This window comes from Neovison vison, chromosome 6, assembly GCF_020171115.1.
Source record: "Neovison vison isolate M4711 chromosome 6, ASM_NN_V1, whole genome shotgun sequence".
In the NCBI taxonomy this organism is placed as follows: domain Eukaryota; kingdom Metazoa; phylum Chordata; class Mammalia; order Carnivora; family Mustelidae; genus Neogale; species Neogale vison.
In genome coordinates this window covers 6,198,253-6,270,341 of record NC_058096.1, presented here as the reverse complement: position 1 = coordinate 6,270,341, position 72,089 = coordinate 6,198,253, and positions in this window count along the sequence as shown.

The window sequence follows — 72,089 nt, the reverse complement described above, 5'->3', positions numbered from 1 at the left end:
GGACCAGCGCTCAGAGGGAGGTCACAGTGGCCGGGAATTTGAGCAGTCACGAGTGCCTAGCCTGGTTGGTGGTGTAGCCACCCTCGGGGAGAGAGGAGAGGGTGGCATGAGGCCAGCCCTGTGCACCCGCTCTGCCTCCCTGCGGAGGGAGCTGGAGAGAGCTGGAGCGGGGCCCTACCCCCCAATCTCTGAAAGATTTTTCATTCCTCAAGGAGGGACTGACCTAAACCAGCAGGGCGACCCACACCGGAGTCATCTCTAAGAGCATCCTTTGCAAAATGGGCTTAGAGGGACAAGGACACCTCGGGCTCTGTCCTTTCTTCTTCTGGTCCATATGTATACTGCTTACATATGGAGCCCGGGATTTCCCTGAGGGCCGGGTTTGGGCTTTACAGTTAAACTACCATCAGTCCTGACCATGTGATTCTTCCTGAGCGTTTACACCAAGAGTTCTCTAAGTTAGACTGGAGGGTACCCAAACGCTAGAAGCTGCTTGAGGTGCTGGACAGCACTGGCCCAGGTGAGAAGCCACCATGAGGTCTAAGTGACATCCTGCCATGGTCTTTCTAATGGTTGGCACTGGGATAATATTTGGATTGGCCAAAGTGGTGTTGGTACACAGCCTCCCCAACTCCTTTTGAGACACATTTCATTTTGGTTTAGCGCTCAAGACAAGGTACTGAGGGGTGGGAGGAGATATTGGTGAGTTTTCCTCCTCCAGGAGCCCGAGTTATGCAACCTTGAACCTAGTCCACTAGGCCGGTCCTAGTGCTGAGTTCCCAAGTTGCTTAGGCATTGAATGCATTCTTGCAATCAGAAGCTTTGTATCCCAAGGCCATGAAATTCAGGAATCATGTTAAATGTGGAGTGGTCCTTTCTCTGCAAGATGATGGATGCCTCAGCTGAGAGAGGAGCAGAAGGTATAGGAAAGAAAGCAAAGTAAGTAACAAGGCATGATCCCGTCGTACGGAATGCAGCTCCACAAAGGCAGGCCTGGGGCCTGGTCTCTCTCTCTCTCAGTCATCTGGGCCTGGCACTCAAAATGGCTCAAGAACTAGTGGTTTAATGGAGGAGATGAAGCGCACAGCTCTAGGTCAACATGAAGGCAAATTTTACAACAGTCTGAAACAGTTATTCGTAGCAAACTTCATGGTCTGGTTTCAAACTTAGCCCTTGGTGTTTCTTCTTGCCCTTGATTTAGCTCCAGGTAGAACTTTTATCAGAATGAATCTTGCTTTTAAAGGGGCTGCCTGGGTGGCTCAGTGGGTTAAGCCTCTGCCTTCAGCTAAGGTCATGATCTCGGGGTCCGGGGATCGAGTCCCGCGTTGGGCTCTCTGCTGAGCGGGGAGCCTGCTTCTCTCTCTCTCTCTCTCTCTCTCTCTGCTTACTTGTGATCTCTCTCTGTCAAATAAAAAAAAACATAAATCATAATATTGATACTTGGGTCAAAAGACAGGAGAGCCATGTGTCCTCCCTCAGCTTGTTCTAAGTGGAGGAAATTCGCCCTCTGGACCCACACACATTCTGGTGAATCTGGGGTTCACCTAGGGAACTCTTGAGAAAGCAATTTCCTAGTCCCAATGACCAAACTCCCTGGCCTTGGGCCAGAAATCTGCATTTTTCCAGGCTACTCAGATGAACCTAGCAGACACTAACGTTTGAGAAGGCACTTTGAGTTCGTCAAGCAGTGTCGTCATTCACCCAGTGGGGGTCCTCAGGGGGAGCATGGCAGGTACCCAAGGCAAAGGCCCCTTTCCCAGGACCACCCTGCCACCCCATTGAGCTCTTTTAGTGATGGAAAGCTCCCAGCTACGAACAAATCCACTGCCCCCAAAACAAGTAAACCAGGAAAAAAGGACACAGACAAGACCATGAATGGAACTGATGACAAATTTTATTGCAAAAAGAAAAAACTGCAAACACCTCTCATTGATGACTACAGTGAGCAGAGCTCACCCCCACAGCCTCTGCCATATGAGTGAGCAGGTTTATAAGCTCTATAAATAAATCTGAGCAGTGCTATGATGTAATCATCTTTCCAAAGCTGTATCTCATAGCCCGGAGGTTGACGTTCATCAAGACCATCCCCATAGCAGCAACCACCCACCTGTGGGGCAGCATTCAGTGGCCTCAGATAATCCCTCCCCAACTTTTGCAACCAGCTCTTTCTTCTATCCCATGTGTCCCCATGTATCACATTTCTCCAGCTAATTGTGGTCGTGTGTCTGTAACCTTGGCAATTAGCCATCACAAAAATAAATGTTTCATCTCCTCAAAGCCTTCTCAAGCTACAGAGGAAATCATCCCTCCAACCTCCCACCATTGTTCCATCTTCCTCACAACCTGAACAAACATTTGCAGATCCCTAAACTACTGAAGTCATGCAGGAAAGATAGATGACAATTAAAGAAGAATCTAGAATCAGAGACCAAAGTCAGCCCCCCTGGTTCCTGACTGACTAAGCAGAACTTCTCTGCAAATGCATAGGCACAAGGGGACCTCCTATCTCTTCCTGCTGGATTAGATGAGTGGATCCCAGGACCAGCTCTGGACCCAGCACAGGGAGCCATGCCAAGGGCAGGACATGGGTGGGAAAGATACAGAGGCTTTGTCCAAGAGTACCGAGGGGCACTTCTGCCTGTTTTCTGGTGTCTGGGTGACAGAATGTGCCCCGTCCCTGGAGGACACTGATGGGTACATTTGGCCCCCATGAGGCTGCAGAAAGCACCTTCTTCTTCCCCAACCAAGTGGGTTCTCGTTCTGGATTTGGCCAGGTAACCCTAGAGAACCAGCTGATCAAGGGGGAACTTGCATAGGTTCAGGGCTTCTCTGTTACTAGTCTGTATCCCAAAGGGCACTTGTTGACATTCAACACATCCCAGTTTGGTTCATTACTAACTCCTATTCCCTGGAATCTTCCTTCCCAGGGCTCCTTGGGCTGGGAAGGGATGTTCACAAAAAGGAATCTGAGAGACCCAGGCCTCCAACACATCTGCCATGCCCAGCTCAGAGGAACAGATGTGCGGAGTGCAGACATCCAGACACACCTACATATTTTCAGGAAGACAATGCAACTTGACCAAGAGGTATTCAAGCTGCTCTTTCGTAAATGAGTCAGGAAAGTGGGAGCGAAGATGTCCTCAGATGCCCCAAGTTCCAGCCTTTCACAGGCACGGTGGGAACCCAGTGGGCCCTCCCCTAAGAGATGGCCACTCACCTTCGCAGTTTGGCTCAGACTGCACTGTAAACTCAAAAGCAGGAGGATCTCAGTGAGAAAGCCATACAGGGCTCCAAAGGAAACCCAGCACAAAGAGCACAATGGAGAGCTCCCAGCAGGCACCAGCCCATGGCAGCCTTGCAACTCTGGCACACACGCCCCTCCCCACCCCCAGGGTAGCAGCTCCAGGTTGGGCACCCATAGTCCTTCAGTTCCGGAACTCACGTGCTCGCCCTTGGGCCAGATCTATGCCTTGACCACATGTTTCCACAGTTTCCCCAGTGGTTTCTGATTCTTATCTTGACCAAAGACGCACAGAGGTGATTACCATGGCCTCACCTACAGCTGGAACCTGCCCCACTTACAAAGGACAAAGGCCTTGAAAACCCCACCCCATTAAAAATGCTGAGTTCCCCAGCTCACCATGGCAGAGCCCAAAGCAGGATCTCCTTCCACCTGGCCAGCTGCTGTAAACCCAGGCCACCTGTTCCCACTGCAGGCTCCCTTTGCCCCGTCACCCCAGAACTGGCTGCCTCCTCCCCATCAACAGGCCCTATTCAAGCTGTCATGGTTGGAGCATGAACTGTCTGCCTTCATTTCTTAATTCATTTTCACTAGGGCCATCAAAAACAAAAAATGAAAGTAGATCAATGTCCAATTCCCCCAACTGCAAGAACACGAATTGGGTGCTCCCATAGCCAGTGGTTCCCCCTTTCTCCAATCTATAAACACAGTGAAGGTCAATGCAGTGGAATGCACCCAAAAAATGAGGAGTTTAAGGTTTTTTTATGTCTAGGTCAAGGACACCATTGCCATCTCTGGACCTTCATGAGTAAACGCAGTCTACCTCTTGCCTTAGGGAATTTACTCATGTGTTCCTGAGGGAGGAGGTCTACACTCTGAGGTTGTGGTTCCGTGGCTGTCCCACAGGACCCAGCGTGCAACCACACTCCGACATCTCCTGGAATGCGGTGGAATTTTGAAATCTCTCTCCCACTTGTCTGCCTCTCATTTGCTCTTTCTCCACATTATCTGTTGGAAAAATGTCCATTTAGCTGAGGATCCTAGGTGTTATGCCATTAATACAATTCCCCATTATAAAATAAAATATAAAAATTTATTATAAAATAAATATAAACATCAGTCTAGAGGGATACTGCCCAAAAAACTTTCCATATTGGTGGAAAGTTTCCATGTCTGTGTTGTCCAATATGGTAGCCACTCACCGCTACTCCAATGGAGGAACAAGATTTTAAGTTTTAGTCAATTCTTAATTATTCTACGTTTAAATAAACACATGTTGGAGCACCTGGGTGACTCAGCCAGTAAAACATCTGAGTCTTGGTTTTGGCTCAGATCATGATCTCAGGGTTGTGAGATCGAGCCCTGATTCAGGCTGCACACTCAGTGGGGAATCTGTTCATGATTATCTTTCCTCCCCACCCCTTCCATCACTTGCACTCACTATCTCCCTCTTTCTGTGTCAAATAAATAAATAAAATCTTTTTAAAAAGAAACAAAGATTTATTTATTTTAGAGAGAGAGAGAGAACAAGTGGGAGAAGCAAAGGGAGAGAGAATCTCTGACTCCCCACTGAGCACTGACCCCCCAACCCCCAACTCGGGTCTCGATCTTATGATTCTGAGATCAGGACCTGTGCCAAAACCAAGAGTCAGATGCTTAACTGACTGGGCCACCCAGGCATCCCTGTGGTGCTTTCTTATGGCCACCCTGAGACACTCTTTCAGTGTCATTATTCATCCTGTCTTGCTTCTCTGGCAAAACTCCATAGGATGGTGTGGACCCATCAAATGGGTTCAGTCCTCTATGAAAGGAACTGACACAGATTGGCTTGACGCCTTGAAAGGGGTTCAGTCTCTAGCCTCATGATGAGGATCCTGTTTAGCAAGGATGGCTTAGGGAAGACAAGACAGGGCTCAGAAATAGCAGGTGGCCAAGGGTCATGGAGCCCCCAGGGCAAGCACGGATATGTCCACAGGATGGCTGGGGCAAGGCAGCATCAACATCTGCCCAGAGCTGCCACCGCCAGGGCACAGAACATGAAAGTGCCCCTAAGTTAGAAGTTTGGCAGCCTGTGAACTTGGATGGGAAAGAATTCCATTTTCATTGTCACTGGCCTCTAAGAGAATGCTTTCTTTTCATGAGGAGCACCGGCAGCAATGCACAGAGTGCCGGCCATGCCTGTGATTGTCCAAGTCACAGGGTCGCATATCGCTTCTCAGTTCCTGCAAACATCTAGAACGCTATCCATGCTCATCTCAATTTTGAAATTATGGAGTTACTAAACAGACCACGTGTTTTTGTTTTTTTAAAGATTTATTTATTTGAGAAAGAGAGGGCATGTGCTAGTTGGGGTGGGGGCAGAGGGAGAGAGAGACTCTCAAGCAGACTCCGTGCTGAGCATGGAGCCCAACACGGGACTCGATCTCGCAACCCTGAGATCACGACCCAAAACAAAACGAAGGTCGCACACTCAACCAACTGAGACACCCAGGCGTCCCTCAACCTTATTTTTAATGCGTTAGGACAGAAGCACATGGGGAACCATGTCACGATTCTGATTTTTTATGATGTTTTGTTACCTGTGTTTCAGTATAATGGTTTTCTTTGCTCTCCTGTGTAATTCGTTTCTTGCATTTTAAGTCCGTATTGAAAGAAGGGATCTGTAGGCTTCACAAGGCTGTCAAAGGGATCTCAGACACAATGCAGCTTAAGAACTCCTGATTTTGACATTAGAAACCTACACAAGTATTGTTGTGTCGCTTTCAAGACAAGCGTTGGGCAGCTCCAATTGTTTTAAAGATGCACTGTCACATTAAGAAGACAGGTGACTATCCTTAGGCATTAACCAGAAGCAAACAGATCTGTCTCCATCTTTGCAGAACAAAGGAATTGATAAATAGCCAATAATCTCCACCAAATTGGCCCTGGTCCACTGCCTAAAGGGAACAGGCATATTCATCTCTGTAAATTGCTTTACTATGACGCTGTCTTACTTCCAGGAATCAGGCGATAAAAATGATATATTTTTGTGGTTTGGCATTTGGAGCTTTGCTCTGGCTTTGCTGGCTACTGCCAACATCTGCAAATTATTATGCACTTTAAAAAAATAAAAAACGCAACCACCACCACAAGCAGCACCCGCCGTGCCTGGCTGGTCTTGGCCCTCAACAGGGCAAGTTGTGGGACCCGGAGGCAGAGGGGTCAGGACCCGAGGCTTCCTAGTAAACCCTTAAAGGTTTGTGGTTCACAGGTCCCAGTTCTCACCACCATTGGTTCACCTGATTGAGGAAAGAAACAAAGCCGTGGTTGCCCCAAATAAAAATTATACATCATGTTCACACCCGCCTCAAGAGACATTCGGTTTCTAGACACACTGTAGCCCAAGGCCACCAAGACAAGTGAACACAGCTCTGTGTGTTTGTCTGCAAATGCCTCAGCGGACACTGCCCATCACAGAAAACCGTGCAATTCAATGGAAAGGCTCTGGCCGGGCCCTCAGAAAGTTGGCGGCACCCAGCGCCTCACCCAGGAATCTGTCCCCTACTAGTCTGAGCCAACTGGCTCTCGTGACTAGCTGGGAACAGCAGAGCAGATGTTTGTGTGGGAAGACAGCCACGCCCGACATCTGTCCTGCGGTGGGAGGTGTGTGTGTTCACAGAGGGTGCTGGGGTTCCCTGGGGGGCGGGGCGGGCTATTAATGGCCAGCATCACAAGTAATCTAATTACAGGGGAAATGGGGTAGAGCCCCGTGTGATAAGCAGGGCCTCTGCCCCAGGCTGCTCTGTCGTTTTTCCTCCGTTAATTTGCTCCATAGATCACGTGAAAGTCAAACAGGTTATTTAAAGAGCATGGGCAGGCTCGTGTCATCTGCAACTCGACAAAAACGTGCTGCGCGCCTGTGTGTGTGTGCAGAAGGGAGGACGGAGGAGCAGGCCTCGCGTGTGGAGTGAGACTGAGGATTCGGGAAACAAACACAATCAGACACACGATGTAGAGCAGTGCCCCGGCAAGCACCCGATTAGCGTGTACTCAGAGGGATGATGGAAACGGTGAGGGGGAAGGCAGAGGAATGATTCCAGGAAGGCTTCCTGGAAGAGGTGAGCTCTTAAAAGAGATGACGTGCATATTTTGGTATATTTTGACATTTAGATATCGAAAAAAGAAAAGGCATGAAAGCCAAGGAAAAAGTAGGAGCAAAATCAAAGGGGCAAGAAGAACCCAGATGACATGGTTGGAACTTCAAGACGAGGAAGCCGACTCGAGGGAAGGGTCTCCTTCAGAGGGCCCATCTGACCCAGGAAGGGGTGGAGAGGGTAGAGGATGTCCGACCCCAGGCTCACGACAGACACCCAACGCTTGTGCAACCCAGGTCAGAGCAGCTGAGCATTCCATTCCTGTCACCCAGAGTCCCTGAGACACGGAAGGGACAGATGCTGGCACGCCGGGAACACGCGAGCCTCGTAACACCTGCGACTGCACAAGAGGAGGCAAGGGTGAGACAGGTGTGGTCTAACCTAGCAACTTCGACCCCTGCGTACCACTTCTACTGCTTGTGGGTGCGGTGAGCAAAACAGCCCACGGAATATCTGTGGCAGGGCCGATGCACAGTCCTAAGCAGAAGGTCATGATACTAGAGGGGTTTTGTTTTTGTTTTTTAAGTTAACGCATTTTCTTTTTTTTTTTCTTTTTTTTTAAGTTAGTTTTTTAATTTTATTTTATTTTATTTATTTAACAGAGAGAGAGAGAGAGCGAGCGCACAAGCCGGTGGAGCACCAGGCAGAGGAGAAGCAGGCTTCCCACCGAGCAAGGATCCCGACACGGGGCTCGATCCCAAGACCCCAGGATCATGACCTGAGCCGAAGGCACTTGCTTAGCCAACTGAGCCATCCAGGTGCCCCCAAAACTGGAGTTTTTAATTTGTCTGCATATGAAATCACATTCAGATTCCTTTGTGTTTTCAGAACGTACCCAACTGGTGTCTTTGGAGGGTGAAATGCGACACATATCACCCCTCCCCTGCTCCTCGGAGCGGGAGGTGCGTCCGTGAAAGCCACATTTCCTAAGACGGGGAGGAGTCCTCATACCTAGATAGGAGACAACATTACCAGCATGACCCCCTAATCTAGTCACCTGCCTGACAATATCTCAAGCAATTATTTTAATTTGAGACCTCACAATGACGATCAAAGATGACTTGAGTCTGATGCCAGCGGGGAAGGCATCCTACAGAGCGCAGTGAATAGATAACGTAATGTTGGTTCGTCCACACATGAACACACACACCTAAGTTAGGATAATCTGACGATGTACTTCTGGTGTTGCCAAGCCTGTGGGCACATAAGAAACAGTCTGCCCTAGGTCTGGCCAGCCCCTCCTTATTTTTGTGTCCGGATTCCCTAATCCTGGTAGCCTGCTCTATGCACTCCCCGCTACTGCACTCCCCGCTGCGTTGGACTAGTCTCTTCCTTGAATTCAGGATTTAGGTTAAACTGGAAGGACGCTTCTTGTCTGCAGTCAAGTGAAGGTCGCACTATAGTTTCCCAGGGTTCTGTGACCAAACACCATGGATGCCATGGCTTAACCACCAGAAAATTTACTGTCTCACAGTTCTGGAGACCAGAAGTCCAAAATCAAGGTGTGGGCAAAGTTGGTTCCTTCGAAGGGCTATGAAGGGGGAGTCTGTTCCCTGCCTCTCTGTGAGCCTCTGTTGTCACCAACAGTCCCTGGTGCTCCTTGGCTTATAGACACATCACTCCCGTCTCTGTCTCTGCCAACACGTGGCCATCTCCCTGTGTCTGCGTCTGGATTGGATTGACCCTCAGACACAGCATGACATCATCTTAACGAGTTACACCTGCAAAGACCCCATTTCCAAATAAGGACACATGCTGGCTACCAAGGGTTAGGACTTCAAGCATATCAATGTGTCGCGTTGGGCAACATAACATGACCCAGAGCAGACCGTCCTCACCGGCGGCATAGACACACCTACCTTCTGTGGTTTCTCATGGATGCGCTGCTCGGTCCGAGGCTGAGAATCAAGGAGACCGCCTCTCTGCCAAGGCTGTTTGTCACCAGACGTTGCCTCCTCACACGAGGCACCTGTGACAACAGACTGCATCTGTGTTGTAGACACACCCACAGAGAGACAGCAGGGCTTTGGCGGGAAGAGAATGACGTCCAGGTGGCGTCTGTGTCAAAGAGTCTTCCCCCGGAAGTGTTGCTACATTTCAATTTCAATTTCAGACAAACAATGAACAGGTTCTCAATATAAGTCTGAATATCGGGTGTCCTGTATTTTCTGTGGCAACCCTGCCCCACGCGGTGGGAAAACCACTGATCTCAAGGCCTGTGGGGTCATCCCCAACCCCATCTTCCATTCCACATGGCTCTGATAACTCTCTCCACAGACTCGCCAAGGGAACCCTCCTTCTCATCCAGACCTGATGGAAACGACGTCCTCAGTCTCGGGTCTTCCCTCTGAGTCTGCCCTGCCCAGCGAATGCAGCTGGGAATGGCTTCGTGGTGGGCCGTGACCGCCTCCACCAGTAGCCGGCCCCCGCCTTCCTTTCCCCTTGGCCCACAGACAACCAGCTCTCCTCCTCGCCCCCTGCTCCCTGCCCTCTCCACCCCTGAGGACACACTGGTGAGCCGACATCAACCGACCTGAGCAGCGGTCCGGAGGCCCTGAGATCCAGCTGGGACCGGGTCAGGCTTCGGAGAGCTCTACTCCTCCGCATGCACAGCTCCCCCTCCCTTGAAATGGAAATTTTGCTCCACCCTAAAAATCAGAATAGAAGTGGCCCCTTAAAATAAGGCTCTTTCAACAACGACAAAGCATGTAATTTTCTAGAACTGCAGACCTAAAATCTCAGGGTTAATTTCCAGGATAGTTTTGCATCTATTCCTGATAGATGCATCTGTCCGTTCTGCAGGCCACGCCCACGCGCTGCTCCAGCGTCCACCCTGCGAAGGTGCCACCCCACTCCCCACTGGACCGGCAGCGGCTGCCTTGTGCACCCGATCATCACTAGCAACTCGGGATCTGATGCCTCTGCCTTACCTGCCCTGGTCACAGGTCCCATCCTTGAGGACGGGAAAACAGTGTCCTTCTGGTTGGTCACCTGAGCTACGCTAAGCTGGAAGTAGCATCGGGGTCTCCACCCCCAGCAGAATGGGGGACCTTATCTGAGCCCCTTGCTATGGCCCCTGACACCTGCTCTAGCCTAGAGTCCCCTCTCGGGATAAATGGTCCCATTAAAAAAAGAAAAAGTGAATAAAATGATAAGAACGAGTGAAAGGTTCTTCCTCAGCTGGGCAATCTGTATCATCTTCTGTCCCATAACCTGGGCAGGGCAGGCCCACGGACAACTGAGTCGAGTGAGCCTTTTACCGACGCCATCCGTCTGGGAGACATCCCCAGGGCAGGAGCCCTGCAAGTGACGAGTCGCGATCAGGCGCTGGACAGCGGCTCCGTGCAGAGCTGCTGCCCACACTCCCGCGGAGGAGGAATGCGCCCACGCACCTCCCAGGGCCCCGGCAAGGAGAGGCAGTGAACTCCCCGAAACGCCGGTAGGTAGGAACGGCGCTCTGGAAATCGGTGGCACAGGGCTGGTTCATCCCAGCCCGGCTCTGTGTACAGTCGGGCTTTCTGGGGAGTGGGGCTACTCCACCATTTCCTTCGCTCACGTTCATTTGGGGGCACATAGCCTGTTAACCCAGTGGCCAGAAAGCACCGCATCACCGGGATGCTTTCAGAGAATTCACCCCGTCCGCGACAACCCACACAGAAACTCCTCTGCCAGTTACAGGGTGCACGCCCACGTAAGAGTCTGGGTGTGCGTGTGTGCCCACATGTGTGGGCACGTGTGTGCATGTTTAAGGAAAAGCAACCTGCTCGGACTCTGTCAAAGGCTTTGAGAATTAAGCGCGGCTCCAAAGATCTGCACTGCAGAACGAGCGCCCTTCAAGGGGAGGCATTGACGGCTCAGAACACGGAACCAGAAGTGTGGAATGCCATCCACCCAAACCCAAACCAGCTCTGAGCAGGGGGCATGCACAGCATGTCCTCTGCTTGTTTCCCCTTCCATCTACAAAAGTACGGAAGTAGAAGCCAAAAGGCTAGGAGACCAAAAAGGCTTCTTATTACCTGAATGACAGCATCACTGGAACTGACCAAAGTCAGGGAACTGCTTCGAAGGTTAATGGGGGCATATAAATGTGGACTTGCTGTGAGATTCCTCTGAGGACGTTACACAGAGCACAGAAGACCTGCATACAAAATGCAGCAAAATGCTGAGGGCCCTCAGCTTTCACGACAGACCTCCTGATGGCATTCAAGTGACTCCTTTGCTGGGGCCGAGAGGAGCTAGCTCGCCCGGTGCTCTTCTTTTAGGCAAAAAAGGGAGACTGTGGGTTGACGGGTTCTACAGAAATCATTGTTGCGTGGGAAGCAGAGATGCCAAGGGGACGAGCTAACGGCAGTCCCTGAAAGTGGGGATATGCAATGACTCCCTTCCCCAGGGAGCTCGGAGTCCCTTGAGCAGACCAAGGCGACAAACACTTTCCTCCACCATCACGTGCAGCTTGATGGCTCTCTCCCAGTCTGCCTGAGAGAGAACATGTCCCAGGGTGGCCCAGTAACCACAGGCTTTCGAGGAACCCTAACTGAGGACCCCAGAGCTTCCTACAAAGTCCGGGTGCTTCTTGTGGGAACTCACCTTGCACCCGTGGACAGTGAAAGGGGTCCAGCAGGCCTTGAAATCCTCTCGGGGATTTCACACGAAGGCCCAGTTTGGGCAACCAGTAAAGAGCACGGCCTGACTGTGGCCCGAGGGTCGCTGCGAGCTAGAAGTGACTGACTTCATGGGACCGCCTCACTCCTGGCCACCGGCCTCCGTGCTGGGCTGTGGCCGTGGAGGGGGCTGGGCTTTGGAAAACCCCGATGGGAAACCGGGAGAAAAATCGAGAACAGGTGAGTGGTGGGGTAATGACCATCACATCTGCTCTTGGAGGGTTTTCGGTGCAGTTCGTGCACTCTGCGGAAGTGTGTAAACGTCACACGGGGGCTGCAGCTAACCGCCCCTTAGCTACGGCTGTGAGCTGAACTGTCCCCCCCAGATCCGTGCGGCGAGGTCCCCCAGCACCGCAGAGTGTGACTGTGTGCAGAGACAGTGTCTTTAAATGAGGCCATTAGGGTGACCCTAATCCAACCTGGCCATGTCCTTATAAGAGGAAATTGGGACACAGAGACAGACCCCAGGAGTGCTTGCATGCGGAGGGACGGCCGAGGAAGGACACTGGGAGAAGGCAGCCATCCTCAGGAGGACGAAACCTGTCAGTACATTGATCTTGAATCTCCAGGACTATGAGAAAATAACTGTTCTTCAAGCCGCCTTCTTTGTAGCATTTTGGCATGGCAGCCCTAGAAGACTAGTACAGCGACGTTCAGAGGCCCAGAGGCCCCAGGGTTCCCATCAGCTCAAACACCCTGGGCACCACACCCCCTCTTGGGGTCCTGTGTGCCCCGCCCTATCCCCTAGTTCCCCAACACCAGCTCAGGGCTACAACCCCATGATTCCAAGAGCCCAGTAGGCAGTGCTGGGCAGTGAGGAGAATGCTCACCAGAGATGTCACCTCCACCAGGCAGCCTTTCCTGATTGCTGCCCCCTCCTCTGAGATGGGTGTCCTGTTCTCCTCCTCCAGCCTTTCAAAGAACCCTAGAGTCCCATGTATATACCACTTTGGATACTGTATGGTAATTCCCTGGTTTCCTCAGCCAGCCCCAGCAGACCCTAATCCTGTGTCTTTTGTTATGCCCTGTGTCCTTGTGCCCAGCTCCGTGCCTGGTACTGGTGCATGGGGTTCTTTTATCCCATAGTTACCAACTGACTACAATGAGCAGGCCGTGGGGGAGAGAGCAGCGATGCATAAGCCCAGTCCTTGCAGAGCTGACGTGGCAGGAAATGAGGTGGCTGAGCCCAGAGGCTGACCCATGTGGTCCTGCCTGTGCCTTCCTAGGAAATTTTGAGGCATGTGGGAGCATGGGGTCGGGTGCCTAAGGCCTTCGTGACGGCCAAGAATGACCACACTCGGGGTATTCCACGGAAGCTGGGACCTGCTGGAGGAATAGGATATGGACAGGCAAGGCAGGGAAGAGTGTTTTGTCAGAAGGAGCAGAACATGCAATAGCCCAGAGGTAAGCAAAGGCAGTTTCAGCAGCAGGAAGAAGTTCAGGATGGCTGCAGGGCAGGGCCAGAGTCAGTCTGGCCCCTGCTCTGGGAAGACACCAGTCTACAGTCTGGGCAGACGATGAGAAGCTGAGTAAATAGCACAATCTGGTCCGCTGGAGATGAGAAATTGAGATGGCTTTTCAGAGAGGAGAAAAAATACGGCATTGCCAGCGTGTCCTTGACTACACCGAAGGGCCCTGTCGTGGGGAGCTATGCAAACCAGAAACAGCAGAACTGGGGAAGTCGACGAGGAAAACACGGAGCTTTCTGAACAAAGGGAGGAAATGGCCAAAAAAACAGAGGAAATGATCATTTCCAAACAACTCCTGAATCTGCAAAAGATGAATGGGGAAAGAACGCGACCGGACAGTGGTTCTCCAAATGGAGTGGCATCAAGCTCCCTGGGAGGGCTTGGAGAGCCCAGACATGTGGGCCCCACTTCAGCATTTCTGACTTGGGAAGCCTGGGTGGGGCCGGAGAATCTGCATTTCCAGGGCCTCTGAGGCGCTGCTGACCTTTGTGAAGGGGCAGGGACGTTCCTCTTAGGAGACATGCCAACAGCCAGGAAGAGGGGGACACAGCCTCCCTGACTGCTCCAACTCACAGGGTGCCAGGCATCGCTTTCCAGGGAACGAGCACTTCGAGGTGTCATGGAACCCGACCTTGGCAATCCAGTTTCCTACACCAATCTGGGGTTGCCGAGCTGGAAAACAGACCCTTAGTAAACCCAAGCCAATCCCAATATCACAGGCTTCTCTCCCAGCAGCGGACCCCATGCCCCCAGCCCACGTGACAGGGGCTGCTGTGCTCTCTGGGATGTGACCTCAGCCCCTTGTGGTGATAGAGCACATTTCCCATTCGGCTATAGCATGGGAACAAAGAACCCTAAAAATTATTTCATCAGGTTCATCCAGTGAACTCCAAGAACCCAATACTTCTTGGAGGAAATCAGAAGTGCTGATCCAAGAAGTGATCAACTCAAAGCTGGTCCCCAGGGACCCAGGGCACTTCCAGAGGGGAACTAGCTAGCTACTCCCAGCAAACTCATCCCTCCACTGCCTAAGGAGCAGCCCTGTGCCACCCACCCCCATTGTGATGCCCGCTGTAGGGTCAGTCTGCCCTGCCTCCACCCGTCAGCCCGCCTGATTCCAGCTGCTGGATGATAGGTGGGCAGATGAGAGAGAGAGAGGATAGTGTGGGGATATACGTCATCCTTCACTGCTGTTTGCATGTGTGCTTTTCCGAACTAATCTCGCCCCATTTCCCATTCCCGTGCCCCGCCCCGCCCCTACCTCTTGACCCAGATGCAGAACATCTCCCTCCCCCAGGAGAGCGTGGGGAGCAACTCAGAACCACTAACCCATAGTATATTCCAGTTGCTGCTTATACAGATACAAAAGCAAATTTATATCATATTGTAATTATTATTTACTTGAGCATATATGTGTGGGAGACAGAATAATGGCCCCCAAATTATGCCCACGTGCCATGCCCCGGGAACCGGAGATGTGCTGCCACACACGGTAAAGGGCCTTTGCGGACTGGGGTGAGCGGGTGGAAGAGGCTTTTTGAGAGGAGACGTAGCCCAAGTCAGACCACGAGGGATTGCCTCTCTGGCCTGTAGTTACTCCCTCTGATAACGACCTGAAACCCAAGCTGCTTGCCGCGGGGGGAGCCCAGAGCTGATGAGTCCTGTTCAAGGGCCTTCGCCTCCTACTGGCCCTGCCCACGGGTGCTCGCAGGGACGTAGGGGCTGAGCAGCGGCAGGACATCCGAAGGCTGAGTCTGGTCAGAGCGACTGGAAAGGCCGGGGTAGGTGCCGGCTGCCTGACTGCTGGAGACGGGGGCGTGGGCATGGCCGGGAAGGGGCAGGAGGGTGTCCCCATGATGGAGACTCCTCTGGGGAACCCCTGGTCCTGACCCAGTGGCCAGGACACCGGGATTTTCTGCTGAGATTCAGACCTGGTCGCAGTCTCCGCACCTGGTGTCCCAGCCCAGACTGGCCAGGACAGGAGCACGAGGACAGAGCGGCCCTCCCGATCCCCACGGCGGACCCAAATCAGAGAAACGGCACATCAGCAAGTGCAGAGAAAAGCTCTTCTGCCGATGAAGGCAAGGAGGTAGGAGGTGTGGGAGTTTCCTTACAGACTCGCGGAAGTGTTGCTAAAGACCACCTCCATCTGAGCAGACACCGCACCAGGAAGCCAGGACGCAGAGGGGACATTTCCAGGCTGCAGGGAGGAAAACGGGTTCTTGGGAATAAAACCTAACGGGCGCTTTACAACCCCCCAATTAATCCTCACAGCAGCAGATGAGGCGTCGGAGGGATCGGCAGATGCCCATTTCACCAAAGAAACACTGAGTCTCCGACGTGAGCAACCGACCCCGACCGACCCCGGTGGGGCACATATTTTAGCCTCGGTCCTTTAGCGGGTGAGTTGCCAGACTGTGTAACAGTGACACGTGCAGCTTTTCTTCCCTGTCCCCCTGCCAGACCCTGAGTCTGTGTTCGGGGGCGAAAGAGTGCTGTGTCGGAGCTGGGGCTCCCACACTGCCTGGCTCCACCTGATGCTTCCTTTCCCTGCCTCACCTTCCTCATCTGTAAAATGGGGATAGTGCCTCCATTGCAGGCCGTAGTGAGGAGTCCCGGATCGGTGCGCACGGTAACAGCTCGCACCGTGCCCTCGGTGCATGGTAGCTCTTCTCTGTGACCTTGAGGGACTTACTGTCTTCGCAATCCAACATCAAAGTTCCCTTCGTTCAGGAGTCGATTCTGGGGTCAGTGAGTGTCCGGCACCCGAGAAAGGGAATCCCCAAAGGAAGATACCATTTCTGCACGCCGCCAGGTCTCGTGCGTGGAATCCGAATTTCTGGACGTTGGCCTTTGGTTTCTCAGATGTTCTGTGAAAATGTCCTCTCGCTCTGCTGCGTCACTCAGAAGCTTCTTGTCAGGAGTTAATCTCTAATCGAGCACAGAGTCCATGTCTAAAAGCTGTAGGAACACTTGAAGCCTTCTTAGAAGTAGGGGTGAAAGGTCGGCCTGATTCACGCAGTTGGCGGCCGTCCCAGGCCCTCGTCTCCTTGTTCTCACCACCGCAGCGTGGGGTGTGACGGCGTGATGCGGGGGTGCGTGCGTGAGTCCCTCCTGCCTGGGGCGCAAATTCGCCCAGCCTGAGAACTACCCCCTGGAGAGATGAGAACCCAGCCAGGGTCCCCCAGGCAAAGTGCCACAGCTGGGCACATGGCCATGGGAATTTGCCAAACAGCAACATCCGTTACCAAGGAAACCAACACGTCACTATAAGACACTGATAGCCACCGTGTGACGGCGCTGGACAGACGCGACAGTGTCCTCACGGGCACTGACTCGCACGTCCCCAGCAGATCTGCTTAGGACACGTGGTTGTGTGCCATGGGCCCATTTCTCAGCCGAGCAGACAGTGGCGCAGAGCATCTGTGCTCGAGGTCACACGAGAGACAGAGCTGTGACCGCGCAGGTCTCCGAAGAGGTCTGGGAAGGCACTGCCCCACCCCACCCCCCCAGCACTGCCGGGCCCCGTGTCTCTATGCGTGAGTCTGTCACTTTGCACGGAAGCCAGGCTCCCACTTCCTCCCTCTCCCTTATCTCCGGAGCACACAAAGGAAAAGAAACACCACAACACAAGATCTATGCCCAGCTCAGAGCCCCCTCTGGAGGCCCCTCCTGCTGCACAGGAGGCCTCACCAGGCGGAAACCCGTGAGGAGGGAGATAAGGGGAGTGCAGGGGCTCTGCTGATTCTGAACTGTATTAGAATGCAGTTTTAATTAACATATTCTGTGTTATCAGTTTCAGAGGTAGAATTCAGTGACTCATCAGTAGCTTACAACACCCAGTGCTCACTCCGTCACATGCCCTCCTTGATGTCCATCCCCCAGTTACCCCATCCCCCTACCCCCTCCAGCGACCTCGGTTTGTTTCCTAGAGTTAAGAGTCTCTTATGGTTTGTCTCGCTCTCTGATCTCGTCTTATTTTATTTTTCCTTCCCTTCCCATTCATTCATCTGTTTTGTTTCTTAAATTCCACATGAGCGAGATCATATGGGAATTGTCTTTCTCTGACTGACTTATTTCGCTCACTCACATAATCCCCTCTAGTTCCATCCACGTCATTGGACATGGCAACATTTCATTCTTTTGATGGCTGAGTAATATTCCATTGTGTATATACGCCACATCTTCTTTATCTGTTCATCTGTTGATGGACATCTGGGCTCTTTCCATAGTTTGGCTATTGTGGACATGGCTGCTATAAACATTCGGGTGCACGTGCCCCTTCAGGTCACTACATTTGTATCTTTGGGGTAAATACCCAGTAGTGCACTTGCTGGATTATAGGTTAGTTCTATTTTCAACTTTTTGAGGCCCCTGTTTTCCAGAGTAGCTGCTCTGCTTGCATTCCCACCAACAGTGTAGGAGGGTTCCCCTTTTTCTGGATTCTCACCAACATCTGTTGTTTCCCGACTTGTTAATTTTAGCCATTCTGACTGCTGTGAGGTGGTATCTCATCGTGGTTCTGATTTGTATTTCCCTGATGCCAAGTGATGTTGAGCATTTTTTCATGTGTCTGTTGTCCATTTGGATGTCTTCTTTGGAGAAATGTCTGTTCGTGTCTTCTGCCCATTTCTTGATTGGATTACTTGGGGTCTGGGTGTTGAGTTTTATAAGTTCTTTATAGATTTTTGATACCAGCCTTTTATCTGCTAAAACATTTGCAAATATCTTCTCCCATGGAAAATGTAGTTTCTTCTATGCTTTCAGACATATGTATCTGGGAAAAAGCCTTCCCCACTGTATTTCGTTCTAGGGCTGCTGTAACAAGGTGGGAGCAGCTGGGAGGCCAGGAGTCTAGAATCATGGTGGCATGACCCGTACTTCCTCCCAAGGCCCCAGCAGAGGACCCTTCTTGCCTCTCCCAGAGCTGACAGCTTCTGGTGGTAGCCAGCCATCCTTGGCCTTCCTTGGCTGTGGCTGCATTACTCCAGTTTCTGCCTCCATCCTCACACTCCTTCTTCCTTGTGGGTCTCTGTGACCATTCTTACTCTCATCCAATTTAAGGCCCACCCTAATCAGCATGACCTCATCCTGACTTCGCTAATTATATCTGCAAAAACCCTATTGAAGGTGACCCAAAATAAGGTTGCAATCTTGAGGCAGTCGGTGGAAATGAGTTGGAGAGGAAACACTATGCAACCCACACCAGCTTGTCGGTGCCCTGTACCCACGGGGTCATCAGTCCAAGAGCCATGTTGGGCTCTACTCTAGGCATGGGGGAAAAAAAAAAAAAAGAGTGGATCACATGACAGTTGGGATGCTTGAGATGTGCACCTGGGGTCAGAAAGGAAAGCGCTTGCAGTGGATAACATCAGCCCCACGCTGCTGGGCTCTTCACCAAGGGAAGTCCCCCAGAAGGGAGGAGCCAGATGTAGATCTGAAGGGCTGTTTAAAGTATGCAGGCTGCTCCGGTTCTTCATTTGGTTTAGTCCAGCAGGCTGATTCCTCCCCCGCAGCCCCTGTTCCATGGAGTGATATCAAGGGTCCCCTGGTTTGTTTCCTCTCTCCTGCCACCCCCCAGTTTCCAAGGAACCATCACCCTTCAGGTGGATGACAACTGATGAAAACAAAGAATACTGAGCCCAAACAACGTGGAGACTGACAATTTATTTGGTGTTTGAAATATTTCTTTTTCTTTTTTCTTTGGAGACTTATTTCTTTATTTTGGCAAGAGAGAGAGTTAGAAGGAGCAGAGGGAGAAAGAGAGAGAGAATCCCAAGTGAACTCCCGGCTGAGCATGGAGCCCAATGTGGGGCTCGATCCCAAGACCCCAAAATCATGACCTGAGCTGAAACCAAGAGCTGGACTCTTGACAGGCTGAGCGAGCCAGGGGCCCCTAAACATTTTTTTTTTTCAGCTGAACTAAGGGCCCCTGATTGGCTCAGTCAGTAGAGCCTACAACTCTTAATCTCAGGGTCATGATTTGAGCCCCACGCTGGACTTGGAGCCTACTTTAAAAGGAAAAAAAAAGAAAGCAGTCATGACCTAAACTAAATCTGGGAGCTAGTCAACAGCCTAGAACTCAGCCCAGAGCACTGTCCTCCCAAGCCTCCTAGTCTGGCTTCCTCAGCCGAGAACCCTGCCCGCGGGGCCCATGGACGGTTCTGTGCTGCCAACAGGGGCTGCACACCCTGCTCGGTTGGGGGGCATGTACAGCCTATGGCCACTCAGCAAGGCAGGACTCAAGACTCAAACCCAGACCCCCCCAACCTTTCCCACTCCTACTCCCTCATTACCCTTAAGAGTATGGCGAGAATCCGTGTTAAGATAATGTTTCTTAGATTAGATTCCATGAGCTGCATCTCGCCATGAAAATGTTTCATTTTGTATTTTCACTTCAGTGATCCCATAAATGTACAAAATTATTCCACTTTCACAAATGCAACATTGAAAGGTAGTTAAACAGAATAAGACTAAAGCGGCATCTCACAAATGAAGGAGAACCCAGGATTTGTCTCCCTCTACTTGGGGTCTAGGAGTCATGCGTATTTGGAGGGAAAGCGAGTGTTAGAGTCTATAACCCAGGGGTCCCCAGGGCACTTCTCTGATCAGCAGCAGCAGCAGAGTCACCTGGGAATTGCTAGAAATGTAAACTGTGGGGCTTCACCCCAGACCTGGAATCAGAAACTCCAACCAGTGTTGCGGCAATCCATCCAGGGAATTCTGACTCTGGCTAACAACGTGATAGCATAAATATTCAAATTCTTACACAGGAACCTGGACTTCTGTCTGTAAGTCATTGAACCTGGAACATTTCGGCACAGATTCTCACTGCTACCTATTTCAGCTTTGGACCAGGTCCCTTGTGAGCCATCATATAATGCCTCCAGAGAAGCTTCTGCACAGCCCCTGGTGCAGCTACCTGCTGGCCTAACTCTTCACAAGCCAGCCTAATTTGCTGAGCACTTAACCCCCCAAAAATCTTTGGAGCTAAAAAAAATTATGAATTTCATTCTTCAGATGATAAAAATGAAGACCAGAGAGGTTATGTAATTTGCCCAAGGTCACAAAGCTGATTGGGACAGTGGCAGGGCTGGAGCCCACATTGCCTGATCTCCACACCTACAAGCTAGCTGTCAGCTCTACAGGAAAGAATCATTCAGAAATACATTCTAGAAAAGAATAGAAGCCAAAACAGCAAAGGACTTCAGAGGTAATCAAGACCCATCCCAAAGGCCGGGGGTGGGGACGACATGCAGGGTCCCCAAATAGAGCCACGGCAAACCCAAGGTCGGAGACTTCCTGGCAGGTCTCTCCCCTGCACAATCCTGTACTTTGCACTTTGAAAAGCAAGAGGCCCGGAGGGCAGTGGAGGAGGGAGCAGCTCTGAGGCCAGGGGTCCCTGAGCATGCCGCTGAATTTCCAAAACTTCCACAATTCCCAAAATATAAGAACTCAAGACCCGACTTAATGTGAACAAAAGAATATTTCAATTAATAATGAACCAAATAATCCTCTTCTTCGGAGAAGGATATTTTAAGAAGAATAACTCTGATTGTAATAATTCAGCCTTTTCTAAGGAAGTCATTACTCTTCCCGACACATCACATCAAAGAGAATTTTTACTTAAGTCATTTTAACCTGTTTCTGGTTTCCATCAAGCCTGGATGTTGAGCTGTTCCAATAAAAACCTCCTCTCCCTCCTTTCCTCTTCTTTTTCCTTCCCCCGTCATGGTGACTTCTGTTTTCAGGTGCCATCTGCCCCCAACCCTCTCCAGTCTCTGCACATCTGCTTACAAAGGTAAATCTACATTTTTCTCATTCTGGAATGTTCTATCGCCATTGGTTCTCATCCCTATCCCTGTGTTCCAGGACTAAATTTTGAGCTCTAGCCATTTTCATGCCCCTCCCTATGTTTCCTCAACAAAATATTCCTTCAGATGGCCTCGTTTATGCCCCACTTCTGCTTCTTGAACAACTGTGTCTCCTCGTGAGGCCACAATGTAGGTTTTCATCACAGATGTGTTTCTCCCGAACACTAGGCCTCTAGGACCTGCCCCTTCTGGTCCTGCTACCGGGTCATCTTAATCATGTGTCCGCATTTCACAAGCTCCCTACACAGCACCTGCCACCGGGAAGCACGCCTGCGCCCCAGGGGAATTTACAAACTCCCTGGGAAGATACATTACCCCAACGTCAGACTAGGAATGCAGTGTGCTCACTGGGCAGTGTACAGAATCCCTGTCCTGGGTGAGCCACAGAATTAGAACAAGGAGCTAGGGACCCAGACATCAATCTAGTACTGTCTCCAGGTTGAGAAAGTGTGATTTACTATTCGTCACTACAGTGCAGGTACCATTAAGATAGCAAAACCCCAATTCCTTAGAAGAGTTAGGAATCTCTAACAACATATTTTTGACAAACCTTTTCCAATCACAAATGCCAAAGTCCTATGGATCTGTAAGATGTGTTAACATCACAAGGGAGCCCCACTTTCCAAGACTCTGGGAGCCCCTGGTCTGGGCAGTACATGTCCTGGAGACTAAGGCATGGTAGGAATGGGTGGGATCAGGCTAGGAACAAAATGTGGAGGACTTGGGGACCGACCCAGCAATCGCACGACTGTTTATTTACCCCAGAGATACAGATGTAGTGGAAAGAAGGGGCACCTACTCCCCAGTGTTCACAGCAACAATGTCCACAATAGCCAAACTGTGGAAGGAGCTGAAATGTCCTTCAATAGACGAATGGATAAAGAAGATGTGGTTCATATACACAATGGAATATTACTCAGCCATCAGAAAGGATGAACACCCAAATTTTGAAAAAATATGAATGGAAGCAGAGTAGATTATGCTGAGCAAAATAAGTCAAGCAGAGAAAGTCAATTATCATATGGTTTCACTTATTTGTGGAGCATAAGGAATAACGTGGAGGACATTAGGAGAAGGAGGGGAAAAATGAAGGGGGGCGGGTATAAGAGGGGGAGACAAACCATGAGAGACTCTGGACTCTGGGGAAACCAACTGAGGGTTGCAGAAAGGGAGGTATGTGGGGGTGGGGTAACTGGGTGATGGGCATTAAGGAGGGCATATGGTGTGATGTGCACTGGGTGTTACACGCAACCAATGAATCACAGAACACTACATCGAAAACTAATCATATTAGTTTTCTAATCATTAACTAATCATATATTAACTAAATTAACATATATTAACTAAATTAAAAAAAAAAAAAGACAGTGATTCTGGCAGGGGAGGAGCCTGAGGAAAAATGCAGAGGAAGAAGTAGATCTGACCTTGGCCTTTGGCCCCCAATCCCTCCCCTGCCCCCACCTCCTGTACATTCACTTGTTGACATCTAGAGATCAGAAAATGGGGAGCAACTTGCTTGGGCAAATTTGACCTCTTGGTACACAGGTGACAGCCATCCCCCATTCTCCAGTACCTCCAGGCCTTGCTCGGTCACCTGGCCAGCCAAGATGAATCTATTGAAAAGGCAGCCCCTGGAGCCAGGAACCTCACCCAGCGCCACAGACAGAGCTGGAGGCCAAGAAGAGGGAAGGGCACCGAGGGGTTAACCCCCACACCCCCAAAATAAAAATACTCCTCCTGAGTATCCAGACCCAGCAGCTCCCCATCAGGGGTCCCGAGGCCCTTGCTGGGACAGGATGCCGCCATGGACTGGCTCCGATCCCCGACTCCTGACGCACATCCTCTTCCTGGACAGCAGTTGACAAAGCCTGACCCTGTCTCGGGTGCTGACCTTTGTCCTGCTCCATGGCCTTGAAGCCAGGGCCTCCCGCTAAGGGCATGGCCCACATTGTGTTAGTACCCACATCGCTGCGTGGCTTCCTGCTCGGCAGCCCCCAGCCAGGGCCTACCCCCGGTCTGAACCCTTGTCCCCTCCCTTCCAGGATGGAGCCAGCCTCCGGAGAGTGCTGCACAAGGCCCTCCAGGCATTGGCCCCCTCTACACTGCCACCAGCACCTTCCTCCCCAGTCCCCCCGAACCCCAGCTCTCACAGTTTCCCAAGGCCACTTCATGTGGGGTCCTGCCCAGTCCAGGAATCCCCTTACCACTCGCATGCAGGAGATTTCATCAGTCTCTCTGTACCTCTCAGGGTGCTCTCCCTGGGGCAGTCTGGAGGGATCTGGGGGCCATGGTGGTCAACAAGACAAGACACTATGATCTCATGAAGCTTACAGTCTGGACTTCGAGAGAAACTAAACACTCACAGGCATGGCTATGTAACCACCACTGATGTAAGCACCACCAAGGAAAAGAATGCCATCCTACGAACAGGAGAGCAGTGGGCTAGGGCACTGGGAAGGTCGGGGGGCATGCTGTGGAATGAGAAGAGATGTTCTGATCAGAATGCTGGATGCATTTCCATTTCACTCTGGTAGCCCTTGGAGGATGGGCTGGAAGGAGCTGAGAACGGTCATGGGCTGCTCACCTGGGACTCCTCTGCAGCCAGGGAGAGACATAGTGCCTGGTCGTAGGGGACACAGCGGAGGCAGAGCCAAATGAGCAAAAGGACTCGAGGTGTGGGAGAGGAAGAGAGGGCACGTGTTAGTGCTCTCCAGAGAAACCCAACCAAGAGGAGATGCACATAAACTTTATCAGGAATTGCCTCTCACCGTTGGGGAGCTGAGAAGTCTCCATGCCGGGAACTGGCAAACAGGAGTTCCAGTCTGAGCCTGAGTCTGAAGGCAGGAGAAACTCCATGTCCCAGGGCAGTGGGAGAGAGCAAGTCCCCCACCTCCATGTTTCGCTCCATTCCGGCCCTCAACGGATTGGCCATGGCCCTCCTACGTGGCAAATCTACCAGTTCAAATGTTCACCTCCCCCAGAAACACTCTCACAGACACACACAGATAGCGTGCTAGCAATGCTCAAGCACCCCGTGGACCGGCCAAGTCGACCCATTAGATTAGCCACCACAGGACGTGATGGAGCGGAGGGCAAGATGGTGTGCGCGGCCCGGAGGCCTGCACGTGGGGGATTCTCTCCCCACGAGAATGACAGATCTTCCCTTTTTTTTAAATAAAGATTCTATTTATGTATTTTAGGGAGAGTATGCATGTTGGGGGAAGGTCAGAAGGAGACCAAGAAGCAGACTCCCCGCTGACCATGAAGCCCAACATGGGGCTCCATCCCACGACCCTGAGGTCATGACCTGATCCAAAACCAAGTCAGACGCCCAACCGACTGAGCCACTCAGGCAGGTGTCCCCATAAGATTTTCTCTCAACAGTTCAGTGGGCTTTTCCTGGGAACAGACAGACTCCCTCGGCCGCTGGGTGAAGGGATGCAAGTGCCCAGTGTGGCCCACCTGGAAACCCTCTGTCCAGGTCCTGAAACCTCCCGTTTCCCCATTCAGCTTCAGGCGAAGCAGACCCATTCCCTTTATAAGGTGTGTCTCGTGAGGCAACATGACACACAGTGAAAAACAAATCCGCCAGCAAAGTTGTTCACCCACGAGAATGGGCATCCACCATGGGGCTGTTACCCAGAGAAGCCCTGAGTGGGTCACGGTGATGCTTCGTGGACCAGGGTTTACGGGACACGCCTGCCGTAACCACAGCACATACACACTCACTTGCACACACACACACACACACACACACACACACACTTCATATAACCCAGGCTCCTGCTCACACTCACACACACGCTACGTACACAGGCTCATACACACGTGCAGCTCCCACTTGCACACACATACACACTCATAAATAGACTCAGACACACAGGCTCACACTCACACACGTGAACACTCCTATGTGCACCGGGTCATACACGCACTCACGCACATACACTCACGCTCATATACACACTCACTGACATGCTTGTGCACACACATCCCACACTCACACATCCATCACCATCCTTCCTAGAGGCACCTTCCATTTCTAGCTCATTCTCTTCAGCCTAAGAGTGTGTCTGGCAGAGATGAAGACAGGGGGATGGAAGGTGGCTCAGAGGGCAAAGCCATGAGGAGACAATTTAGATGATCCCTCAGAAGAAGCTCTTCATCACCGACAGGCGTAAGAAAAAGCAAGAAGAGGAGCAAGGAAGGGGGTGGGCAGCTTCGTGGCCTCGGGTTAACACATTGGATGAAAGAAGCTGGCGCTGTTTTGGGGCTGTGGCCGTGGCTCCTTTGTCATCTGCACTGGTACTGTCTATAGACAGGGGAGTCCACACCATCTTCTGTCCCAAACCTGTCCCTAGAAATACACAGCAGGAAAATTCTGGGGATAGGAAAGAGCATGGCTTTTGTGCCACTAGTTACAGAAAGAGGCATGTGTCCCGCTTAATTTGAGGTTGACCCAAAGAAGTGTGTGTGCATCGTTACTGAGGGTGTTTTAGAATATGTGTAAGTTAATGTTCAAAAAATTGAGATAGTCATAACATGGAGGACATGGGGAGATGGAGAGGAGGAGGGGGTTGAGGGAAATTGGAAGGGGAGGTGAACCATGAGAGACTGTGGACTCTGAAAAACAACTTGAGGGTTCTGAAGGGGCGGGGGCGGGGGGTGGGAGGTTGGGGTACCAGGTGGTGAGTATTAGGGAGGGCACGGCTTGCATGGAGCACTGGGTGTTCTGCATAAACAATGAATACTGTTACGCTGAAAAGAAATTTAAAAAAAAATTGAGATAGTCGTAATAGAGTGCTGGATTTGGAGTTTCCAATTTTATTCCTCTAATATTATCATTTCACCCTTTAAAATACTTATTGAAAGGAGAAATATTAGCCCATTTTCTTTGACCTTGTCAAGTGGTCGCCGTGCCGTGTCCTGCCGCCCCAGCTGGGAGCCAGGGCGCTCCATTCGATGCATCCGCTGTACTCCCTCATCTAGTCATCCTGAGAGAGCCAGCACGGAGGGACAGAGGTGTCTAACCCTCCCATCACCCCACTGGGTCACCACAAATGTTTTCTAAGAAAACTGAAACTTCCAACTTCATTACTAACATATGTGTTTCTTGGATACCGGGACAAGGCCACACCGGTGTCCACAGAAATCTCATGAGCAGTTACCAAGACGCCAACAAAGAAGTGAGCGCCCTGCCCACTGTTGTGGTTTTTGCTTTTCTGGAAAGTTTACTTTGTACATCCTTGTGTTTACGTCTCTCTGTAATATTAGTAAGCACAATTCACTCAGAGCTACGGAGGGCTTCTGAGCTGCTGGAATTTAGTGAATGTCACGGAGGACATTCTTTCTCCTGGAATAAAGTTTTCCACCCTCTGTAGGTTAAGGTTGCCCAATCAAAGCCATTTCCTTTCTCACTCAGCAGTTGGAGGCTTTCAACTATCTGCAGGGAGCATCTGTCGGTAAATGACATGGACTCAGAATCCAGCTGTGGCTTTTGTTTCCTTCCAGCATTTGGAGTAAGCTGGGTATCAGAAGAAAAGCTGCCACCCCAAAATGTGTCTCTTTGGCATGTGGATTATTTTAGGTTGATTATTTTTAAGAAAGAGAAGATTCACAAGGTTGGTTTTGGAGGGGTTTTTTGTTGGTTTTAGGGTTTGTTTGTTTTTTTTTTTGCCTCCTCCAAAACCACCTAAAAGAATTTAGATAGAGGACTTGCTCCAGGAAGGGACCTATCACAATAGATAACTTTTGTATAATATGAACTAGGTGTGGTAGACAGAGAGAGACCGAGCAAGTCCTGGTTGATCAAAGTCCTCTCTAGTTCCCATTGTTCCTGGGTGGTCCAGCAAATATTTGTTTACCAAACATTTACTTTTTCCATGCTTCGTGTGAATTACCTTCCTTCCCTCTGAAGCTCCAGGCTCCTGCCCCCTTCCCCTTAGTCCAAAATGAAATATCTTAGTCCAAAATGAGACATAACTCATTTTGCCTTACTGTCTTTGTAGTCTCTCAGGTATGTGTGTGTTCCCCATACGTATGTAACTAAATTTGATCTTCTCTTGTCAATCTGTCTCATGTTGAATTTATTCTTAGATCAGCCAGAAGAATCTTAGATGCTATAGAAAAAATTTTCTTCCCCAGTGGCTGCTTCCTTCCCCAGGGCCTCTGGTCTCTCTCAAGATTCCTGGATCCCATTTTTGTAGACTTACCAGTTTTCTAAACCCATATGCACTCTGTCCTGGGTCCCTTTTGGGCATCCACCAAAAAAAAAAAAATTTAAAAAAAAAAATCCTGTTAAGATGAGCTTTTTACCCCATGGTAGAAGCCAGTCATACTCAGCAATCCTTTGAAATAACCGTGGCTCCTGGAACCTGTCCAACAAAAAATAGCAGAGTGGTTGATCAAACAAGTGTCAGACAAGCAAAGTTCAACTTTGGGATAGGCTGAGGTGTAACAACTACACCCAATCATTTGAAAAAGACCTGTGAACAACCTGGGCTTTGCTGAAAGGTTCTTCCATATTGAAGAAGGTTTGTCTGTTTTTCTTTCATGTGCCCAAAGGGAAGTGAAATGATCATAAGAAATCTTATCCAATAGAAATACCCCCAGGAAAGTTATGGGGAGAAATAAACACACACGAAGGGCTGTGGGCTCCAAGGGGAAGGGAGCTTGCTTGGTAAGTACAGTACAGGCAGCATGATTACTCATGTAATGATGGTGATGACTTCCTAACTACGGGGTGACTCCAGCACCAACATCCAAACAAAGATAATGACAAGGTGAAGGGGACAAGGATGGTTGCCCTTGAACGTGTTCCTATCCCATCAAGTCCACTCTTTGTGTAGCTCTTGGACCTCTCAAAAATCTGAGTTCAAGACTTTCTTGAAAAGCTTTCGCAGATTTTCCCAGTCCTTTCTTTACCACTTCCCACCTGACTCAGGCAAAATTCCCTGCAGAGATCATCCAAGACAAATGTTGAAAGTTATTTAGGGAAGTTATGTTTGTTCAGCTTAAAAATACTCTCTTTCCACAAAGGTGAGTTGATACAAAAATACTGTCCCAGGAACTGAAGTCAATGTTCTGAGGGCGGGGGTCAGTCAACTTCTTTCTGCAAGGACCAGACAATAAATATTTTTGGTTTTATGGGCCATTTTGCAGCTACTCAGCTCTGCCACGGGCTGTGCAAAAGCAGCCGTGGATGATATGTAAGTGAACAGGCATAAATATGTTCCAATAAAACTTTGTTTATGGATACTAACATTTAAATTTCATATAATTTTCATGAGTCACAAAAGTAGTGGTTTTTTGTTTTTCCCCAATCAGTTAAAAATGTAAAAAGCATTGTTAGCTTATGGGTCATCCAAACACCCCTATAGGCTGGTTTTGATTTGTGGGCTCAAGTTTGCAGACCCCTGGTCTAACATTTTATCAGTAACAGAATCATTGTGCTTACCTTCAATGATGTTCATGCACAATGTATTGTGTATGCGACAAAACATGGTCAAAAAAATCTATAAGGTGATTGGCATTCTAGAATTTTCTTCCTAAACTCCTCCAGTGGGTCATCTTACAATGTCCTGGGTGCACCCACTTTGGAGACACCTGACCTAGCAAATGAGAAGAGAAATTTCCTGTGAGATTTACATTTTCTTTTTTTTTTTAAGAGGAAATTTATTTTATTTTATTTGTTTATTTAAATCTGTTCCCCAGATAATTCGGAACTAGAGACTGACTCAGACTAGTCTAAACAGCACTTATGTACCACCCCGTGCCTCTCTCTCCATCTTTCTCCATCTCTCTCTCTGTCTCTATCACTCCCTCCCCCCCTTCTCACACACACACACACACACACACACACACACCCTAAGGTCAAGCCATTGAGGCCAGACTTATAGGGGAAAAGAGAAAACAGGGTTAGGAATGAAGCATGTCAAATCATCATTCCTGCCCCTAAGGGTCTTAGTTCTGAAACTGCCATCGGGTAATGTGCAAGAGACTAACCATTCTGGAAAGCAGGCTAAGGCACTGAGAATTTCCACCAGAGACTGCAGATATTGCCCCCTTATGCAAGGTGACCAGACAGCCTGGATTTTCCAGTCACAGCCTGTTGCAAACATTCTGTCTCCTTGTCTTTTGACTGTCCTCACAGATCGGGAAAGCAGACCTCAGTCAGACCACACATGCTGATTTGAGGGTCAGAACATATGGTCATAATCCCTCTGAAGATGAATTTCAAACATTTTTACAAATTGTGGCAAATGTACGCTCGATTCATTGGTCGCTAAATGTTCTACGTTACCTTTCCCTCCCACTTTGTGGGGATAAAGATATCTGAGAACTTCTGAAGAGCCCAAAGACAGGTGATGTGGTTTCTGGGCCACTAGGAGATCTGTGGAAATTCTACAGGAGCCATCCTGTGGCCTCTACAAGACTTGAGATGAAAATCCTTGTGAATTATCTATGTATTGTAGGAGATTAAAATCAGGAAAGTGAACAGAAATGAAAAGCTGGTACTCTGCATGGGTAAAAGGCCCACGGCACCCTCCCGCCTGCGTGGCACCCCACCCTCGCGACACCTCACGCATCAGCAGCCACGGCAGACCCTCAGTACAGACGTCTTCTGCCTGATCCTGTCTCTCCAGTCAGGAAGAAAATCACGGGCCTCTGAACCTCCATCATCAGCTCACGCAAGACACAGCTGCACATCGCCTTCCAAATAAATCCCTCTCTGTTGTCCTACAACGTGCTAATTGCCCATAATGAGCAAATTATAATAATTACGGACCATTGCACAAAACCTTTGACTTAAGTAGCAATCCTTCGTGTGTGATTTGCAGGACCTTTCCTAAATACTAATTAAAGGCCACACCAGTCACCTGAACTAAGACCAGCGTTAGCCCACTTTGGGGGGGGGGGACAGAGGTGCAGTCCAACACATTTCTTACTCTATTTCCAAAAGGCAAACTTGCACAATTTAATGAATTACAATTAAATTTAGACATTATCGATAAGGAGTTAGGTAAATGGCTTAGCTTTTCCAAAGAATGGTAGGTAGCCGTTAAAAATTTCCTGTTTTTGAAGACACTGGGAAGAACGCTGATGATGGCATTTTAAGTGGAAACAAAGGATGTATGATGTGTTTGTAGGGTCGTCTCAGTCGTGTGTGAAGGTGTAAGTGTCCGTCTCGGTGTCTGAGCGTCTGTTTGTCCAGACTACGTCACAAAGTTAGCAAGGTTCGGTTGTCAATTCCTGGTGGGATTCAAGATGATTCTTAGCTCTACCTTTAAACTTTCCTGCCACTTCTAGATTTTCCGCAATAAACATTTAAACCCTTTATAGGGAAAAAAAGCTGAATGCTATTTTAAAGATGCTTTTCAATTTTTAAAAAGTTAAGACATTTCTAAAGACTTTCCTATTGCCTGTTTTCAATCCGGTTCCTTAACTCTTCAAATGCATCTAGGACATTTCCTCTCCCACTTCCCACAGAAATGCAGTCCTCAGTTGCCGTCACTCTTGCTTGTGGTGAATGAATAAACCTGCCCCAACTGGGACCCTCGCTTAAGTTGCCCCTTGGCTGGAATTCGCCGAGGGAGCCTGGAAAGGTCCACTGAAGTGTGGAGACAAAACCTCAGACTGAATCCCAGGTCTCAGAACAAGTGTCCCTCGGAAGGGTCTCGGGAGCCCCCCAGGTCCCTGCTCAGATTCCATGGGGTGACTTTGGCCAGCCGCTGCTTTCCTGGAAACGGATGCGTGCCTGCACCTCCCTCTAAGCCAGCCGGCTGTCCGGTGGTCAGGAGAGAGGAGGAGGCAGCCGACATCAAAGGCATAGCAACTGCCTGGCAAAGCCCTCCCCGGCCAGCCCGGAGGTGTCGCTTCCTGCCGCGGCGCACCTGCTCTCTCTTCTTGCCCTTCAGCGAAAGGGTAAAAGGTTCACACTCCCCTGTAAACACCACCCTGACCCTCTAACAGCCCTGCCCTAAACACAACAGCACCCAGACATCATGGGCTAAATCTGACGCCCCTCCAGGAGGGGCCTTATGCAAGGGCTCATGTCCACCAAAGAAATCCACCTGTCACACCCCAAAAGGAAAGAGCCACCACCCCTTAATCTCCTTCAGATCTGCCCCTCAGGCCACCTGGCTGCTGCTAGCGGTTTCGGGATAGGGCGTGCTGGGGGATCCTGACATTGCTGGGAGCCCCCGAGCACAAGCTGGCCCTCTCCCCGTCATCAGGGTTCTGGCTGCGCGTGGAGAGCGGGGACACAGTGTGCAGTGGGTGAAGCCACAGCCTCAGTGTATCGCTGGCTTGTGAGACCACAGGGCAATGCAGTCCCTTCAGGTTCATCCTTGTAGCTACAGGAATCCCAGGCTCTGTGCCCCCCACCCTTTCGGCAGGGCTGGGCTGCGTCTGCAAGAAACGTGCACAGGAGTCTTATCTTCCTTAAGCCCTGTCGGAAAGACAGCTCTGCCAGCACCTGCCGGGAAGCGTGGGCCTGAGCGAAGGCTGGGTGGGCAGAGAGGGGCCGGCAGAAGGGACGCTAGGAGGGGCACAGCTTCCCCCACCCATCTGGGGGGGCAGAGACGGCCATTTCATCCCACTAGACAGGCCTGGGTGCGAAAGGGAGGTTTGCGGCGGGCGTTCCGTGGGGCAGCCCCGAACATGAGGAGGGAGACAGCAGCTGGGCCTCCCCGCAGAGGCTGAGCAGGGAGGGGGAGGCTCTCTGGGGGCTCGGGACTCTCTTGCACCTGCCGACTCATGGCTCAGCTCTCACCGTCCTTAGTGCGAAGCTGCAGACAGGAGCAAACACAATCTTGGCACCAAGAGGGTCACAGCCTGGTGTTGGAACCTGTCCACTGTGAGGATGCGGTGGCATGATGGCGCTCAGCCCTCCGCTTCCCGGACTGGCGGCCCCGTGTGGGGGACCCCTCGAGCCCCTCACTTCCTCTAAGTCCACCCTGGCCCATGTCTCAGGATCTGTTCCTTCCACCCTGCGAGCCGCTTCTCTCCCAGGTGGAGCACCTGGACACAAATGCCTTTTCCCAGGTTCTACCCAAACCTGCCTCCCACCCTGCAGGCAACAGGCCTGTGGCGGCTGAGCCTCTGGGAAAGCTCCCACCGTGGCCTCAAGAAGCCACACTGGGCGGCCCCCAGGACAGTCACCGTCCACATGATTGGACTCCAGGGAAAGCACTGTAGGGCCACCCCACCACTGGGTCACTGTGGGCCGCTGGACTCGCACACCCAGTGACCGGGGACGGTGTCGGTAGTAACACCTACTGTCACCATTCCCACAGACAGGTGGGGATTTTTTTTGTTTTTTTGTTTTTTGGGGGGGTTTTGTCTCACATATGGGGCAGGGACAAAGCCCCAAGTGGAGAATTTGGGAAACTCGGGTCCCCAGCCCCTTCTGGCTCTCACCCTTGCATAATACGACTCTGCCTCGGTTTCTTCATTTACAAAGCTGTGGACAGACACCTGGGACATTCCCTCCCGCTGTGAAATTGGCGTTGACAACAGGGTGCCTGCTGGCTCTCGGGAACTGCTCGCCAGCACCCACGCTCTCCCACCACCGTGAGCCTCTCCCCGCCCCCACCCCAGAGCCGACACCCCCCCACGCATACCCAGGATGCCTGTCCTACATTCCTGTCCGACACCACGCAAGTGAGACATAAGCTCCTAAACGCCATTTTCCAGGTGGTTGAAAGGAGACGGTGATCCCGGACCAAGGGCATGGCCATGTCTTTTCTGGAAAGAGGCACAGATGTGGTTCCTGTGAGGTCCTTGACCACAGCCTCCTTATTCCTGCCTCTCTGGTAACCTGCGCTGTGAGCGGAGTTCATCTCTGCCTAAGCCTAGCTGGTACCTTCAGCTCAGCTCAAAATTCAGTGCAGGGAGAAAAACTGACCAAATGGGGGAAAGGGTCACCTCTTCATGCCACCGAGAACATTTGCAAGCACAGCAAACCGCAAGCCAGTGGGAGAAGATGATTTGTTATCACTGACATCCGTTCAGGCCCCACATTACCAGTGGACACTGAAATAATGATGTCAGTACTGCCCGGGCAGAGGCAGGTCCAGCCGAGAGGCAGAACCCCCCGCCCCAGACTAATCCCTCAACGGCACACGTGCGGGGCTGCTGGGGCTGTGATGTCAGGGACAGTGACACCCAGCGGTAACGAGGGCCGACCAGTTCCGGGGTGAGGGGGGGACAAGCGAGCCGTCCCTGAGCCCGCACCTGTGTCTCCACGCGTGGGCAGAGCAGGCTGAGGACAGGGAGCCAAACGCGGACCAGGACTGTGAAGCTGGCCCCCGCGCTTCACTTGGCCCACTGCACCGCTGACCTTGAGGGACAAAGTCTTCAGATTCCATCCTCCCACGGGATGTTGCTGGAGGAATGCCAGGGTAGCCCGTCAGAGGCTCCACCACCAAGATGGCCAGACCTGTACCAGCTCATGTGGTCACCCAAGCTCAGCACGACCTGTGAGCCAGATCTGGGCTTATGTGGGCTACTGGACAGAATTCCAGAACTGGGGTATGTCTCCATTCCCTGCAGTTGCTAAAGGGGTAAGACAGCGGGAATGGATAGTCTCCCAGCCTGGAGGCCAGAAGTCAGGAATCAAGGTGTCCCAAGCCTGCAGGGGATGACCATTTCGTGCCTATCCCAGTTCCCTAAGATGGCTGGCATTCCCTGGTGGTCCCGGCCGGCAGAAGCACCACCAGCTCCACGTCTGTCCCCACATGGCTTCCTCTCGTGGGTCTCTGTCCCCGCGCTACGCTCTCCTCCTCTCCCGAACACCAGTCCTGTCGGATCAGCACCCGCCCTCACGACCTCGTCTCAGCCGGATTACACCTGCAAAGACCCTATTTCCAGATAAGGCCCCATCCAGAGAGACTGAGGCTTAGGACTCCACCTTCCACGTGGGACAACGCATCGACCCCTCACTGAGTTCTAACACCCGGCTTCAGAAGAAAAGGAAACAAGAAAACTCAACATTTTTCACGGCAACATTTTAGCTTCAAAATAAATAAATGGAAATGACCTGAAGGCATGTTATCAGGAATTCGTATTTGGGGGGGCTACTGCACAGCCATTAAAAATGATTATTGAGAGGGCGCCTGGGTGGCTCAGGCGGGGAAGCATCTGCCTTCAGCTCCGGTCATGGTTCTAGGGTCCCGGGATCAGGTCCCGCTTTGGGCTCTCTGCTTAAGGGAGAGCCTGTTTCTCCCTCTGCCCTCCCTCTGCTTGCGCGTGCTCTCACTCCCTCTCTCAAATCAATAAATGAAACCTTTTTAAAAAATGATTGTTGAGAGAGCAAGCGGCGATGCGGTGAAAGCTTCCGGCAGCGAGGAGTCACACCTGTGACAGGACGGCGCGCGACGCGGCCCGCTGCGGGGTGAGGGCGCGCGACAGAGGCGGGTCCCGGGCAGCTTTTCTCTCCTCGTTTCTATCTTAAACTTCTCTTTACTTGATGTGTTCGTTACATTAAAAACAAGGAAGAGGGGCGCCTGGGTGGCTCCATCCATGAAGCGTCTGACTCTGGCTCAGGTCATGATCCCGGGGTCTTGGGGTCCAGCCCCGAGCCTGCTTCCTGCTCCCCCTCTGCCCCTCCCCCACCGGTGTGCACACCCGTGCTCGGGCTCGCTCTCTCTCTCTCCCTCTGGCCAATAAATAAATAAATAAATAAATAAATGCAATCTTGGAGGGGAGAAAAACAAGCAAGAAGCGACTGGTCTGTGTGATCTCTGACACTCAAGGGCTCTGAGATCAGGGTCGGCATTTAGCTCCGCAAACCTCAGTTTTCTAACTGCTAAGGGGACAGAACATGTGTCCCTTCAACCTCCGAGGGTAGCTGGAGGGCTTGCAAGGGCCGGACTGACTAGAGGAACCGCCTGATGGCCCGGGCCACCGAGCCAAGCCTTTCATCGTGTCTGTTGTTGGAGGGCAAGGCCGTGTTTCTGTCACTGTCTTTTCAAACACCTGAGAGGGCCCTGGGACTTACAGATATTCAGGGCAGTAAAAAAAAAAAAAAAAAAAAAAAAAATGAAAAGGAGGAATTACCAGATCTAAGGAGCACAGAATTGGGGCGCCGGGGCGGCTCAGTCGGTTAAGCGTCTGCCTTGGCTCAGATCAGGATCCCAGGGTGCTGGGATCAAGGCCAACATCAGGCTCCCTGCTCAGTGGGGAGTCCGCTTCTCCCTGCCCCTCTGCTCCTCCTGCCTGCTCCTGCTCTCTCTCTCTCTCTCTCCAATAAATAAATAAAATCTTTAAAAAAAAAACAAATAAATAAAACACACAGAATTAAAATGAGCTCAACAAGCACACAAAGGGGGACATGGGCAGAAACTTCCAGAAGTTTGGTTCACGGTCACGTGACTTCCCTGCCACAGCCTGAGCTGCCCTGAGAATGTACTCATTCCTGGAGCACACGGGCCAGCCAGCCTCCCACCCTCCCCACCGGCACATGCCTCATGCATTCCGCACCATCCACCTGCTCAGTGTTCACGATGTCGAGTGAGCCTTCCTGCATGATTGGGATGGGGCAGTGGGCAACACAGAGTCCCCAAGGGAGACGGTCAATGGACAAATGCACGTAGCAGGTCAAGACACCACACATGCCAAGAGGGAAAAATGAGACAAAGAAGAGCCCTGTTGGATGAGGGCTTATTTGGGCAAAGACATTGTGAAGAAAGGGAATGAGCACTTGTCCCTGTGCCAGGGAGAAAGCACATCTCATCCAGGAGGACCAGCAAGTATGAAGCCAGATATGGGGGCAGCCCAGGTATAGGACAGGCACAGCAAGGAGACCAGTGTGTCTGAAACAGAGTGGGCAGGAGAGCCAGGAAAGAGGTCGGGGACACGTCGGGGCTGGACCACCGACATCCTTGAAAACCAAGATCCAGACTTACGGATTTTATGCTGCATGAAAAAGGGTTTGAGCAAAGGGGTGACATCTTTAAAAAGTTCACTCTGCCCACTGTGTAGGGGACAGATGGGGGACATCAAGGTGCAAGCTGGGACCAGGGAGGGAGAGACAGTGCTGCCTGCAAGGACAGAGGGAAGGGAGGGATGAGACGTGGCTAGGCTCTGGACAGATGGGTCCAAGCGGAGAGAAAGGGAAGAGTCTGGAACTCAAGAGTTTGGATCTAAGGACCTGGAATCAAGGATTTTCCAGGTTCTGAGATTAGAAGACCCCAAGAGGAGCCGATTGGGAAAAGCAAGGGGATGGAGAGGTCACCTTTGGTTAAGACTGCAGTGAACGAGGTCCTACGGAGTGAACTGCACGGACACTGAGCAGGCGAGCAGACTGAAGCCCGCCTGCTTCCAGAGGTGCTCCGGGCCAGCACCGTGTCCACCAGAACTGTAACTGGAGATGATCTTCTGCAGGGATTTTGCGCAAATACACGAAAAAGCTGTTCAAAGAAGGGAAGATCCCGAGGGAATGACCTCCAATAGGGCTGCTTTTTGTGCTGAGAAGAGGGAAGGCTGTTCTCGGTGCTGCTCCGAACTGAACCTGGGACGGATTTTGTTTTTCACTCAGGAAAGGGAGGCTGATGTGGGGGAGAAGGGGGTCCGTGGTTTAATAACCAGACAGGTGCCACGGACCTGCCGCACTCAGGGCCCTGGGTGTGTGGGTGCCCCGGCAGGGCTCGGAACCGGTAGCGGTGTGATGGGAATGTGGGATTATAGTGAGGACTGGCCCTTACCTGCTGTGGGAGGGGCTAGGGGAGCCAAGGTCAGCCGCATACCTGAAACGTGGGCAAGGACAGGCCAACCACACCCAGCAGCCAAGGCGGGATGGCCCAGGGGAGCTCAGGGCACGACGGGCGGGAAGCTGTCAGCAGGGCCAGCGGCCACAGGGGTAGAGAGCAGAAGAGAAAGCAAGCTGGGATTCCCTGGGCACCTCTGCTCTGTCCCCCACTGCCTGGGACCACAGTTACCTTCTGAGTCTCACACAAGTTTGTGAGGTTGTGGTATAAAAAGCAGAACGCCCCATTAAATTTGAAGCGCAGATCAACCCTGGATCTTGTTTTTTTTTTCAAATCCAATAGATTTTTAAAATTATTTTTATTAACATATAATGTATTATTTGCCCCCAGGGGTACAGGTAACACTGGACCATATTTTAGCAAAAGCACATTTCATGCAATATTTGAGACATGCTTATCCTAAGAAACTATTTGCTATTGATCTGAAATTCAGATTTAGTTAATAGTCTTCTTCTTTCCTTTGCTGAATCTTTGGCCAGCTTCCACCAGCACTTTCCAAGGAAGGGGTCCAGGGCAGGGCTCTGGCCTCCAGGAGGACAGCAGCACCTGCTACCATGACTGAGTCTTACGGGAAAAAGTCCAGCAAATACACATAACCCCTGCAGCTGAGGAGGACAGGTTTCATGACTACTGCATTACAGATGGGAAACAGAGAGTCCAGAATAACAACTTACCAAAAATTTTGTAGGTGGGAATGCTAACAGTAACACACCCTTGCCCAGGGCTTACAAGCCAAGCACGGCCCTGAGAGGTCCGTGAGTACGATCTCATGTGATCCTTTTCAACAACCATACGGGGAGCTGTTGTTGGACCCATTTTACGGATGAGGAAATAAAGTCACAGTGATAATAAGTGGTCGCGATTGGAACCCAGGGGGTGTGATTGCAGTCTGTGCTCTTACCCATCCTCTGAAACCCACACTGAACACTACCTCCACCCCCGCCCGCTCTTGAGGAGGCAGAATCCATGCACAGGACACCCGCAGAGGCCAGGCAACAGGTCCAATCAGGAGCTCATCGGGAGGCAGTGAGATGAGTGGAACTGACAAGGGAAGAGGTAGACGTCACTGTGGTTTGGGGGGACCAAGGGTAGGTTCACGGAGCAGATAAGTAGGTGACCTGAATGGTTGGAAGATGTGGCAGAGGCGAAGTTAGTGCCCATGTCAGGAACTGGAAATGTGTAAATATCAGGGGTCACGGAGCACTTCCCAGGAGCCGGGTTTTATACTACCGAAGTCACCCAAGTCGTCACGGTCACCCAAGTCGTCACGGTCACCCCGTCTCTGCAAACAAGAAGACAGGGGCTGGGGAGAGCCAAGCAGCTTGCCTGAGGCCACCCCATCAGGAAGAGGCAGGTGCCCCAGAAGCCAGCACAGGCAGCACCCATGCCACCTTCCTTCCTCGCCTGCTTGCAAGCGAGTATGTCTTCAAATTCCAGACGGAGAGATACGTGCAGTGCAGCTGGAGCCCACGAACTGGATGTCATCCCTGCTTCTGTGACAGTGACGGAGCTGGGGGTTTGCTCTGAGAAATTCGGCCTCTGCCTCCCAGGAGTCAAGCAGCCTTCTGCTTCCAGGAAGCAGAAGAAAACTCCGGCAGAGGCTTCCTCTGGGGACCGTGGAGGAGGATGACAGGAGCGGTCACCTCCTCCCTAGAGAGCGCCTCTACACTGTCCCTGCTGTTCGCAACTTGACCCATGCCTTTTCTTGTGAATGCAGGCGTTTTCCAAGAACGCCCCGGCAGGTCCTACAGAGCTTTGGTCATAGGGGTGGAGAGCCTGGGGTCCCAACCAGCACTGGCCACCTCTTCAGCAAGGCTAGCCAACCCCATGGTGGCCAGCGTAGTCTGGGTCACCTAATCAGTGAACTAATTAGCATCAGAACAAGGCTGGGGATGACACCGTGCCCAGGGTGTGGACAGGGTCACCACGTAGGAATCACACTAGGAAGTCAGAGACCCATACTCTGGGACCCAGCTAGGAGCCTCCCCATGTTGTTCCTTTGCTTCCACCTGCTCTGGACTTGAGGCCATCAGAGAGGTCCGTATGAATGGTTCAGACCGGCCAGCGCGTTCCTCTGTCCCATTATCAGCTGGAAGCCTGCTACTGTCTCAGCCCTTCCCTGCCCTCCTTCCAGGCAGCTAGGACCTGGGACAGTAAGCCCCTCACGGAAAATCAGAGGGATGCCACCTGGATTCACCCACTCTGGGGTTCCAGCGGAGAGAAGGGGGGGCGGGGGGGCAGCCCCTCGGCTTGGTCTGACCAACTTTAACCCTTTTTTTTTCCTGATTGAGTTTGTAATTTTTGAATTTTAGGTAAGTTTATGTTTCTTTCCAAATAAGAAAAATATATATATTTCAAAATGTCAAAAAAGAAAAAAAAAAGGAAATGAAAAGTAAAACTAAAAGAAAGGGATGTTGAGGGCAGTCATTGCCTAACTGTTATCCCGGACCACAGACTTCACCCCCATGTTGCCTGCAAAACACACTGCGTTTTCTGTTTCACTAATTTAATAAATTTGTGTTCATCTGTGTAATAAAACATGGAAACGTGTGGCAGGACGGGGCGGGGGATGAGGGGCACTGGCCTGAAGGACTTTCTGAGTCCCAGAAACATGGAATGGAATCTGTGTCTAGGATCTGGAGGCTTTTCTCCTTCGCTGCTTTAAAATAACTCAGTGGATAGCACTTAATTTCAGAGCTGAGCTATGCACATACTTTCCCAGCAGGAGAAAAAGAGCAGCCTGCAGAGGAGGGCAAGGTGGGCCTGTGGCTTTATTCTGCAGCAGCGTGGGGCCACTTCCAAAGCCATTCTCAGCTGGGGCCCATTGTCCTGATCTGCTGGTTCTCCACCCCACAGAGGAAAACTGCTATTAATACCCATCTCGGTGGGTGTTGGGGAAGAACCCCAGCCTCTCCAGAGGCCACTTACAGGCAGTCAATCCTCACTCATCAGAAGGGGAAAAAAAAAAAAAAAGCAGAAAGGAGGCAGATGCAGAAAGGAATTCACTAGCCACTTTGCTCTTCAATGACACCAGACCAGCCCTATCTCAGGGACCTTGTCCCAGCTGCCCCCTCTTCCTGCAACACACTTAACCCTGAATGCTTCTGGCTCACTCCCTCACCTCTTTAAGCTTTTTTCCCATCTTACTTTCTCATTGAGGTCTACACTGACCTACCCTGTACCGGGTCTCTAAGAGCACCCCCCAAAATTCATGCTCCTATGCAAATTGTACATGCAAACAAATGTCCCTATTTGGAAATAGGGTCTTTGCGAAAGTGATTAGTTAAGAATCTTGAGATGACATCATCCTGGACTTAGGGTGGGCCCCCGAGTACAATGACGGGTATCCCTATAGGAAGAGGAAAGAGAAGTCTGAAGCACGCAGAAACACAGAGGGAAAGAAAGCCACTACAGACAAAGGCAGGGACGCCTGGGTGGCTCAGTGGTTTAAGCCTCTGCCTTCGGCTCGGGTCATGATCTCAGGGTCCTGGGATCGAGCCCCACATTGGGCACCTGCTCAGCTGGGAGCCTGCTTCTCCCTCTCCTTGTGTTCTCTCCCTCTCTCTCTCTCTCTCTCTCTCTCTCATGTAAATAAATAAAATAAACAGACAAAGGCAGAGCTGGAGTGAAGCAACCACAAGCCACGGAGGCACCAGAAGCTGGAAAAGCCTGGAAAGATCCTCCCCTGGAGCCTTCAGAGGGAGCATGGGCTTGCCAACACCTTGATTTTGGACTTGCGCCCTCCAGAGTTGTGAGAGACTCAGTCACTTGGGTACAAGCCACCCAATTAGTGGTCCTTTGTTACAACCGCCTAGGAAACACATGCACTCCCTTGTTGACTATCACCACCTGCCCATTCCCTTCCCCGTCCTCATGGCCCTACCCCCTCCCACCCTCTCTGCCTTTTCTTTGTTCTACTACATACGTACGTCTATGAACACAGACCCAAACCCTGGACAGTGCCTTATAGACGTTATGGTCATTTACACCTCAACACAGTAGTAGTAATTTCCTAGCCCCCTGGATGCTCCCTTACAGAGCTGCAGGAAAGCTATCGAACTCCGAAAACTTAGCTTTGATACGATACTTTTTTCTGAACTGTAGTCCGTGTGCCACTTCTGTCCATTACTCCAACTCTGCTCGTTGTGGCATTTCCCCCTTTATCTGGTCCAGCATCGCGGACGGCGCTTAGCAATCACGTCTCTTTAAACTCCTTTAATTTCCCTTCGTCGCGCTCAGAATTTGTCTTTCACGACGTTTGTAGGACGCGGTCCAAGTCATCGTACAGCGCGTCCCTCTGCTTGGGTTTCTTCCACGCTTCCTCTTTGCTAATGTCAGGCTCTGCACCCCGACTAGATACGTCATACGGAATGCTTCGTCCTTCGTGGGGTGTCCCATCTGGAGCCCCCGGTGTCAGCTGCTCCTCCACTGTGATGCTGATTCTAGTCTCTAGGAAAAGAGGGATCTGGTGTCTACCAGCACTGTCTCTATTTCCTCCCTCGCAAATGAGTAATCTATGCAACAGGCAGGGAGATGCTTTACTCAAATATGTAAATATGTAAATATCTTGCTTCTCGGTAAATTCTGTCTCTGTCTCTTTCTCATACACACACACACACACACACACACAGAGTCGCGCTCACACACGCACACCGATATTCTGGCATAAAGCAATACTGACCACGGTGATTGCAGTATGTGGATTTTTGCAGCCGCAACAGGGCCCTGCGTTCATCAGTCAGCGCCGCCTGTAAGACAGAGTCTCCCTTTCCCTCACTGCTTTGTCAGTTTATGGTCAGTACAGAGAAAGCCTAGCTCTCGGGATAACCATTTCCACCGTGCACCTAGGAACGGTTCAATATTCACTGCGAAAGCTGAGCCGTCGCTTCTTTGTTCGCGATTCCACCCGCACCCTGATGGAAGAAATAGACACTTTGGCGTCCACGATAATTACTGGGAATGAAACTGGTACCAGGCCATCCTTTAAAAATATTATTCTGCATTGGCTATATTCCAACCTAGAGAAGATAAATTCGTAAGCAACATAATGTTAAATAACTAAATATCACACGGTCCCGAAATCGAATGGAAACCACAATGACCAGCGTGGCCATAAAAGAGTGTCCTGTGTTTAAAGAAACTAATGGGGTGGGGGGGGCGCCTGGGTGGCTCAGTTGGTTAAGCAGCTGCCTTCAGCTCGGGTCATGATTCCAGGGTCCTGGGGTCGAGCCCCACATCGGGCTCCCTGCTTAGCAGAGAGCCTGCTTCTCCCTCTCCCTCTGCCTGCTGCTCTGCTTACTTGCACTCTCTCTCTCTCTCTCCCCGTCAAATAAATAAATAAAATCTTTAAAAAAAAAAAAAAGAAAGAAAGAAAGAAAGAAAAGAAACTAATGGGAGGAGAAGACACGTCCCCGAGCGTGGACAGAGATGTACAAAGTCTAAGAGTATTTATAGCCAAGGACGACACGGAGGATGACCGGGACATGAGCTTGTTTTCAGAATATACCTCAAGCAGGGAGAAGGGCCGTGTGGAATACAGATCCAAAACTGAGCTGGAAGGCGGGTCCCATGGTGATGACGGCTGCTGATCAACCAGACACTGACAGGAGGCCCCATACTATTCAGGTAAAGCATCTGATCCGTCCCCGGCAGGCCCCCTTGGAAATTTAATCTCTTACAACGTCGCCCCAGTCACGAGGCGGCCCTAACAGCCGGTCCCACGGACTGCCTTCAAACAGATTCGAGTTAATAGAGCAACCTAGTGTGTGACCCTGGCCATGACCTCTCGTGACCCACAGGGATGGGACAGGGGGAGCAGAGTGTCTAATTGGGGTCTGTGTGATCACTTCTGCCTCTCCTCACCGCTTAGACCAGTATAATCCACAGGCACTAAATTCACTTTTAACTTGGGTTCCTAACATACAGCACAGTTCCCATGCAATCCGGGAACCACGTTTTAAAACAATCTTTTTCTTTTTGTAGAGCTGTAATTTATAAATAAATAATATACCCAAATGAGCTGAAAACCTAGGTCCACACACAAACCTGAGTACGGATGTCTATAGCTGCTTTCTTCATCATCACCAACACTTGGAAACAACCAAGGAGTCCTTCAAATCTGAACGGATACATTAACTCCAGCATCTGCATACAGTGGCATGTTTCTCAGCAATGTAAAACAAGAAACTATCAAGCCACAAGACACAGAGGAGGGGTGCCTGGGTGGCTCAGTGGTTAAAGCCTCTGCCTTCTGCTCAGGTCATGATTCCAGGGTCCGGGATGGAGCCTCACATCCAGATCTCTGCTCAGCAGGGAACCTGCCCCCTCCTCTCTCTCTCTCTCTCTCTCTCTCTCTCTCTCTGCCTGCCTCTCTGCCTACTTGTGATCTCTGTCTGTCAAATAAACAAAAATCATTAAAAAAAAAAAAAAAAGACACAGGAAACTTCATGCGCGCCGCTGAGTTGAAGAAGAGAATCTGGGAAGGTTGTACGCTCTGAGATTCCGCCTCCAGGACATTCTAGAAAAGACGGAACTATAGAGACAATGAAAAGACGGGGGTGATTTGCCGAGGCTTGTTGGGGGATGGGCCCGCAGGGGGAGAGCACGGGGGACTGGTAGGCAGAGAAACGACTCCCTAGGAGCCTGTCGTGACAGTACGCGTCATCACACGTGTGTCCAGCCACAGAACAGTCAACGCGAGGCGTGAACCCTACAGCAATCAAGGGACTTCAGTGAGTGATAAGAATCAGTACCAGCCCATTCATCGCTGCCAGCTTGCGGTGCCCACACAGCTTCATGGTCTGGACGCTGCGGGGAGCGAGGGCAGGGAGGGAGAGGGTAGGGGACTCTCTGTACTTTCCGCTTCATTTTTACGTAAAACTAAAACTCCTTGGGGGGAAAAATGGTGTCATATGCATAAAATCGACTCTCAGTTATACAGGCTTCACGCGGTACTGTTGCACATGTTAAAGTGAACGGGCTGACGACGTCAGGACTCACTCCTGGGTTTGGATCCCTCGGTAGGCAGGACTGTCCACTGAGCGTGAACACTTTGAAACTGTGGACAGACGTGGCCCAGCTGTGATTTCCGGCACAGATGAAAGGTTATTCCTCTCCAAACACGCACACATAGGTCAAGGGAGAATAGTAGAGCGTTTTTAAAAGACACATTTTAAAAGAAAAAATTCAGTTGGATGTTTCAACCTTTCTTAAACGACTGAGTGAAAACCAAACCCTCTGCCTCGTTGTTCCCTACACGTCCTGCGGAAGCACAAAGTCTAAAACACAGGGGTGCGCCCCTAGGCCAAGTTCTATGTTCTTTGATCTATCCCTGCCTACACACAAGAGCTTTTTTTTTTTTTTTTAATACAACCTCAGGGAAACTGAGAAATAACCCTTCAGCAGAACACAGCCTCCCATCTCAGAACTGCATACAATATTCTACAAGAGTCCATGTTTGCCCAATATGTGCTTGAAATTAACACTCTTCACACCTTCCAAGAAAAATAAAAAGGTATTTTCCCCGGTAGCTCTAGAGATCACACTAAAGGTTCTACTTCAGTACAAACCAAGACACACATCCACCCACAGTGACAAAAGCTATTTAAACATTCAAAGTATATAATAAAATAATTCGCTGGTACCAAGTTTCATTTACCTTAGGTGGGGGCTCTGTTTCTCTGGCTTCTCAGCCCCTCCCCTGCTAACAAACATCTAATTCCAGGAAAGATTATGAGCCGATTATCAGGTGTTATTTGAAAGAACAGCTCCTCAGTAGACAGATTACCTTTGTAGAAAACCAGTCTGTAGAGCGCTTTTAAAATGAAATAAAATTCAAGAATAACAGACTTCCGTTTTATTTTATTTTTTTTTTTAGTTTTATTCTTTTTTTTTTCCAATTTATTTATTTTCAGAAAAACAGTATTCATTATTTTTTCACCACACCCAGTGCTCCATGCAAGCCGTGCCCTCTATAATACCCACCACCTGGTACCCCAACCTCCCACCCCCCCGCCACTTCAAACCCCTCAGATTGTTTTTCAGAGTCCATAGTCTCTCATGGTTCATCTCCCCTTCCAATTTACCCAAAAGCACATACCCTCCCCAATGTCCATAACCCTACCCCCCTTCTCCCAACCCCCCTCCCCCCAGCAACCCACAGTTTGTTTCGTGAGATTAAGAGTCACTTATGGTTTGTCTCCCTCCCTATCCCATCTTGTTTCATGGATTCTTCTCCTACCCACTTAAGCCCCCATGTTGCATCACCACTCCCTCATATCAGGGAGATCATATGATAGTTGCAGACTTCCGTTTTAAAATTCAGCCTGTTAAATTTAGTTTTAAAAATAAATAAAGACGTTGTGTTGGAATTCTGGCTCCAGGGGCCATGAACTAAGTGCAGGACAGGCACATGACGTGGGCCCCCACTGCGACATGAAAATATGGGTCCCCTGGCTCAAACATTAAGAAATTCGTGATAGCAGGAGGACTGAGCTAGTGGGACACCAGTGGGACACAGAAGCCTGGGACTTACCCTAATGTCTTGGTTTGCCTTTTGCAGGCACGGGACAACCACACATGCCCAGTGGCATATTTGAGCAAAGGGAAGTGCACGAGGCAATGTTTTCATCCTTTGTCTCCTTGTTCATTAAACAAAAACTTGGTCTTACCTTCCCTATGCAAGAGTATGAGAGTCATGTGCTTTTTTAAAACATTTTGAAAATAACAGTTTTGTCAGGACTCAGCCCTTTTCTCTCCTGCCTCATGTGAGTGGTCTCCAGACCTCACACCCGCATTGAAAATGCCGCCACCATCTTCTCTAGCTTTTGCGAACTGAAAGCTTCCCTTCCACCCCAGCCTCCCTGCAGATATACGAGGGATTCAGGGAGGGGCGTCCTGGGGTCCAAGCTGACCATGTGCACATTCCAGCACCCTCTCAAAGAATGCTTGGCTGCTCCCGGCCCCTCCCTAAGAACACTGTTGTACCCCACACTCAATCCAGCATTTCCCTACGTTCCCTTCCTTAAAATCAAGCCAGTGAGAAGCGGGTGGAACAGGGTGACTGAGCAGAGCCAGACAGTGGCGATCTGGGTCTGAGCCTTGGGCCTCGCATCCCAGTGACCCATCAGTAAGTCTGCCTTCTGCTAAAGCTAAAAGGTCATTGACCTCAGCCCAGGACTGCCTCAGTTTACAGCGGTCCAGCCCTTGTCTAGAAAACCAAGGGCTTCAGTGAAAAAGATTTGAGTTGCTTTTGACCTGGGTTTTATTTTATTTATTTAATTATTTTTAGACTTCCTTAATGTTGGACGAGGTAACACCCATGCAGGGCATCAGAAGATGGAAGAAGGCACATGAGAAGTTCCCCAGCTCAGCCACCCCTTGCCCAGAGGTCCCCACTCCCGGTGACAGGTTTTATATAGTCTTCAAGAGCTATTACACACATACGAGCAAATATTTATTCCCCTTCGCCTAAAGGGTAGCCTGCTGTATTCTGCACTTTCCTTTTTCAGTGAACACTCGGAACTGTCCCCTTCGGGACCCCTTGTTTCATCCCATGGTAAGGATGTCCCCTGATGTACAACCAGTCCTGCCTTACGGGACATTTACGCTGTTGCCAACATTATGCGATTATAAAATTACTCACAACTCTTCTTCAAACGTGACCTATTTCCTGGCCCTGAGCACAGGGACCAAGTCCCTTGCGTGACGTCCTACGGGGCCCTCACGGCACAGTGCCCCTGTCCTGGAAAGTGGCTTTCCAGCAGGTATCCCTCATTTTCACCCATCAGAAATTAGGAGCTGAAGATGTTCCCCTCTCCGTCTAAGTTCTTCCCAAATTTGCCTTCAGTCTAAGGATCTGGGACCCCCTTGTTCCCAATAGATAGAAGAGTCTTGGGGTACCACAGACACAAACAGCTCAAAGCTATCAGACAACTGAAGGGCCCAGGAGCATCTTTCAGGTTCCATTAACGTTTGATTCATTTGACAAGCCCTTTGTTATACCACAACTACACAAAGGACAGACAGATTTTAGCAAGAGAAAGAGCTCTGCAAAAGGACAACCCCCTAACCCTTAGGAGGTGCTCAGCCAATAATAGTGGGGAGGAAAACATCAGTGAGTGGCCCATATCCTACTTCCTAGAGTCAAAACAAATAAATAAATAAATGAGCCCTGATGAAACACTCCAAAGATATAAATAAACAAAAGAAAGTTTACTACCTGCAACAACTCCGTTTCCTCCCAACTCCGATTTCTGGGTTAATTTGTGATGATCGCAGCCAGACTTCAACCCTGGATCTCTGTGCAGCACTTAGATGTGGGGCTTCGAGGGTCAAGGTCCTCAAAGTGTGCCAAAGCCAGAGACTCCTAGGGTCCCAGACACTTCAGGGACTCCATACAGTCAAAGCCATTTTTTTTTAAGATTTATTTATTTATTGGGGCGCCTGGGTGGCTGAGTGGGTTAAGCTGCTGCCTTCGGCTCAGGTCATCATGGCAGGGTCCTGGGATCGAGTCCCGCATCGGGCTCTCTGCTCGGCAGGGAGCCTGCTTCCTCCTCTCTCTCTCTGCCTGCCTCTCTGCCTACTTGTGATCTCTGTCTGTCAAATAAATAAATAAAATCTTTAAAAAAAAAAAAGATTTATTTATTTATTTGACACAGAGAGAGAGAGAGAGATCACAAGTAGGCAGAGAGGCAGGCAGAGAGAGGGGGAAGCAGGCTCTCCCCTGAGCAGAGAGCCCGATGTAGGGCTCCATCTCAGGGCCCTGAGATCATGACCTGAGACGAAGGCAGGGGCTTAACCCACTGAGCCACCCAGGTGCCCCAAAGCCATTTTTGTAATAACACTAAGACGCTATTTGTCTTTATCACTCTTGTTCCTCTGTAGAGTGGGGTTTCCCAGATGCTCTGTAACCTATGACGTTACAATGGGTGGAATTCAGAGGCAGATATGAGAATCTAGGGTCCTCCATTACACCAGCCCCTAAAGGGACTTGGAAAAATGCAGAACAGTGCTGCTCTTCCTATTAGACAATTTATTAGAGAAAATACAGTTTTTTTTAATAAAAGGATCATATTTGTGCCAACATGTAAAGGGTTTCTTACTTTCTTATCAATGAATAAATTTGAAATTTCTTGGTTTTACTTTCTAATATAATAAAAATGCTCTGTTTAGCATAATCCACAAGAACAAAAGCTCTCTGAGGTCTTCAATAATTCACCTCATGTACACGAAGTTCCAGAAGGTCAGCCAGCCTGTGGACTTGCTTCCCTCTTGCCGTCTTGGCACAGAGCACAGCACCCACATGTGGTGGGGGTCGCAGGGGTGAATGAAGAAGGGAGGGAGGGAGGGAAGGAGGGAGGGAGCGAGGAAGACGGGAGGTCTTTCCACCGAATGTTAGTAAATAACACAACGAAGTCAAACATAGGAAAGCTCTCCAAAGGTAAATGGCAAGTTGTTTGGGGAGAATTGCTTACTAGTGAAGAAAATGAGCAAATGGTAACAGATGGGACATCTGTGTTGAAAGAGAAGGAGGGAAAACATCAGTAGAACATCAATGACCCTGTAAGGACTGTCCCGCACAGCCAGTTCATGCCCTCTGCTGGTGCTCCGTGAGCACTCCCTCCACGTCACCCACCTGCTGGCCCCAGCGGCGGGCAGCCAGGTGTGTCCAGCTCCCTGGGACCACCCGCAACAGTGTAGCTTCACCCACATCCCCTCGGGTTCTGATGCAAGTGCGTTTGAGATCTTTGCCCAGAAGCACTATTGCTGGGTGAGCCTGTTCCCAGTGTTCATCACTGAGTGTTCCTTTGCCAACACAGATTAAGTGTACCATTTTGCTCTCCAGAATGCTGTACCTGTCTACACCTGCTAGCCAAGCCGGAGGGTTCCTCTATCCACTTACCCACCCACATTTAGCATTAAAAGGCTTCCTAATTTTCCTGATAGACTCAAAGTGATATCTTATTCTTTTGCTTTGTATTTCTCCTGTTGTTAATAGGGGTCCCCTCATATGCTTGAGTACGGGGTCACCACTCCTGAAAATCACCGGCTTATATCCTTCACCCTTCCCACCCCGCCCCAAGAATTCCCTCTTTCTCTTATAGGTTTGCCAGTATTTCTGGCATATTTTCCATTGGTTTTAGTTATGAACGTGTCTTTCCACAGCATTATCTAAATCTGTCAGACTCTAACTTTGTTTATGGGGTACTCATGGGCAACAACATTTTATCCATTATTTTTCCTTATGATATGAGATTTTAAAAGTTTGCTCAAGAATCCTGTCCCATCTCTAGGGCCAAAAGTATCCCCCTACATTTTCTTCTATTGAATTTATAGTTTTGCCTCTTACTTCTAGTAAAAGCTTTGGTCCAGTTAGAGTCAAGAGAGATAACAAAGTATTTTTATGTTGCAAAACAGAGAGCGGAACAGCCACTAAATAAAGCCAGAACTGCCTTGCAATGTCAAGAGGTAGCTGTCTGGAGCCTGCCTCTCTGGGGACTGCTCTGTAGGTACGTCCACGTTCTAGAGGCTGAAGGCATCAGAGAGGACACTTCCAAAGGAGCTGCTCCATTCAGAGCCCCTGGGAAGAATGCTTTCTCCCCAGCCACCATGACAAACACCACTAAGCTCCAGCACGTTGGACCATCTTGGTGCACAGTTTCCAAGAGTAACCGATTTGTGGTTCTAATGTGGTAAGAGCAAGGATTATCAGAGGAACGCCTGAAATTCGCTCAAGTTCTACTAACTGGTGTCTACTGTCTGCCAGGAGCTATCGTAAGCACTTCGCACTTTATCCCAGGATCCTCTCTGTTGTGTAAGTGCTCCCCAAAGCGTCCATGGAGACACTCCAGGAAGTGTTGAGACATTGCCGGTGAAAAATCATCATCCCGGCTTCCGCCGCGGAGCCTGGAGTGACACATTACACCCGGACAGACCGATGCCCTTAGCCAACCCCCCAGCATCTGCTTCAGGAAACCACTAACAGCTTACGTGTCTTTTGAGCCCAGCCCTCTGCTGGAGCGTGATGGTGACAGAGGGTCTTCTTTAGAAGCAGGACAAACGCCCAGCCATGGTGAGAAATTCTCCCTATTAAAGATGTAATCCAATGTGGGATCTTAAAATAATAATAATAATAATAATAACAGTCAAACTCATAGAAACAGGAAGTAGAATATTGTTGCCAGGCACTGGGGTTGGGGGAAGAAAGGGAGGTTGGAAGAGGGTACATACTTTAGTTACAAGATAAATAAGGTCTGAGGATCTCATGTATAACTTGGTGACTATAGTCGATAACATCATATGGTGCAATTGAGATTTGCTGAGAGAGCAAAACTTGAGATTTCTCACACAGGCACAGAGAGGTAGATAGGTGAGGTGGGGAGTGGTGATTAACTCAGTGGTGGAAATCTTTCACAAGGCGAACATATATCAGATCATCACTCTGTGCCTGTTAAACACACTACAATTTTATTTATCAACTCTACCTCAATAAAATGGAAAAAAAAAGTCTGTAACCCGGTTGTTTAGCAAGGTTCTCCCCACCCCCCAGACCTAGCTGAAGGGAGCTTGAACTCCCAACTCCCCTGCGGGCTGCAGGGTGTGGCGACCTTCCCATTAATTCTAAGGGTTCTTGAAGCTGTGGTCTCCATAAGCACTTGGTGGTCCACTTGGGCTGTCTCTGTCTTGCATAGCGCTGACCAGATGGAAACACAGCTCACTTCTTCCTGTGTCACACGGAAACACGTGAGTGTGCATGAATACACGTGCCCGCCTGGACATGTCGTGTGGACATGCGTGTGGACACAAACGCACACCCGAAGAGCTCAGCACAGTGAATACTGCACACACGAACACAAGCACCCATGAATATTTGCACACGTGTGACCGTGTGTGCATGCAGGCACACATGTGAGTGGGCATACACATGTGAAGACATACGTACACGTGAACAGGCGTGCACACATTCTCACAAAACTAACTCACACAGAACGTCTGTTAGGGTGACTGGCTTGACTGAAGATCAGAGTCAGAGAAATGTGGAGGAGGGTTCACACTGAAGGCTTGAAAACAATATCCAGCTACAGATGAGGCTCTTTGATGAACAGTCCTATAAGTTCCTGTCTGGCCCACCCCAACCCAAACACCACCATCAGTAACATCCCCTGACATCTCCCCTCTCCTCCCTCTTCCCACTGCTGCCTCTTCTTGTCTCTGAGAGAGCAGTTCACATGTTCGGTTTCATGAGCCCCATGATGCCCTGCTTCTTGAGGGTCTTTTTCCTACCCCAAACCTTCAAGGTGTTTTCCAAGCATCGTGATGATTTCCTCCTTGAGAATTCTGCTGCCAGTTGTTTACATAATTCATTTTTTAAATCTCTGTATTATTAGAAGAAATGTATAATTCCAAGAAATTCCTCTCCTGACAGAGGCTCCCTGTCACCTGCCACGGAAGGGTGGGTAGGCTGGAGGGTGCTGAGATGTCTCCCTGGATCAGAACCAATGCCACAGGGGCACCTTGGTAGTTCAGGCTGTTAAGCATCTGACTCTTGATTTTAGCCCAGGTCTTGATCTCATGAGTTATGAGTTCAAGCTCTACATTGGGCTCCATTCTGTGTGGAGCCTACTGGAAAAAAAAAGAGAGAGAGAGAGAGAAGAAACAATGTCAGAATTCCAGAACAACGCACTGAGGCATTCTCGATGAACAGGCAAACAATTCACACTGGTTGCTGATACATTTTTAATCCCTTGGGACATTTCCTACTGACCACTTTCTCCATACCCAGTTCCAGGGCTCATGAAGTTCATCACCTTGGAACAGGGGATCAAAAAGCCTGTAGAGACAACATAGTAAATTTGGAACCCTCAAAAATGGTTGAAGACAACTACAACTGATGTGGCCTTTCAGAAAATGGAGGAAGTAAGCACTGGACAGAAGACTCCATGACAGATGAGGAGGGGCCAAATCAAGGACATAGAGTCACCTTCTTCAGGAAGAAAAGGAATAAAGCTTATCTTTAATGTTAAAGTGGATTCATCATGGGCTGTTCAAACTTTTTGATGGATCAAATGTCAGTATTATTTATTCTGAAATAACGGTTTAAAAGGTAACATAAATTTTCCCATCTTACATTTTGTCCCCTTGGGAATCCAAACTATCAATTTACAAAGGAAATTCTGGATCCTTTCCACCTGTTCACCCTCTGTTAAGTTGATGAGTAGGACATCCAATATGGTACCATTCATGGAATCCTAGAAAACGTTGACTCTACCACACATCAAAAATTCAGGCTCGGGGTGCCTGGGTGGCTCAGTGAGTTAAGTCTCTGCCTTCAGCTCAGGTCATGGTCTCAGGGTCCTGGGATCGAGTCCCTCATTGGTGTCTCTGCTCAGCAGGGAGTCTGCTTCCCCCCCTCTCTCTCTGCCTGCCTCTCTGCCTACTTGTGATCTCTCTGTGTTAAATAAGTAAATAAAATCTTTAAAAAAAAATTCAGGCTCAACAGAAGTTCCAAATCCAAGGGTTTGGGGGATGTTGAGTAACGGTAGTTCAGGCATTTGCAGAAGCAGCTTTGCGACTTGTTCCACTTTGGCAAACATGTCTCCACACACCCGTTCTCCCAACGCACACAAAAGTGCAGCAACTCGACACTGGTACAGCGTGAGTATCTAATTCTCAATGTTCTTGATGCCTCCATAAAGACTCACCTTAGAACTAGTAGCTGGTGTCTAGTTAAATACTGGTTGTGCGTGGCTGGAATGAAGGTTCTCAGCACATTTAAGTAAACACTTAGGCTCTTTTATAAGCATTTTTCCTTGGAGCAAAGATGCATTTCTCTTGACTGAGTCCAAGAGAAGCCGTTGGATTCCATCTGCAGGCTCCCAGTTCCTCAAAGCCTCGCTGGGGAGTCTAGACCAAGTCATGACCACCTGCTCACCCCATTAAGAGCGGTGCGAACTAGTTTCCTCCCAAGAAGATTCTGTGCCAGTATCTTACAATGAAAGGAACTGATCTAGAAATACATACTGAATTTGGAAAAGGGTCCCCTTTGCCCAGCCAATTCCAATGACATAGTTCCTCTAAGGGAGCGAGGATTCATTGTTTCACAAAATTTTAAGGTCTGGACAAGGCTGGCTTTTAGGAAAGAAACCCACCACAGAGCATCCTCCACAACTAAGTGAGACCCCCTGAGCACCCACTCAGTGCCAAACGTTGTCCTTCACCCTAAGGACAAAACTACCAGCAAGGCATATATTAATCCTCCATACTTATCAAGCTCAGAACAATTGAACAACTCATCTGAGTTATTCAATCAGCAAGTGGAAGACCCAGAATTCAACCGAACTTTGACCCAACACTATTTGTCTGGTCCAGTCTGCTCAGGCTGCTTACAAACTACCACAGGCTGAGTGACATAAACCGCAGAAGCTTATTTTCTCAGAGTTTGGGGCGCTGGGGAGACATCCTTGGTCAAGGTCCCAGTATGGCCACTTTCTTTTCTTTTTTTTTTTAAGATTTTATTTATTTATTTGACAGAGAAAGATCACAAGTAGGCAGAGAGGCAGGCAGAGAGAGAGAGGGAAGCAGGCTCCCTGCTGAGCAGAGAGCCCGATGCGGGGCTCGATCCCAGGACCCTGAGATCATGACCTGAGCCGAAGGCAGCGGCTTTAACCCACTGAGCCACCCAGGCGCCCACCAGTATGGCCACTTTCTGATGAGAGCTCTCAGACCAGCTGGCAGGCACCAGGCTCCTTGTGGCTCTTCTTGTAAGGACTCCGACCCTGTCAGAGCAGGACCCCACCCTTATGACCTTGTTGAGCCTCAGTCACTTCCTTCGAGGCCCATCTCGATGCAGCTACATGGAGCTCAGGGTTTCAACAAGTACATTTGGGGGACACAAACATTCAGTACGTAACATAGTCTCTCTACCTCATCGTGTTGCCTTTCCACATCAGTGTATCTACTAGTGAAAATAACAGTAAGATGTGATATTTAAGTCACGACATCAGAAACAGAGCCTTACGTCTTCCCTGATCTAAATATTTTCCACCATTAAAATTTGTTCTTCCTTATTTATAAAGGACGTATATTTAAAAAAACAGCAAGAAACAAGAATGCCAATTGGCAAGACAGCTAATCTTTTTCCTGATGATCTCCAAAAGTTTTGTCTGTGTCATCAGAGCACAGCTTTTACCCTCTGTCAATCTGAGATATGACAAATATCTTCTGCGGTGTGACCCCTACAAGGTCTGCTTTACCTGAGGTCTCTTTCACTGAGCAAAAGGTCTTCATTTGAATGTGATCAATAGAATAGTATCAGCACAAGCACATCTGGAAAGACAAAGGACAGCTTGGAATTTTGCTTTGTTGGGCGCAGAAGCGTGTCTCCTTGGTGTGCAGTCGTCAACACGGGCTCATCTAACCTACCGAATAAATCTGTTCCTCGCTCAGAATGCCATAGAAATAAGACATACCCCCAAAGAATATTGAGCCACAAATCAATGAAAGGCAGAAGCCAGAGAAAAATAAGACTTTTTCCCAGCTGTGAAAGACGTAATCTCCCTTTAATATTTTGATCCCCTGGCAGAACAGAAGTCATTGTTTTTCTCAGAGCATCCCATGCAGAGCGGGTCCTCACTGCAGGAGGGATTTTGAAATGTATACAACGTTGCGTTTTCATGTTGACGGCGCCACGGATTCTCAGGGAGGACGCCCTGGTGGCCTTGGAGGGTGCGAACGAGCCAGGAGGAAGGTCAGGTACTCACCTCTGCTCCAGATGCGGACGCACACAAAGATGCCTGCCTTGGAGGGCCGCTTGATTCAACGGGGGAGGCCGGTGGGCAAACAAGAACACGAACTACAGCAGACTTGGTCCTCCAGGAGCCCAAGGGGCCGTGAAGACATATGCAGAAGGGAAAAACTCACGATTCAGCAAGTGCAAGACGCTGTCAGGGAAGGGGGGACTCTGAGCTGGGTTTTGAAAAACAGGTGGTAACGAAGAAGACCAGTTAAGACCTTGGGCCTTAGGAGAGAGGGACGAGGGTCCGGTTTCTGTCTCCAGCCCGTTCTGGCTGCATGACTTCAGAGCCGCATGGCTGACTCAGGACTGGCGCACGACGTGGAAGAGCAGGCAGAGCGTGAACCGGCTTGCGTCAGCGGCGCCTGGCTCCCCCCGGAGCAGGTGTCTGCGGCTGGGAGAGAATTCACTCCTGAGCGCAGCCTTCCACTGGAGATGAAGCGTCTTGACCTTGGGACAGAGGAATTTGCTCTTGTTCCCGCGCCCAGTGCGGGGAGCCATGTACTGAGGCTGAGAAGCCCGAGTCCAGGTGCCCAGCACTCTGGAACAGTGATCTCAACTCCCTCCCAGTGGCCGTGGGGGACTTGCCCCTCACTCTGGCTTTCTGGTTTTTACCTTTTTTTTAATTGTGGCAAAATATTCCTAACACAAAATTTATCATATTAGCCATTTTTACGTGGACGGCTCCACGGCCTGAAGCACATCCACACTGTTGTGCGAACTTCACCACCATCGGTCTCCAGAAATTTTTTCCTCCTCCCAAATGGAAACTCTGTCCCCTGAAACTCTAACTCCCCAACCTCCCCTCTGCAGCCCCTGGCGGCCACCGTTCTGCCCTTTGTCTTTAGGAACTTGACTCCCCTGGGGACGTCGCCTAAGTGGAATAATACAAAATCTGCGTTGTTGTGACCAGCTTATTTCACTGAGCGCAACATCCTCAAGGTTCATCCCTAAAGGAGCAGGTGTCGGAATGTCCTCCCTTTTGAACCCTGAATAATATTCCATGGAGAGAATTGATCACATTTTACTCATCCCTTCACCCACTGATGGACGCTTGGCTTGCTTCCACCTCTTGAAGACCGTGGATGATGCTGCCATGGACAGAAGTGGACAAGAACCCGTCCACATCCCTGCCACTCCTCAGCACCTTCCCCCTGGCACCGGCCCCAGAGACCCACCTCGTATTCATGTGCCCTTCTCAGATGTTCCTGATTCCGGGACGTGTCGCCCTCGGGTCTCAGGAATGGCAATGTTGACTTCACGCCCTTTCGCCAGCCCTCTGCATTCAGCTGAGCAGCTGACTCTTCCAGGAAAATTTCCAGAACAATTGTCTGGCAAATGTCACGGGGCCCTGGCAGCTGGGGAAGGGATCTCAGTCCCCTTTCTAAGCAAGTGCAGGTAACACAGTATCAGCCCACCCCCTGAATGTCCCAGAAAAGCCATCACTTGTCTTTTTTGTCAGACATAATTTGGGGGACCTGCCTTCATCCCAAGTAGAGAGAATGACCTAGAGCTTCCTGGACACCAAGTCAGATGACCCCCAAACATGCCAGCCTGTTTCACCAGGACACAAGGACGACCCTCGAGAGATGTGTGTCCCAAGCCGGATCCCAGGGCTCCGCTTACTGAGCAATTCACCCCCCACGCTGGAGTGCGATGACAAGGGCTGTGCCCTTGTGCCCAAGGCTGGAGGAGAGATTTCTCTTGAAGATCTGAGGGCAGGAGTATAGCTGTGGAGGAGGGGACCAGAAGGTCAAGTGTTCGATTGATGTGACTGATACACACATTTAAGAATAAAGCAGACTGCTATATTATGAAGTAGAATCCAACAATTTTCATGAGCGTGTGCAGAACATGAGAAAGGGTCTGTGTAAACACCCTCTAAGGCCAACTCCATACTGGCATGAGAGAAGTAAGTCTGTCCTGTCCCTTATTTCTTCCCCTGCCCTGGCCCTGGCCCCCCTGGAGAGGTCGGAGCCATAGTGGCGGAGGGGTTAGAAGAAGATGTGGAGTAAAGACAGAAGCAGCACTTTTCTCCAGTCCGCCTTTCCCAAGGCTGCGGACTCGGACCAAAGCAGGAGGTTTGAGCACGTAGGCTGGGCATGTCATGGCTGAGCTGAGACTCTGAGAGGAGGCAGGTGCCCAGACAACCTCTGAGGGTGCAAAGGGAGCCAAGAGAGCCAGGGGGCCTGCCCTGAGTTCAAACAAGTTCGCAGGAAAGAAGAGCATGTGCCACAGGATGGTACGTAGACAGGAATCAGGTTGTTGGCCACACAGTGTGACCTGCTCACTTGTATCAGCAGCCCTGAGAGCTTCCATGAAAATCCCCCCTGGCTGGTAGGGCAGACAACAATTGTTTGGGGAAAACTCCAGAGGTGGGACACCCAGAAAACAGAAGCCATCTTTCTGCTCCAAGGGATCAGGGACCTCGGGCTGACCCGTGTCTGAGTCAGGTAGCCAAGTGGGACGAGCAGACACCAGCTTCAGGGATTCAAAAGTAATTCTCCCACAAGTTAATGAATTCAGCTATGGGGAACAGGGCTCCCCGTTAAATCTGAATTTCAGATAAACAATGACTGATTTTTTTAGTATGTCCCAACTCTTGCAACAGACACACTTATCCTTTAAAAAAAAAAAAAGAGCCTTTATTTATCTGAAATTCAAATTTAACTTGGCATTCTGTAGTTTTTAACAGCTTTATTGAGATATGCTTGAGGTGCCACAGAATTCACTCATTTCGTGTGTATAATTCAATGGCTTTTACTGTCTTCAAGGAGTTGTGCAACCGGCACCACAGTCCATTTTAGAAAGTTTTCATCACCCCGAAAAGGAACCCCGGTCAGAAGTTTAACAACCTGGACCAGGTGTTCCTTTCATCTTTGGTGGCTTACGGCTGATGGCTCCTAGGAAGGTGCCCGTCCCCATCTTTGCTCCCAGCACAAATTCACATCTTCCTTCAACCCTTGAGCTGAAGCAGGAGTCAGGGGCTGCAGAGGTGAAACCACCAAGCCCAGTTCTGGTAGCCCGTCCCGACTTCCCAAGGTTGGCACGGCCCTCGCTGGGTCCAGCTTCTTGGCCAGGGTTCAACGATGGGATCTGTCCTCCCCTCCTGCTTCAGATTTGGAACTGTAAATCCTGAAACAGCCACTGAAACCCACGAATGTTGCTCCTTCCCCGAAGCAAGCCCCAACCCCACGTCTCTGATGTTTTCTCCATTTTAGCGTGCATACTTTCCAAGATGGCAGGCAGCAGAAGATCCCTCGTGAGCCGTGAATGTGGTGCCCTTTGGACTCTCTGGTTCCCACAGTTAGTCATTCCCCCAGCCAGTTGCCACCCTGGTTCCCAGAAATCCCTTCTGGTTTGCAGGCCATTGGCCAAACCACATGAGAGCCCTGCCTGTGAGCACTGAGGGACACTGGTTGGACTGTTTCTACGAGGAGTACAGAGGCTGCTCAGCACAGCAGCTGTCTGAAAGAAGACCCTCCCTCAGGGTCTGTGCCCTCCCCCTGCCTGGCACTTAGCCTGGAAGCCAACCTGCTAACCTACTTAAAGGGTCAGACTCAACATGGCTCATAACTTTCTTCTGAGCCCCTGAAGTCACTTCCCCAGGCTGGTTCTGCCATCTACACAGATGACTTGTTCATTAGCAAGGGTGAATAATACCTGAATGCACTATGGATTTTCCCACAAAGCCCTGCTGGGGTATGCATGACCGGAGTCATCTCACCTGCAGAGCTGGAATTAGGCAAGTACCTACAATGCCTTCAGGTGTCTTGAATCATATCTGGGAGTCATGACTGAACATCTCCTCCACAGCCTGTCTAGACAAACTGGAGTGGGGGGGAGGTAGGAGGGGAGATGTCAACACACTCCCAAGGGGTTTGAGCTAACAGAAGGATTGTTGTCTCTTGATTACCCCTAGGAGGAAGACAGAAGAACTGAAAATGTATCCATCCTCTCCACTCAAGACAGATTATTTTTTTTCTACCTTCACGATGGAAAACGTATCATTCAACTCACTTGATTAATAAAATGTGTCATCACAGTGAGACCTCCGTTTTGCCCTCCCCAAATGCATCCATGAGGGGCCCTGGCAGAAAACAAGACCAGCAGAGAGAGAGAGAGAGAGCGAGAGAGAGAGAGAGAGAGAGTGTGTGTGTGTGTGTGTGTGTGTTTGCCTACATGTGTGTGCGGAGAGAAGAGACAGAGATTGGTGGAAGTCCAGGAATTGGCATGTGTCATTGTGGGTTCTGGCTGGACAGCTCTGAAGTCTGTAGAGCAGGCTGGCAACTCGGGCAGAGCTGGAACTCCAGTCCACAGGTGAAATAATCTTCTTACTTTAGAAAGCCTCCGATGGGATTATGGCCTTGTAACTGATTGGAGAGACCCGGCCAGATTACGGAGGATAATCTCCTTTACTGAAAGTCAGCCGTTCAATCAACAGCACATCTCCAAAACACACAGCCACACCTAGATTAGTGTTTAATTAAATAACTGTGTACTAGAGCCAGACTAGGCTGACACATAAAAATGATCACTGAACCGTAAAAGGCTTTTCTGTCTTTGGGTAGGATCACTGGCACTTCTACCTTCCAGGTGAATAATCCCTGAGACACACACACATACAAACGGAGCATAAGGAATCTGCTAGGTGACCCAAGGTCACACAGACACAAGCAGCTGCACTTGGGGGCCCTCAGGAATCGTAAATTCAGGACCAAACCTACAGAGGGTTCAGATATCATCCAAGGGTCCACAAGCCAAGGCCAAGCCTCAGCATCCCCATGCAACTGGGGATCCCACGGACTGCGATGCCCCTTCTCACCATCCTCTGGGTTCTGATTATGTCTGCTGCCTGCTTAAACCTCCTCAGTGCTCAGCAGCACCCCAGTTCCCTTGCATGAGGCAGGAGACCCTTCATGGCTTGGTCCTAGCCTCCCTTTGCAGCCTTTTCTACCACCGATGTCAGCCCCCTTGATTTAGGTGGTGACACACCAGAGCGCATGAGGGACCCACACATTCCAGCACAGCCGAGTCACTGTTTTCCCCGAATCCCCTTCTGGCTTGACGTCCTGAAGCTCCTACTATCTCCTCAAAATCCAACTTAAGCACCACTACACCTGAGATGCTCCAACACCCTCTCCTTCCTCCAGGTCTTTTCACCTACAGCAGCCCCTCCTCTGTAGCTTACCGGCACTTTCTGCATTCCCTTCTCTGTTCCGTTCATCTCCAAGTATGATGTAAGGATGCTTTTACAGTCAGTAAGCTGAGATATTGAGAAATGGATTCGTGCCCTGTCTTTCAGGGTTTTTTGAGGCAGGAAATGGGCAAATTGCGGCCAACTGGGCAAATCTGGCTGACCACCTGTCTATGCAAATAAAGTTTTATTGGAACACAGCTGTGCCCACTTATGTAAACATTGTCCATAATGGCTCTCATGCTGTAATGGTGGAGTTGGGTAATTATCCAGATGACCAGCAAACTTTAAAATACCTACTATTTGACCCTTATAGGAAAAGTGTGCTGAATGCTGCTATAAACTCATCAGCAAGAAGGCACTTTTCCTCCTGCTCTCCCCACCTCATGAAGACATGCTCTTTAACCCCAGAACCCCTTGAATGTAGGGGGTCAACAACAGTTGTAGGGTTTCAAAGACTGCCAGGGAAGACCTCCCCAACCCTGACCTTTGTCAAGAGGAAGCTACCCAAAAAGGGGAAATGCTTTGAGGAGAAGAGCCTAGAGGTGGAGTGTCAGATTGGGGACCAATCCCGAAGTTTCCTAAAGTCTATGCAAATATAACTTCAGTGTTAGTTCAGTCTTACTGACTTGTTGCCCTCAATAAAATTCCAGAAGAAAGACTCCACAGAATTGGAGGGTCTCTTTCAAGAATTTTGAGATTCCCAGAAATCTGATGCATAAAATGGAACATGTGACTATTCTGTGAATCTGAAGCTCTGGAAACAGTTCTTCAGGAATGTGCTCCTCCAGGAAGAGATCAAAAAGGGACAAATTCCTTCTTCCCCTCCCATCTTCAGATACCCAGGTCTGTGGAGTGGGAACCCCTGGCCCTGAAATTGACTGTGTCTTTGTAGAGGCTTTGCAGAGGCTTCAAGAGGTTGGCCACAAATCCAGTGACAGGAGCTAGGGAAAAAGCCATTCAGATGGCATTTCCCCCACTGAACGGTGCTCTGCTTCCTAGAGCCATAAATAAACTTAGTAATCTCAAGTGAGAACAAGAGCCCCAGGGCAAAGTGTCATTTGGGTGTCACACTGACGCGGTTGCCAGTTTTCTGAAGCCCTAGCTGTGGGACAGAGCCACATTCGTAGCAGGCAGGTCTTGGAGAGGTCAGCCACCCCACAGGCTTTGAGACTGGTCAATATTTCCATTAAGAGATACTCAATGTCCTTATTGGTTTGCCCTTTTGGCAACTGGCATGAAATATTTGTGGACTAGGGTAGAGCTCTCACTCGTCTCCAATATCCACTTTCCTGGGTAGTGCATGGCCCCCATTTTCCAGCCAATCCAGGAGAACTGCCCCAGGATTTCAGATTATTTACAGAGCAATGTGGTGATTCATCATGTTGCTGCCATCCCCTCGGAAGCTTCCCCTGGCAAAACCACATGCTGTTCAAGAAAAGGAAAAGAAGTTCACCTGCCCCCTTCCCAAAGGAAACCAGAACCCACACTTGTTTTTCCAAGACTCTCATACCGGGGTTTTACAAGGGACCTGGAGAGATTTCTCATCAAAGAGTTCAAGATGATGACGATTTCCAACATGATCAGAACCGCAACGGCAGAAATGGCTGTTCTGCTATTCAGAAACTTTCTCATTGCCTTGGCTGGTCTCTACCCTTGCTTCCAGTAATATTATTAATACTGTTATGATTATGATTATGATTATTGGGTTTCTTTTCTCTCTCTCTCTTCAGAGAACATCTCAGTGTGTTTTCAACAGTTGTCATGGAAAGTTGGCACGACAGAGGCTCATGTCCTCAAGACAAACACACCAAAAAAAAAAAAAAAAAAGGACTTTGCAGGAGAAAAAGTAAGGAAGACAAAAATATTATGATACGATCTATAAATTCATTTCTCTCTCTGGCACCCGTTTGTATCCTCACCATCTGCCATCACCTACAAATTATTGGCTTTTATTATGCTGTTATGATTGTACATGACAACAAATACAAAACTTTAACAAATTAATGAAACGTAATTACCACAACTGATCCATGGTGGAAAAACAGTTGCAAATAACAGCTCTAGCAAGCAGGGAAGTCACTGGGGAAAAGGTCTGCAGGCAAGTGTTTGGAAACCTCTCTAAGTCCAGACTATTTGTCAGCTCAAAAGCAGCAGCGTTTTTCTGGCCAATTCCCAATATTGAGACATTTCATAATTTCCAAGCACTTTTACAGCAGATGACTGCTGAATAACCCCCAAAGTCACCGGGCAAATGTGTCCAAGTTCGGCAATGCTGGGTGTGTGAGTACAGAGTGTTCTGCCTGTTCCACAAATGTATACATGCATAGGCACCTAAACACTGGGTCTTTCAGCTGTCAGGACTGTATATGAATTCAGAGTCAGGTGGAAAAACATGCAGGATACAAAGTATGGTGAACAAAACTGCCCCACGAGGCCATGCTATGAGAAGAAAATGGAATCTGTGCATTGAGATTCGGTGATCAAAATCACTGGAATTACCATTCAGGAGGAATGAGAGACAAAGCGCATCATTCCAAAAGCCATTTCTTCTTCTGAGTGCAGTGAAGCTTCAGGGAAAGACATCTAATAGAAAACAAAAGCATCAAGTAGGAAAATCAGAGTTTGGCTTTATCAAGCTCGGTGCGCCTGTGTGCTAATTTTAGGCTCTCCCCTTTCCCATCTGTCCCCACACTCTTGGGGACCCCTTGAAGACTCTCAGTAACATGGAAGAAGGCACCAGCACACTCCTTCCGGCTCCTTCCAGCCTAGCTTGCCATGACGACAGACGAAAGGCACCTTGCCCCTCCGTGCTCACCCTACAGACAAAACTTCAGGAGTGCAGTCTACCCCAACAGCCTTGGCCAGGTCCCACCAGGAGGGGTGCACTCCAGGCGAGCCCCCTCTCTCCTTGCCAAGTGTGTCAGTTTCCTACTGCTGCTGTTACAAATAACCATAAACGTTGTGCTTAAAACAACAAAAATTATTATCTCACAGTTCTGAAGTTCAGAAATCTAAAGTCTAAACTGGGCCCAAATCGGGGTGTCAGCACCCAAATCGAGGGTTGGTTCCTTCTGGAAACTATAGGGAACAACCTGTTCTCTTGCCTTCTCCAGCTTCTAGAGGCAGCCTACATCCTTTGGCTCCCTCCTCCATCTCAAAGGCAGCAGCAGAAGAATCGAGCCAACAATGCACATGTAGGAACCATTCTGGGGTGGCAGGTGTTCTCACACATGTGATGGTTTCCATTACCATAAGCAGAGGACCTCATTTTCACATGTGGGCAACTGAGAGGTATCCTTCCCCGAGACAAGAGACAAAATGGGAGAAGGGGCTTAATGAGAGTAGGTCATAATAATTATTTATCCATTTGTTATGGAATTATTCATTTACATAAGTGAATATGCATTTGTTAAGAATAATAATGGTTTCATAATAAATGAATATTTCCTTATTCATTTATTCATGAATATGACTTGTGCCTCCTCTGTGCCATGCAGTGTGCTCTAGGCCCTGAGACAACAGAGGTGAACAAGATAACTACCATTTCTGCCCCGGACATCTCGTGTCTTCTGCCACCTCCATGAAACCGGCAGTCTCACTTGTTACCTTGCAAATAGAGTAAAACCTAAGACCCTTCACAGTTCTTGACCATGTTTTTAAAAGCAATGCTTAAGACCTTTCTATAGAAAATTTAAATTTTCCCTCTGGAACCTGACCAAACACTGAAAGAAACTTCATTAACAAGATATTAATTTCAGGGAAGCCTGGGTGGCTCAGTCGGTTAAGCACCCAACTCATGGTTTTGGCTCAGGTCATGATCTCAGGGTCCTGGGATCAAGCCCCATGTAAGGTTCATGCTCAGCGGGGAGTCCTTGAGATTCTCCCTCCCTCTCCCTCTTCCCCTTCCTCCCCCCAATGCTGTGCTCTCTCCCTCTCTCTTTCTAAACTAAATAATCTCTTTTTTTAAAAGTATTAATTTCAAAAAGCAACAAAATCTCAAAGAAATATGATAGATATTAATTTACTATCTCTGATTCAGTAAAAAGATTATTTTCCCATTCCTGAGATGGTTCAACGTCCAGTCTACAGGTTGGCCAGGGGATCAGAGAATGCCTTGTGTCCACATGGGTAGACATGTGACTCTTCTGAGAGTCCATGGAATGTGGACAGAAGGAATACCCGCACCTTCCTGCTCCGGCCCATAAGATGTCTGTGCCTCTCTTTCCACATCTCCTGGGTGAATGAAAAGAATAGCATGGTCCTCGAGAAGGCGCACAGCCGGAAGACAGAAAAAGCCTGGCTCCTTAAACCATACTGTGGAGCAAACTCCCTCCCTGCCAGATTTCCATCACCCGTTGGACTTTACATGAGTAAGGAAGAAATTCTATTGTATTAAGCACTAAAACATTGAGGCTATTTGTTACAGAGGTTAGCCTCTGCTGACTAATTCAGACAGTTTCTGTACACAGATCTCAGGATTATCTCACACGTGCAAGCACACACACATAAATATGCAGACACACGTAAAGAAGTGAAACACAGTTGTCCAGAGAGAAATGCCGGGATGCCCTCTCCTGTCACACTAAATCTTCTCCCCCCAAATCTTCTGGGCTTCTCTAATTCAGAAAAATATCCCAGATTTGTGTATGATAATTGCTGTTATTTTTAGCAAATGATACATGATAAAGTTATATAAATTATATGTAACCACTTTTGCTTGTGGAAAAATACATAGACGGCTGCTGGGTTCAGAAGGAGACTCAGATGACCAACAAAGAGGACACTGGGAGACCAACTCTCTTGGCGACACTGAGAATTCAGCATCCGTGAGCTTTGTCTGGGGAATTTAAGCAAAAGAGACCCTGGTACTTTCTTTATGGATCAGAAGTTCTCCTTGCTGGAGCGGCAGTGAGACCCAGGTGAGGTCTGAATGCAGCTGGCACCTCAGTTTGGAAAGAAGACGCTGAACTGCCTAGTGTTTGTTTAAACCAAGCCCCTCAATCAAAATGGTCTGAGCCAGACACCATTTATGCAGGTAAGAGGTAGAACAAATGCATGACGTTTAGTCCAGGTTCCCCTTTCCCTATTTCTGACCTGTGGCTATGCGGGGAACAGTTCTATCTGGGGAGTGAGGAAGACGTGATGTGGCGAAGGCTTACTGCACACACCACATGCAAGGCTCACGTTCAGCACCCAAAAGGGCATTGGGAGGTTAAAGCCCCAGCCTCAGCCCATGCATCTGGCACAGGGACTGAGCTTCCTGTTTCTTGGACTCAAAAACATGTCTCAACGCCCTCTCTTTGTCTACTCCCCACAGTGCTACAAGGTAGGAAGGCTTGTTGCCCCATTTGACAGATGGAGAAAGTAAGGTTTGGAAAGCACAAAGGAGTTACTGAGGCCAGCTCCTCGTCCCAGGCAGGGCTGCAGCTTAAGTGCATCTTGGCACTCTGCACATGTCACTATGCAAATACAGAACCTTGATTACAATCCATCCAAGTAGTGTTCCGTCAATAATAGAAAATATCCAAACTTGGAGAGCCAAACTCGCTCTATTTCAACCAACCAACACAATCCAACCTAGAGGTAAGGCAGTTATCTGGCTCTTTTGCACATACACACACAAATAATCCCTCATTCCCACCCCTTAGTTTCCTGGAAACTGCCCCCCCTTCCCTTTGTGCGGCTGGTGTTTGCAGCCCCTCCAGGGGGGAGCCACAGGGGTAAGTCACTGGGCTACCATTTCCTCAGGGAAGAAATGACCTGCAGGATGGCCAACAGCTGGAATTACGTGTGGACACCCAGCCAGTTTGTTCGTGCAGTGACTCCTCTTCTTGGGATTCTGACTCCCACTCCAAACACTCTCAGACTTGCAGACTGGCTGAAAGACCTTGATGACAGCCATGAAAAACATCTACAGAGCCTGGTACCTTTCCTGCACAGAGGCCCCAGCCTCTGCTTGGTCAGTGTGCACAGAGCAGACTGAAACCCCCATGCCCACCACAAAAGGGGGTTGCTGGGGTCCAAGCCCAGAACATGCCACCCCGTCTGCAAAGGTTATCCCCCAGAGGTACAGGTCAGGGCCAGGAAGTTCCCGAGGGACAGCCATGGGAATTAGCAGGAAGGACAGAGAGCAGCAGGGGGCTGCTGGGATACCCTTCAGCTATAGCTTCTTCAAATTCTCTCTGCATGGTCACCTGTTATGCACCTCAATCTGTATTCCTCCAAGAAGGCTGAAGAACCTTTGATATTTTTGCACCAACAGTTTGGTTTTCCACACTGGGAAGCTTATAGTCACTGAGCCCTCGTTAGAAACCCTGCCTACCACCTGTCCTGAACTATATCTTGATGGGAAGTAGGGGAAGTCACTGGCTTGCAGAGTGCCAGAAACAGAAGGAGATGTCCTTGAGTAGTAGATGCATCTTCTCACTGTCCCATGGTTCAGGCAGCAGGGTCTAAGGTGCCCAACTGGCAGCCAAGGGAAGACTGCCCAACCCTCATTCTAGAACGCAGGCAGGAGAGGGAGGTACTTGACAAGAACAGGGGCTGCTCAGACTTCCCCAATCCAGGCATCCTATCTGACCTGCTGGACAACATTTCTGTCCCTCAATGAACATGCTGTCAAGAGTCTGTCTGCACTGGCAGGGCTGGGTCATCTGAAGGCGGTGGGCCCAGATGGGATCAGATGAGCCACCACCAGCTGAGTATAATGAACTTTCCATTGTAACCTGTGCTGTCTGGCAGGCCACTCCCTCTAGGGTCATTTAACTCAGTCCATGAAGGGACCTCAGCTTCCTAATGGCCTTGTATTGTTCGAGTCCCGAGTCCAGAGGCAAAAACAGAACAGGAGACCCTGGTATTATATACAGGTGTGAGTAAAAATGTAGCTATTGGAACAAAAACATTAGCCTTTGAGGGTAGATTAAAGATAGCCCTGTATTCTTTGAGATTCCGTCTATGAAGAGGGGGACTCTAACTTTCATCTTCTTAAACCAGGGCTGACATGAGAGAAAGGACTGACCCACAGAATGTGGTGAATGTGATATCCTGGGACTTCTGGGGTCAGGTCCTGAGAAGTCTCTGTGATCGTGCTGTCTCAGGAGTCCTGGTCTACTGTGCAGGCAGTCCAGCCAGCCTGGTGCTTTTCTCAAGAGCACCAGCTGAGCCCATGCTTCCAGCATCCACTTCAAGTCACCAGACTTGGGAATAAGGCCCTCTTGAGCCGTCCAGACTGATGCATACATCAGTGGAATACCACTGAGGGTCGTCTGTCCTTGCCTCCTGAAACAGAAAAGTCATCCAGCCAAGCTGTGCCCAGCCATATGACATAAAATCATCTATCAGTATGAGTTTACAATGTGTTTTATCTTTAAGAAATTATGTACTACTGTGCACTGAAAAGGCCTAGAAATAATAATCAATCCAGTAGCACTGAGCACCCACAGTGCTGTGTTGTGGTCTCTAAATACCATTTCCCATTTAAAAAGTCCTGGGGCTCATTTGAATGGCTGATCCCAGGTCTGAGCAGGAAACACACATGGTAGATGTAAAATTTATCATCCAGAAAATAAGGAAGCTACCAAAAATTTCCAGGGACCTGTCAAAAGAAATCAAAAATAAATCTGAATGGTATAATTTGAGCATTAGATTAAATCCCTAAGTTCATAATAATATCAAAAAGCCCATTGGACATGATTGGAGGATGGTATTCAAACACTTCACTTCACTTTGAAAAATGGCAAAGAAAAAGAATCTGGCATTTATTGTGCATTGCCTCCTACAATGCAAACTGCAGAGTAACAAAAGAATTGATGAGAAAAAGAATTCTAATCAATAAACAAAGGATAAAAGTGATCTAATGATGCCATCTTGAAACTCCTAGTGAATTACTGGATCTAGGCAATAATAATCACAAGAAAAGGTAAAGGATGCATATGAAGTGCATCCCAGTAGAAGGACCAAAAACCCCTATGAAGTTGTCTTCACACTCCCAAACACCAACTTGAATCTGACCAAACCTCTCTATCTAACCACTAATGGATAGGAAAAAGAAGGGATAGAGACACATGATAGACAAAATCATGGGGATTCCACCAACAATATCAGACTCTAGAAAATTACAGGATAAACGTGTTGATTTCTTCAATAAATAAATTACAACAAAATAAGAAAGAAACCCACAGACCAATCTCAATGAACTGACTTTGTTTAGAGCCCAGGTTAAATAAACTGCCAAAAACAAAACAAAATTCACAAGACAGTTGGGGAAATGTAAACAGCTTTTCAGTATTTTTTTTTCTTTTCCTTGCTGAGAAATGTTTTTTTAATATTTTGTTTTATTTTATTTTATTTCTTTTTGGGGTTCTAAAATTCATTGTTTGTGCACCACACCCAGTGTGTTCACCGATGAGATTTTATTGTGGGTTTTTTTTTTTAAGAATTATTTGTTCTTAAGTTCTTTGACTTTTCCTTATCTGTCAGATATATACTAGAATATTTAGAGATATAAAATTATATGACTCCTGGAAAGTGCTTCAAAATAATTTGGGTGGGGAGGGGGTTTGTTAGAGGCTTTGGAACATACAAGAGTGACCAGGGAATTGTTGGTGCTTCAAGCTCATGATAAACTGCTCTCTATCTTACTATATGCTTTTGAACTTCCTTAACAAGAGTTTTTATTTTTTTAAAGATTCATTTATTCATTTTCTCTGTACAGAGAGAGCATGAGCAGGAGGAACAGATAGAGAAGGAGAGAGAAACTCAAGTAGACTCCAAGCTGAGCACGGGCCTTGATGCTGGGCTCCAACTCACAACCCTGAGATCATGACCTGGGCTGAAACCAAGAGTCAGATGCCTTAACTGACTATGCCACTCAGGGACCCCCCCTAATAAAAGTTTTTAAATCATGCTTGTGAATAATTTTTAGTGACATGGAAAAATGCTTATTATACAATATTAAGCAGAAAAAATTAATACAGTAAGATCCACGTTATACAAATCAATATGTTCTCTACCAGAACATTCACAGTGGCTATGCTGGCTGGCAGGGTTGCTATGGTAAACTTCATTTCTTACTCTGTACTCTAATTTTCACAGACTCTAATCCATGGGCATGGATAAGTTAGATAATGAGGGGAAGCAGCTATTTACTTTAATTTTTAAGAGTTGATGAACTCTGAGCCATTTGAAGTAATGCTCTGGAGTCTTCAGCCACGTGTGGGTGCCGTCCTCTCAGGAAAGGCTAGTGCATTCCCTATGGTGTATCTTAGCACTAAAAGTCTATGTCTGGTGGGAGATGATGAGTGTGTCACTCAGCATTTAACACGAGGCACCATATCACAGAATCAAGGATATATTCGTGCATCCAGAATTCCACTCCGTGTTCCCAAAGGAATAAAAGAATCCAATCATTTCACCTGTTTGACTACATGGATGTCTCCAAAAAAACAGAGCCCAGTAAATAATGATTATTAGATAATTAGTAAATAATTATTCTTAGGAAGTTCTAGAAACTTCTGTACCAAAGTTGACTTGGACATTTTACCCTTTTTGTTTTAGTGAAAGATGTGATCCAGTGGATTCCTCATAATCCTTACACCTTTGTGCGTAGAAAGTCAGACCTCTGGCGCTTGCAGTGTGGGTGGGCCATGCCTGGCTCTGCTGTCTCATACAAGCAGGTTCCCCATCAGAGTTTTTGTGCCACTGCCTTCTTAGGAACCTTTTCAAAGAAACGTGTAAAAGGAATACTGATAGAGATTAGATCAAGGTGTACATCACTCACCAGCCTAGAAAGTTCTAGAAGATCTCAAAATGTTAATGCAGCTGCCAGCAGGCCTGTTCCACTCTCATGGAGTCATTTATACTCTGGGACAGTTGGACTAAATATCTTTCTCCATAATCTCTTGGATTTCTTGGTCATTTTGTCCTATTTTATTTTTCCTTTAAAAAAAGATATATTTATTCATTTGAGAGAGAGAGAGAGTGCAAGTTGGGGGAGGGGCAGAGGGAGAGTGAGAGAGAATCCTCAAGCAGACTCCCCACTGAGCACAGAGCCCTATGTGGGGCTTGATCCCTGGACCCTGAAATCATACCTGAGCTGAAACCAAATCAAAACCAAACCAAGCCTGTTGGACCCTTCACCAACTGAGTCCCCCAGGCACTCCTCCTCTTTTTTTCTCTATCATGCCCATAGATGATTTGACCCCTCAGGCCAAATCTTAACTTGGGGGTTTCTTGTATTTCCCGCTTGGAGATCGTCACCCCAACATCTACTTATCCCATCTACATGATGCCTGGGTTGTTCCCAGCAACTGAACTCCATTCCTTTCCTCCCAGGTGTCTCTCAGATGTCTTCCCTGATTTCTACAAACCCCAATCTCTATAAACCCCGATCTCTACAAGCCTCTGTGGTTGTAAATTGCATCTTATCAATGGGAAAATAGAGAGGCCAAGAAGCTAACGTGACTTGCCACCAAGGAAGTAGGCTCCAAATTCTCTTGCCCTTGTCACTGGAGTCACAGCTGGCTCCCATTAGAGAGAAGCATGGGGATACAACCAACATCCACACTCACGCAGGCTTGCATGCTCCACTCTGACATCGAAGGAGGCCTCCTATTTACGCACTCAGTCTCCTAAGCAGGAGACCACAGCACCTCCCCTCCAGGCATTGTATCCCAACCACAGGCATGAGTGATGTGACCACATCTACCCCAGGATCAGAAAGAGAATGAGTCAAAGTCACAGCACTTGGACAGACTTTCCAATAAATTTCACAAGACAGAGTTGCAATTTACGGGGATCCTGTATATAGGAATCTAAACTGCAGGGGGGAAAAGGAAGAGCATCACTCACCAGAAAGTAGGAGAAAAGCTCAGATGACCCACCCACCTCCTTGACTTCACACAGATGCAACGAAAGAGCAGGCTCCATGACCTCGGACACAAGTGTGATTTTGTACACTCCAGGGCACGCTGTCCCTCCCGCCTCAGGACTAACAGTGATCAGCCCTCCATTCCCAGTTATTGAGCATCCGGAAGCAAAGCAGGATCTTCTGAAGCCCCAATTTTCAGAGGAGGGAATTGAACATTTCTTTTCTCTTTTGCTTCTTTCAAGCCAGCTTTCATCACCAGCCACCAGATATGAGGACAACCGTTCAGGGCACCCCTCCAAGAGAGCCTGGAACAGGGGCACTCCACAAGCAGGGCAGAGCTGGACCATCAGGGTCCCTGAGCCCAGGGCAATGAGAAGCTGGGGATGAGAGAGCAGGTACTGATCTGAGGTCAGGCTACAGGGAAAGGGATACCTCCTCACATCTCTTTGTGCAGAAGCATCCTGCCCCCACGGGTCTGAAGAGGTGAAGTCTACAACAGAGCTTCTCAAACCCCAGTGTGCCAACGTGTGTGGGAGTATTCACTTAAAATCCGGATGCTGATTTAGGGGGTCCGGGCCAGTGGGGAATGCAACTCTGCATGTTTAACAACCCCTAGCAGAGGCAGACACCACTGGTCCAGAAGGACCACACTTGGAGTAGCAAAGGTTTGAAGCTGAGCTGTCCCTGGGGCGCCTGAGTGGCTCAATTGGTTAAGCATCTGCCTTCAGTTCATGTCATGATCCCCGGGTCCTGAGGTCCAGCCCCACATCTGGCTTCCAGTTCAGTAGAAAGTCTGCTTCTCTCTCTCTCTCTTTTTCTCTCTCTCTCTGCCCTTCCCAAGGACTCATCCTCTCTCTCTCTCAAACATATAAAGCCTTTAAAAAATAAAAATAGATAAAGCTGAGCTGTCCTGTATGGCAATGTTGGCTACCATGGCTCTGAACACTTGAAATTGTAGTTTGTGGGACCTGAGAACTGAAATGTACTATAAGTATAAAAGATACACTGGGTTTTGAGTTAGATGCAAATAAAGAATGTAAAATCTCGATAATTTTTATATTGAATGTTGGGTGAGATGACAAT